The sequence below is a fragment of the Uncinocarpus reesii genome, genomic scaffold (genome assembly GCF_000003515.1).
Source record: "Uncinocarpus reesii 1704 scaffold_3 genomic scaffold, whole genome shotgun sequence".
NCBI lineage: Eukaryota > Fungi > Ascomycota > Eurotiomycetes > Onygenales > Onygenaceae > Uncinocarpus > Uncinocarpus reesii.
The window spans coordinates 2,798,429-2,866,667 of NW_003052498.1; the positions used below are offsets into that span (position 1 = coordinate 2,798,429).

Genomic DNA, 68,239 nt, shown 5'->3' on the forward strand with positions numbered 1-68,239 from the left:
AATGGGTTTTTGGAGGAGAAGACCGCCGAGCAGCCATATTGCGAAAAGCACGAGTCGTTTCTGGCAGATCGATATGTGGAAGGGGAGTGTCCTCGATGCCATTATGATGATGCTAGAGGAGACCAGTGTGATAAATGCGGCAACTTGCTGGACCCTTTTGATTTGATAAACCCTCGCTGCAAAGTCGATGGCGCAACGCCAGTCAGCCGGCCTACGAAACATATTCATCTTCTTTTAGATAAACTTCAACCTCAAATCGAGGAATGGGTGCGTCCTGCTATTGAAAAGGGAGACTGGCCGAAAAACAGCCGTGTGATCACAGAGTCATGGTTAAAGGAGGGTCTTAAAGATCGCGGCATCACACGAGACTTGAAATGGGGTGTACCAGTTCCGCTCGAAGGCTACGAGAACAAGGTGCTTTACGTGTGGTTTGAAGCTTGCATTGGATATCCTTCTATAACGGCTAACTACACCGATGATTGGGAACTCTGGTGGAGAAGTCCAGAGGACGTTCAGTTATACCAGTTTCTCGGCAAGGATAATGTACCGTTCCATGCTGTGATCTTCCCGGGCTGTCAATTGGGAACAAAGGATAAGTGGACCATGCTACACCATCTTAGCACTACCGAATATCTAAATTATGAGAGCGGAAAATTTAGCAAGTCTCGTGGTATCGGCGTTTTTGGAAACAATGCAAAGGATACTGGTATCCCGGCAGATGTATGGAGATATTACCTTCTCAAAAACAGGCCAGAAACGGGTGATACCCAATTCGAATGGCGTTCTTTCATTGATGCCAACAACGGAGAACTCCTTGCTAAACTGGGCAATCTGGTAAATCGAGTTGTCAAACTGATAGCCAGCCCCAAAGCCTATAGCGGTGTTGTCCCTGATTTCACAGTCCAGGAATCGTTCAACCCAGTTTTGGACGATATCACAACCATTCTTCGACAATACATCGAAGAAATGGAGACCGTCCATCTCCGCGCCGGCCTCGCCACGGCCATGCGAGTTGCCGAGGCAGGCAACAACCTCATTCAATCCAACAAACTCGACAATTCCCTGATCGCCAACGAACCCGAACGCGCCGCCACTGTGGTCGGAATAGTGATCAACTTGATTCACCTTTGCGCCAGCGTCTTTTCTCCATACCTTCCTGCCACCTCAAAATCCATTCTCGAACAACTCGACGCTCCATTCGCAAATATCCCCTCATTAGAAGATCTCAAAGATGGCTGGAAACCCACAGCGATCAAGGGGGGCCACAAGATCGGCAAAGCGAAATACCTCTTCTCAACCATCGACGTCAAAAAGGCCGATGAATGGCGCGCCATGTTTGGCGGCTCGCAGGCAGAAAGGCAGAAGAAAGAGGAAGAAGCTGCTAAACTAGCAGCGAAGAAGGCGGCGAACAAGGCGAAGAAGAAGGAAAAGAAGAAGCAGCCCAAGGGAGAGACGGAAGGTGAAGATACGGGAAAGAGCGTGGAAGCTTCTGCAAAGGGCGGCGCAGAGGCTGTTTCTGCGACGGTGGAGGGCGGGAAGGATGAGGCTGTTGAGAAGATTGCGGACGGTGTTGCGCAAGTAACCATTCCAACATCTTAGGCACTTCCCAACAGTAACGATTTGAAGGTGATGGCTCTACTTGAATTTTTTGCTATTGGTTCAGCTGTGTGCAGGAAATTCTTCTTTCCTGCTGTGCCAATTTTCCCTTAGAGAAGACAAGAATTGATACACACCTGTGTAATGAGTTGTGTTAGGAAATGGCCAAATTTTTAACAATATTCACTTTTTTTCTCCCAAAGGTGCTTCTGATACTGGTAAGTATACACGCGTATGCGTGGGCGACAGTTATTGCATTCTATTTGCCTACAGTCAATGCAATAGCACATGAAGCATATCATGGGTTTTCGGGTAACAAAAAAGGGAATCATGTAGAAAAGGGGGAACAAAGGAGATATCATCAGCAACCCAAATACATGCCCAGACTCCAGAACCATTCCGAAACAATAAAGACCAAATGTAAGAAAGATTTGGAGGGGTAATACCGCAAGATAATACGTGCTTATGGTACATTTTTAGGAAAAAATGCTGACAGCGTCCTAGGATCGAATCTCTTTGAATGTATGCTAGCACGGGATAGTAACTGCGCCTTATTGAATTCCAAAACGCGCTTTTTTGGTCCATTAGCTCCCATAGGGTTTTTTCTTTTTTCTTTCTGATTTTCCTCCATCCACCGCATCATCTGGTCCTACGGTTGGCGGCGGCACGGGGTCGTAGTTCTTCAGGGCCAACGGGGTGCATCATGACCTTGTTCGGTGTTTGTTGCGTATTGGCGGTATATCCCTTGCTCCAGTCATAGCTCACAGCATAGGCAAAGATATTTCCATTACGGTTGAAAGCAGTACTGGAAATGGTTCCTCCAACGTTGGGGAACCCCTTGAGCCTGTGCTTGGCATCCTTGTCCCAGTAGTGGAATGTACCATCACTGCCTGCCGTACTAAAAGTGCCGTGTGTTGGGTGGAAAGAAATGGCATTCACTGAATAAACATTGCTGAGGTTCACGTTGTTCGGGGGGCTTTCGCGGTGGCATTTGAAGCTGAAATTCTTGCCAGAGTCCTTCTCTTCAACGTACTGAATCGCACATCGGCCTTCGATACTTCCAACAGCAAATCCGGTGGCATCTGCGAAGCAGCTGACAACTCTGGTCTGCCATTTTAGGGGAGACTGCATTGTTTTATAGAATTTCGTGGGCTGGTCCAGATTCACAATATTGATATATCGATCTGCGGTTCCAATAACCAGAAGTTTATTGTTAACGTCGATTGTGTATATCCGTTCTTGACAATCGAGAGATCCGATGGGCGTTTGCTGCCGCAGATCCCAGTACTTGACTGTTTTATCCCACGACCCGGTGATGAGCAGTGGCTGGCTAGAGTTTCCCGGGTTCGAAATCATGCGGCAACATCGAATGGGCGCTTCATGCGCAGCGACTTGAATAGGGTTGCTAAGGTTGCCCGCGAGATCGAGCATACGAGCGGCTTTATCAACACCGGCACCAACAACTTTAGTTCCATCCTACACGGCCACAACGCGTTAGAAATCTTGATTCAAGGCGGATACAAGAAAGGTCCGAGGCTAGAGTACGTACGGGTGACCAACAACAACTCAACACAGGTGCTTGATGCTCGAATAACGCCTTCCCTTCACTTTGTCCTTGTTCATTGATTTCATAAATGCGGACTTTCTTGTCCCAAGATGCCACTGCAAGGTGATCGCTGGCACTCGAAAAAGCGAGATCAGAGATACTATCATCCGGCGGCGAAGACAGGGCGACATCCTTTGAAATGTCGCCCGAAGAACCAGCAGGGCTGGCTGAGCCGAAGAGGCCTGACATTTTGACGGGTGTTGCGTCAGCGTTGCTTCGACGTCACGCTCTGCAGGAAAGCTCGAAAAACGGGAAGATAGTATAAGTAAATGGGTTCCCAATAATTAGAAACAAAAGAAAAAGAAGGGAGCCGCACGACACCAGAGAGTTGATTGGAGAAGTGCCCTGACGGTCTGCTGCGTTTGTTCAGATATCTTTTGGCCAGTGAGGGCTGGTTGATGCAAACAGACCAAACAAGCTCCAAAAGCCCCGATGCTGACTAAGACTAACATCTATCAGGGATGACACCAACTGCACATCGCATCACCACTTGGTCCCAGTCGCACACGGAGATATAAGGAGTTTAACTACGGCTTTAAAATAGAATTAATAATCTGAGCTTGCATTCGGTTCTAATTCTCCAATCTCCGGAACGACAACAGCGAGATGTGACTCAACACAGTCAATCACCAAGGCCTTTGGTAGTTGGCAATGTCCTGGTTCCCGCCGATTAGACTCCCTGTGGACCAGTTTCCAATAGCAAAATCTAATGCAAACTGGAACTGAATAGTGTATAAATAGAGGGCTCAATCCCCCAGAAGAAGCACAGAGAAAACATTGTTGACCTCACCAAGCTCCATTGAACCGCAACCATGGCCGCGCCAGAGCACCCAACGTCGATCCGGGAATCGCTCGAGTCCACCAAAGTCGAGTATCGAAGGTTAGGCAAAAGCGGGCTTAAAGTTTCAGTCCCCATCCTTGGGGCTATGAGTTTCGGATCCTCCAAATGGATGCCATGGGTGATTGACGAAGACAAAGTACGTTAGCCATGAGATGGAATGGGTGTCGCCCTGCTTACCGAATTTCGAATCTATAGGCTCTTCCGCTTTTGAAAGCTGCATATGACAGGGGATTGAACACAGTATTACCACTTTTCAATAGAGTCTGTTCGATGAACGAGAAACTGATTCAATTTCCAGTGGGACACGGCAAACGTGTACTCGAATGGCGATTCGGAAAGGATCATCGCCAAAGCCATCAAGAATTACCGTATTCCCCGCGAAAATCTTGTAATCATGACCAAATGTTTTGGCATCATGAGCGAGAGAGAGAATCTCATGACATTCGGTCTCGAAGACAAGCTTTCTCAAAGCAAAGAATTTGTCAATCAGCATGGTAAGATATGTTCTCTTGTATCGCTCATGTGAACTGGACTGAAACGTTGCGGAAAGGATTATCCCGTCAGGCTATTTTCTCGGCGGTGAATGCTTCGCTCAAAAGGCTGGAAACGGATTACATCGATTTGCTCCAGATCCACAGGTTCGACTATGACACTCCGATTGAAGAGACTATGGAGGCGCTCCATGACTTGGTGAAATCAGGTAAAGTCCGATACATTGGTGCCAGCTCGATGTTCGCGTACCAGTTCGCCATGATGCAATTCTGCGCAGAAAAGAACGGATGGACCAAATTCGTCTCTATGCAAAATAAGTATAACGTTATGTACCGAGAGGAAGAACGGGAGATGAACAGATTCTGCAAGGAAACAGGAGTTGGCCTTATTCCGGTATGGCACTCATGCTTTTAAATGCTACAATTGGCATTTTCCTTACACATGTTACAAGTGGTCTCCGCTCGAACGAGGTTTCCTGGCTCGGCCCCCATCGACTGAAGCGAACACGAAACGGGCCGATGTGTATTTGAAAGCGAACAAGCTTACCGAGCAGGATTTGGAAATCATCGGAAGAGTGGAAGAAATTGCTAAGAAGAAAGGGAGGAAGATGGTGGAGGTTGCCATTGCCTGGACACTTGGAAAGGTGACCAGTCCCATTATCGGGTTTAGCTCAATTGAGCGTATGGACGACGCATTGACGGCCTCCCAAGTCAGCTTCACGGAGGAGGAAATGAAATATTTGGAGGAGCCCTACAAGCCCAAACAGATCGTTGGACATTTCTAGACACACTCGTTGGAAATGTGCATCATACGCACTTGATGTTGAATTAGAAGTCACTCACTAGTGTTTACCAAATATATCGCCATAATCAATCGAATCGGGTCCTTTCGGAGCACGCGGATCGCTCAAAGTAGGCTGAAGTTCATGGTGAGGTGACCGCAGTGAGCCGGAACCCGGTTTCCGGGACCATGATTGCTCAGGAAGTGTTCCCGCCCGGCATCCGGCAACTATTGCTGTTGGAGAAGCTCGTAATAGTTTTGGTTTTCGGTTTCAAATATGCAGCTTGAAAACGCTCACCAAGTATCATCTTCCCTTGATGATAATACTCCAAAATAGATGATGGAACGTCAACCAGCAAAAGCAAACAGGACGAACAGCTCAAGGAGCGCTACGCCGCATCGAGCTTAGTGCCGTACACTTTTGGGTTTGGGGAAATGCGGGGTACATTAGCTAATCCGCAGATCCCGTGAGCTGGACCCCCAGTGGAGTCGATGATGTCGCGGTACTTTGGCGGTACATACTAGGTACATGGTAAACTGCTGGCTGGACGTCAACGCCGTTCAGCTCTGGGGCGTCTTGCCAGGCGACAGCAGCAGGAGGAGAATGGGATGCAGAGCACATTGCGCAAGGCCCTGCCGCATCATGCAAGCAACGGCCCAAGAGCAAGCATTCCGCCAGCCCTTGTTATACGGAACGCCTTTATAGGACGGTCACGAGACATCCAGCCACGCCCGGTTCGAGGGTGCCGTGCTGGAGGGCGGCTTGTATGTATACCTGAGCAGTACTTCCTGCGTGTCTTGGATGATGGCGTGACGCCCTGGTCACCCGGATGTCACGCTTAGTATCCCTTTCCCCTTTCGGCTGGGCCCAAACCCCGCTTTCCCGTCTCCTCTCGCTTCTCTCGCTCTTCTCTCTCTCTCTCTCTCCTTCTCCTCTTCTCTTCCTCCCAGCAACACTCCCTCGTCTGCTCTCGCTCACACACACTCAATCTCTCTGCCAACTCAACGCTGTCCCGGATCAATCCGTCTTCCAAGACTACCCGTTTGTTCTTGCCTCGTCATCAGCTACAAGGTACGGTACCTCTCGTGTTTCATCAATAGCCGCCTGCCTGCTCCCTCAGTTGCTCTTCATTCCATCCACAGATTGCTTCTATTATTGTTCGTCAACTAAGAAGGCTCTTGCTATCCCAGCACATATCCTAGCTCATTATGTCCGAACCACTCACCAAGGTCGATTCCGCCGTTGCAGGTCTCACTCCTGCTGAGGCAAAGAAGGCCAAACGTGTCACTCAAGACACCGGGGTTATGAACATCAATGACCTTGGTATGCTTATCCAGTGCTAGCTAATGCCGTTTCACTTGCTCATATTGATTCTGTCCATCAGAAAAGGAAGGAATTGAACTGCAGATTGCTCCAGAGACACAGAAATTAAACTGGTAAGAGGCCCAGGGCTATTGTATATGCCAACTGCTATTAGTCATGTCAGCGTCTAACGGTATAACACAGGAAGCTCAACACGTCGCCCGCAAGCTTGGATGAGAAAGACACCCTCAAGAAATTACTCACAACGCCTCCTGTCAAAAAGATTGACCTTCACTTCCCTCTCGGACTCCAAGTTACTGCACGAAATCTAAAAGGCGTCACAATCAAGGATGCATTGGATGCGATATACAAGCAATTCAAGAAGAAGGTATGTATAACCCTACTAACACAAGACTAGTTGCTAATAATATTGCCTGCAGGCTGATGATGAACTCGACAACCCTATCCTCGCTGGTTTTGAATGGGACAAGGAAGAGTCATGGACAAGGCTGATCGTACATCAGAAGAAGGAAGGCGCCCCAGTAAGCAAAAAGGCTAAGAAGAAGGGTGAAGCCTAGTGATATCATTTTGATTTTAGCATGAATTCACTGCGCAGATAGACTTCGCTCACTGAATTAGGGCTAGATCCTTTAGGGCATCCAACCCAATGAGAATGTTATGGCATGTATGGGAATAGGCAACTGCGACGGGGCGTACATGATGTACCTGTATCTATGATAATTACTCCCATTCATCGAACTTGAAACAATGATACTCTATATTCACTTCTCAACTCTCTCTAGAGATGAACTAACAGTCTGCATTGACGGAAAAAGTTGACATATGGGACTAAAAAACTGGCTGGTATTTCATCCAAACATCTACAGATGCACCAATACTTTCTAGTGAGCCTGACCAAATTAGCAAAGACACTCAACAATCCCTAGCAAGTCCGAATCTTCGCTGATAGGTAATGGAAAATGGATTGGTACGTAAAGCTCGTTCACTCGACATAGAGAATCCGCTCCACAGGGAGGGATGGCTTCTCCAAGGGAGCGAACGAAAACAATCGAGCAGGGGGCAATTGATAAACAGGCACTGATCCATTGCCCGTTCCTTACTTTGCAGTCCCAGCCAAAATTCCCACAACCTCGTCCAGAATCTCATACACCAGATGCAAATTCAGCCTCCGGTTGTTCGTCGTGGCAAACACCCTCCTGGCAGCAGCCTGCGCATTCGCCCTCCCCACAACACTTCCCGCCAAATCTGGGATCAGCGTCGCCAGCACGACGCTAGCCTCGGTGCGACTCTTCATCTTCTCTGCTAGGCTGCGCGGCTTGGTCTCGCGCAACTGCCCGCCGGGCCACATCGTGTCTTTGATCAGCGAGATGTAGCGCAGCAAAGCGCTATCTTGCACCAGGGATTTGGCCATTTCGCGGACTTTGCGCTCGATGGTACCGCCGAGTAACTGGTGCAGGACCACGACGACGGCACGGCCCCGGAGCCAGTTGTTGCCCTTGTTGAGTTCGAATATTTCGAGGAACATGTCGCAAATTGGCTTGACGAAAGGTTCTAGCTCGCGGTCTTCAAAAGCGTTGAGTTCCGCTTCCGCTTCGGCGGCAGTTAGGTTGTCTTCAGGAGTGATTAAATCCGGTTGTGGGTTTAAGCTGCGCTGGGCTGTGGCAGCGGACATGAGATGTTGTCCTGCGACGGACAGCTGATCGAAGGCCGGGATATTACCAAGAATATCGTCCATGGAATCGGTGACGGAATTGTAGATACGCGTCACAAGGTCGCGGCTTTCGCCGTCGCGTGGGGTGTCGGTGGTGTTGGTGGCAGGGAGGATAGCACGTTGGGATAGAAAGGATCGGAGTTCTCTACTACGACAAACATCGGGTAGTAAGAGAAGCTGTTGAAGATATGCTTCAAGGCCTTGGCGACGCTTCTGTAGAAAGTCCTTTTGGAGCTTCATAACCACCCTCCTGCGCGGAAATTCAAGTTGTCGAACAGCTGGGTATCGCATCCGGAGTTGGTGATGGAGTTCGTGAAACTCACTATACCGACGTGGGAATAGCCCAGGAAGCCGCTGGCATTTGCTCGCCGGCTTTCCTATTCATCTCAATAAGGGTCTAAAGGACAGGTTAGCCTAAGAGCAATGTGTAAAACTCCTAGCGTGAAAAGAAAACAGAATCCCTACAAAGTGCATATTCACGGCCATCTTCCTCCTTGCCAACAATAATCGACTTGATTTGGACGCCAGAGCGGCCATAAAGACTATTATCACTTTCCTGTATGATATATTGCTGCTTTTGCATCTCCTTTCGTCGTATCTCGCGCTGCAAGCTAGATTTAGACTTCCCTAATATTCGCAACTCAGCGGTGTTATTTGTCAACTCAGCTTTTCGAGTCAAGGTATCGATGATGGCTTCCTGTGATGACAACTTGGCTATATCTGCACTCAACGCAGAGATAGCCTCGGTTAACCCAAGATCTCCCGGGGCAGCTTCATGGATTTCATCTTCAGGAGACTGGGTTTCCAGCGGCTCGTCGGCATACTCATCTTCGATGAACTTTTCTTGGTCCGGAAAGAGATCATCGTCTGTAAAAACACCAATCCGAGAAGCAGTGTTAACAAGCCCCAAAGAAGCAATACTTGGTTTCGGTTTTTCTGAAGGGTAACCATCGGGACGAGTGGAATCCAACGAGTTCCTAGAGGAGTCTGCATATTTAGTGGATGTAAAGAGCGACAGCGGGGACTTGAGTTCGCCTCTCGGCTCATCTAATCGTGCGTCATTCGGTTCAGTGCTCATAATATCGTTTAGGGCAGCTTCCATATTCGCTATTATTCGACTATCTTGCATATCTCCCTCTCCATTGTGTGATCCCTGTCCAAGACTGTACGTTGATGATTCCATTGGGTCAGGCTCTACATCATCGTTAAACAAGGGTGGGCGAGGAGAATCCAAAGACCGCCTCTCCATCGACGGGTTGTCGGTGAAAAGTGCCAATTTTGGTGTCTCATTAGGCGAAAACGCCGATCTCCGTATATCGCGGGAATTGTTGCTAGACTGAGAGCCCGTTCGCTGCAAGGCAGCGGGCACATCGGGAGCCGGTGAGCCGGTGGGCACTGGTCTTTCTAATTGGGCAGAAAGGCCAGCGGCTGCCTCATCGGAGGCTAAATATTTGTAGTATAGGTCCGACCTTTTAAATCCTGGGTAATGCCTGTTTTGCATTTCTTCCAAAACCGTAGATTGTGCGGTTAGGATTGCTGTCCTAGCTTTGCGATATTGCTCGGGGGTTGCTCGTTTGCCGGAGCCAATGAACTCTTTAACGGCTTTTCGCGACTCCTCGGGTACACGAAGTTCTGACTTTGATAAATGGTTTTCGCTGATCAATATCATATCATTTCGGTCTGTCGCCGTCCAGGTAACGGATTTTGTTGGCGTATCATCCCCAAAATCATCTTCTAAGGGGTTTCTGAACCCGTCGACGACAATCCAAAATTGTACTAAGGACATGAGACGAAGTCGATCCATGTATTCCATAAAGTACGAAAGGCCCGACGCATTATGCATAATGTCAACAAGAGAGACTTCGTGCGGCTTGGATATGTAGCTGTAGCGGAGATCGGTATTGGCCTGGGCAGTGGAATGACCGCCGAGTACTGAGAGTTTTGCAACTTTCTGGTCAAGAACTCTCTTGCCAGTCTCGAGCCGTCGCAAGTAAACCTGATCCTGACCATCGACCATGCTTTCACGTTTTAACTGACTTGTTACATGATTCCTAAACCTTCTGGCATCGGATAGGTTGTTACACCGTCGGATTGCTCTCACGAAACGCTCAAAATCTCTCTCGGAATCGTTAGGAAGCAGCCTCGGAAAATGATGCGAACGTTTGGACTTGGAAGGCACAGAGGCATGCTCGTCTAGCGCAGCACGAAGTTTTCGAACGGTTTTTCGGTCTTGGATGGTTGCCCTGCCATAGGCTTCCACTAGTTGGTTCCAAGTGTCAGGGTCCGCGAGGAGTTCCATCAAGGGAAAAAGGATAGCGCATGTGATAATTTCTCTAATCAGAATCGACACTGCCCGGCTACTGAGTAAACTGGGTGGTATCAAGTCGGGTAGCAAAGAAGTGACAATTCTGCGAAGGTGATTTTGCTGTGCATGGTTTTTGTCTGGAAACGACGGCGATGCAGCAGGGTGTAAAATACCATCTTTGTATTTCAACGCAATAGCAATATCCAGCTCTTCAGATTCGGTGACATTGTGGGTTAGGTTCTTCCCTCGCACCGCTCGCTCAGCTCGATCGAACTCCTTGAAATGCGTGGTCACAATTGGTACGATCCGAGAAACCAGGGTTTCGACCAGGTCTTCCTTTTCCAGCTTAGTTCGTAACTTGTGGACTATTGTCCGTATTGTACGGTCAATCTCGTTCGTGAACTTGAGACTTTTGCTAATGTGCTCATACCACGAACGGATGAAATCTCTCAGGGCTAACTGAATCAGCTCATCCAAGGCCGAGGAGACCATGAACGACTGGGAATAAAGTGTGACCGGCTGATATTTCGCGTCGTCTCGGTAGCGTCCGCAATGTCCGTCCCAGTTCTGGGGAGAAAGGAATGCAATGGAAGAGCCAGCCAAATTGGCTGGTCTTGTTCGGGAGTCAAAGCCATCGCGCACGGAGAGTACGGTTAGGGCACCAAAGGCTAAAACAGTAAGAGCCACACCCAGCACAAAGGAGTATCCGAGGAGCCGAAGGACAGGGAGCCATTCAACGAGTAAAGCCCATGCAAGACAGCCACCAAAACCAGCGATGAGGATATCGCGGCGACCTAAGGCCATTCTTGCGGACGCGATATTCGGGCCAGCCCCATGACTGCTAGCTCAGCAGGTGCATGGAATACCTAGCTGGGCCGCCAATCCACGCTTTGTCTGTTGTCGTTGAAGCAATTGAGAGATCGAGACAACCCTTTTGAGCTCATGGATCACGTGCATCAATGCTCTGATTACATAAGGACTGCGCTCAGGGTCCTTACGTCATGGTGTCTTGGCGTTGAAAAAGTAAACAAATCCCGCTTTTGGACTTCAAGTCACTTCCAAGTCAACATCCAGCTCTCTCCAACGGCAGAGTCCACGGCGTTGTCACTATGTCGTCCCTTACCGACTTTATTGATTTTAGCCAGCCCAGCTTCAAAGGTACGCAGCCCTTTGAATGCCGCTAAAAACCAGTCTTGCTACCAATCCAAAGCCACTGGTACTTCGAGGTACTTGCAGTACATGGGACCAAAGCGACTGCTAACCATTGAGATATCCCAACAGTTGCCGCAGCTGCTATTGCCTTCAATCCCATTTTCTGGAAGTAAGTCAACGGATTCGACTACTATACTCACGCGAATCATGCTAAATCCTTAACTTTGACAGTGTGGTTGCTCGACAAGGTTCGTCTGCACAAACACCAGTTCTTCCACCACCTGGCTAGGATTACTGATTGTCGCAACGCAACAACAGAATACCGAAACCACTTTCTGACGCGCATATTTGGCAGCCCCTATTATGGCTGCTACTTCCTCGCTTTCGCCATTTTTTCCCTAGGAATTTTCCGCGACAACCTATACAATGAAGCTCTCAAAGCCCAACCTTACTTTGCGCCCGTCCACCAACCGTATGTTGCCTACGGCCTTTTTGCTGTAGGAAATACCTTGGTACTTTCGAGTATGTGGGCATTGGGCCTTACGGGAACGTATCTCGGCGACTACTTTGGAATTTTGATGGACGCACCGGTCACTGGGTTCCCCTTTAACGTTTCCAGTGCGCCAATGTATTGGGGTAGCACGATGAGCTTTTTGGCTGTTGCGCTATATTACGGGAAGGCTGCAGGGCTAGTATTGACTGCGGAAGTGTTTATCGTGTATTGGCTGGCTTTGAAATGGGAAGAGTACGAGGGCCTCTCTACCCATTTGTTGATTCCTGTGGCTAATTTTCCTTGATGTAGTCCGTTTACAGCAGAAATCTACGCAAAGCGCGAGCGAGACAGGGCGAAAGCCGGGAAAAGCAACAAGCGGGCTTAATCAGCCTGATTTATGCAATCTTACGGAAAGCTTTGTGAAATTACCAGCCTGAATCCCAAGTGAAGCTTTGGCGACGGTATACGCGCCATACTGCTGAGTGGCTTGTGAGATCAGGTTCTTTCGTGACGGCATAACCGTCGATACTGTATTTTCACGAATATATAACGCATCCTCAACGATCGACTTTAAAAAGAAAAGTACTAGTAGCAACCTACGAAAGACTTCAATCCAGATGTTCCAAGGCAACATAGAGCTCTTGTGTACCGTTGACATGTAAATCCATCTCTTCGATTTCAGGCGAGCACAGGGGTGGCTAAATCCTAATGTATATACCCACATATACAGATAGAATATGCATGTCCTTTTTTTCCCACTGAGATCCAACGTAACCAATAGTACGAATCAGTTGTTAAACAAAATTTCAGAGATGTTTAAAGTATCAGCGCAAATTACGCACAAACCAGTGACCCAATACCTATTTCGACAAAGCTCCACCACCTCTCCTATCCATGACATCGATAAATGACCAGCCCGAGGAAATCAAAATGCTCGGGATAAACACCTGGTATAATGCAAAACCAGCCACCGAGGTATCTGAGAACGCCCTTCAACAGACCGCAGAGAACGCATTCGAAAGAGCCCGCCGCTATGCGTAAAAAAGAAAGGCGTCAAAGCAAAAAAGAACACATTCTGAATTATGATCAGGTTCGTCATTGTCTCCGGCGCCCTCTCTTGCCAGTTGCACGACCTTCATCCACCTCCTGCTCCTCTTCATCTGCTCCTTTCTTCAAGTCCTCACCCTCCAATCCCCACTTTTCCCTATCGTACCAATCCTCTCCATCGCTCATTTCTCCAAGATGCCCCTCCGCCTTGCACCATTCAAACACATCCTCTTTCATCCGATAAGATTTCCGTAACATTTCCAAAATATCGGCAAATAGCCGAACTGTTTCACTTTGTTTCTGAATATAAGCCCAGAGCAGGTGGCGCGTTTCTTCAGCTTCAATTACTGGAAGGCCGCAATTGCCGTCAATCTTTATAGATGGAAATCGATATAATGGATGAGGCGTTGTGTCGTCAGGTTCAATGTCGGAAGCATTTGCTGTGTCACCAGACACTGTGGGCGATGGGGGTTGGCTCCCATCTTGTTGGGTAACTTGGTTCGCTTGCGCACGAGTTGTCATCCGGCGAGGAGGTTCGGGCGACTCTTCGTCGGCAATAGCGGTATCGAGAGGATCGTCGTCAATTTCCATTTCAGCTTTCGGGATCTGTGTCGGCGAAGAAGTATCATTTTCCTTTGCGTCACCATCCTGCTTGTTCTCCAAGTCTTGGCCATTTTCCCCGTCTGGTATGAGTATGCCAGGAATTTCAATGGGTTCCGTTCCTGACCCTGGAGGTTTATCCCGTGATTCTGACACGCCGGTTTTAGAGTTATCGGTCTGCGATGGGTTAACATCCTCCATTTGGGCATCTACCTCGTTGTCCTTATCGTCTAGTACATCTAGCATTTCGCAATCCTCCCTAGAGAATGCTTCACTCGTAGTCGGACCATTAGTCAGAGGTTGGGGTCGAGGGTTTGGCTCTATGTCGAGGGAAGAGCCCTGATCTAGGTGGGAAGGTTGAGCAACTGAGGAATGGCAATTGGAATGGGCGTTGTGGTCGGGCAGACTGGAGCCGAGCTGCTGAAGATCTTTGGGCAAAAGGAATGCAGGCTCAAAGATCGCTCTGTCCTGCGGCTTCTCCACGGCTCCACAAGGAATCCACGGAGTATCCCCCAGTAACTGTCGATGGACTTTTTTAGCCTGCCAAAGCGCATATCGCTCTTGCCTAAGCCGCTTGTCAATGAGATCCACCATGTGCGATATCGCCTTGCTTTTGTACGGCTCCGCCATGGACGGGTGTTCTGGGAGCTCCGACGGATGTTTCAACGGGGCGAGCAGAGCTATAAGTATTGGCAATGCCCATCAGCTAATTGGTCTTCTCAAGTATTATTCAGTTGGCGGTTCGATGGGACTCACTCTCAAGTGAAATACCCGAGTATGGATTTTCCTCTGCAGCTTCGGCATCCGCTGTCGCATCCGAGTCGTCATCATCAAGTTCGTCGCCTTCCGAATCGTATCGCACAGGATTATATTGCAAAATACGCCGTGCATATCCGGCGTGGTCCACTTTCTAAGAAACCGCCAAAAGATGTTAAGAGGTGCTCAAAGCGTCCAGGGTGATTTCTCAAAATGCAAGCGCACCTTTCGATAAAAGTCCTCGCCATTCATAATACCAAGTGACCCTTGGTGGACATATTTTGCATTCAATCTCGTTTTATTGCCTCGGTTTGTTGGCTGACTTATTGGCTCGTCGTAGGCATCCTGACCTTGAAACCTGAGTGTTAGTATCTTGCCGCTACCATACTCTTCCAATGTGTTTGAAACGTGAACATACCTAGCTTCTCACGAGCAAGCGCTCTCTTTAAGCCCACGATGGTATCCTCGATCATAGCGAGTTGAGACGCCATCGTCCGTGAAGGTGAACGGAAAAGGCGGATTACAAAGTAATGGTACCACTGACTATCGCAGGCCTCAAGCTAAACGATATTTCGGTGTAGATGAACCAAAAATACTCTCGAAAAGGTGTTTTGCGATTTGTGCTGAGGAAACCAGGGCGATGATTAGAGCCGAGGGGGAGTGAAGGGATAGAGACAAGCCGGAGATTGTGAGGACCACAGAAGGGAAAGGTGACTATAAAGTGTATTATTCACATTCCCGGTCCCAAAGAAAGAGAAGAAGCACACTGCAAAGCATGGTACCGATGTGTATTCGTTGTTGACTTGGATTCCTTCACGTCAAAGTGACTTCACAGCGAGCACACCGGGTGACCGCTTTCGGTGGCAGAATAACTCCCGGATTAAGGTTATTCAGTTCCGAAGATGAGTTTTATACTAGACTAAAATAGGCATAGTGGAATTGGCTGAATTTGATTTCTATTTTTAGTATTTTATATCAATTATCAACTTGCTTCTCTAATTTATCTCAAAAAGTGTTATTGTTGTTTTCATCGGCGCTCGTCTCTGGAGTCGTCTATGATAAAGGGATTGCCGGCTCAAGTTATAGGGGGGGCAGGCGCTGAGCCAGCCGAACTGTGCCCCTTCCCATCCACCCAAAAACCAAACCAAGCCGTGACCAACTCGGGGGCCATCCCAACGAGGCAGATTATATCCATTCGACTGGACCCAAACCGCGTGAAGGAAAGAATTTGCCCCCGGCACCGCGGTCACGATCAGTGACAACCGCCCGCTCCCATAACTTGGCAGCTCTATCACAGTTGGTCCAGATTTGAAAAAGATGACCCTAAGCGACTTTCGGTCGCTCGGGCTCTTCAACCGGCCCATTGCCCATCTCTTGTCATGGAAGCAAGATCAACCATGTCGAAGCAACAATGGGTGGACGATACACGAATTTGCAGTGTTGGATCCTCCGTTTGGGTCAACTTACCCATCCGCCTAGTTTCAACAATGACCCAGAGACAGACACTGCCATTGGAAGGGCCCCCTGGCTCTGGACTAACTACCCATCTGGAAGACAATACGCCCAACTGAGCAGGGACTGACCGCTTGAAAATGCCGACTCCCAGCTCATTCCTCCCAGACCGTGAGATTCTTCTAGATGCTCGGCCTCCCAGATCCAAAGACTTAAAAATCGGTGCCGGAACTTTGGCAGTTGCCTTTTTGACGCCATTCATGGACGCACATGTCAGCAACCTCAAGTCGGAGCCAGGCGAATGTTAAGGTCTTCAATGGCATCGTGGCTCGCCCACTTCTTCCGGTCGGCTCACACATCGGAACCCAAAACGCATTGGTCCTGATCCGAAACATCTGCGTTCCCACATGACAGCTTGACGCAATATGTCATTGTAAGAAAGTCATATTGCGCAAACCACACAAGCTCTTTCTGATCCGTAGCGAATCAACGAGGCAATTAAGCAATGGACCGCCGTTACCGATTGTTATAGTAAACTGTCCGGTTCGCGTTCAGTGAAGGAACGGCGAAGAAACTCGATTTTGCATGGGTATTCTTACCCCCACGAGTCATATGCTTGTTGCCATTTGGCTTCCCGATTGGAAAAGCAGCGTGAAAGCAGTAACTAGTCTCGACAAAGCACCCCGTAGCGGCGAGCCAGCACATGTAGAACGAGAGATTGGTGCAATACTTCGAGGGCGGCTGCCACTCCAAGCTATACCCAGGCCCAGAAAGGTGTAGTCAATGTTACCAATATCTGGAAACCCGATTCCCCTTGCAGTAATTCGCCCAAATTTCCCCAAATCCAACAGAACCTTCACCACACACGCAAACGAATGTTCGGGGAACTCAAGTTCCCCACGGACGCACCGGGACTTATTCTCGAAAATCGCGGCAGGCGGACAGTGTCCAAAATAAATAGCCTCCCGCGAGAGGCCACGACGTGCGCTCCAGAAAGGGCCACGGCCCTATTGTAGAAGCACGGGTGCTTCGTTCGCGCCTTCATAGTCCATAGGCGTCATGAAGGAGGGGAGGAGATGTTAACTGGTCAAACATCTCCTGCCTTGCAGAAAACATCAATCCGTCCCACGTCGTTCGAAATTGTCGTCGATAATCCGACTGCGTAGACATAATTTCTACCACGCTCCAATGTTTCTCTGCTAGGCTCCCGTAAAACCCGCGAAAGGAAATCCGAGTCAAACCATCCATCAGAATCCTCAAAATTTAAATCACCACCGCGCCGGTTTCTTCGGCGCATCCGAAATATCCACAGGAGACGCGCTCTCCGTCTACCGCATTCGATTGAACGTGATTCGAAGCTCGCGGGGCCGGGACGTGATCCACACAGGGCCCCCGAAAGGGCACGTTTGAGACATGGCTAGTATGCCCCGTAATTTCCCCTTGATATAGAGACCGCCGATCATTCAAGGATGGAATTAGATCGAAAAAAAAACCGAACGCGACAATTGGGGCACCCAGCTGTGTGCCCCCGATTGACCGAGTAAACAGCCGGAGACAAGGTACCCAAGGGGATACATAAGTCGGCGCAAAGCGCCCAGGGCTCCAGCCTATCTCCAGATATGTGCCTGGCTCAACAGATTTCACTGTGGTCCAAGGGCTGGTATTTATGTCCCGACGGCAGCCTTTCTGCTAGAGCTTGGAACAAAGCGTTGAAAAGGTACAACAAGTCCTCACAGCGCAACGCTTTCAAGCATAGAGTTACGGACAGGAACGGCGAATAGAAGAGTCAAAGAAAAATGAAAGATGATTGTGCTACAGCCATGAAAGAGCTTCGGACTCGAAAGAGAAGATAGGAATATTGCAACGCCCAAAGGCCGGCCACAATGTTCTTTATTAGTGAGTATCCCGGAATATCGAGGTTCAACAAAACAAAGTCCAAGTGGACTTTCAAAAACGACCAAACCAATCATTTTGCCTCGACGCAGGTTAAGAATATGAATCAGTTAAACAACACATGATATTCGAGGGTACAGATATCGTCAATCCGACAAAGCCTGACTTCCTGGTCATGGATCCAAAATGCGTGCGAGTTGCCACCTCCAGCTTCTTGCATTTTACCAAGTGAGCAAGTTGGTGTCCCATGTTTTCGTCAATTGCGCGTACGAATGCTCCAATTCCATTTCTAGGAGACAACGAACTTTCAATGAAGCTATTGATGGCCAGACTCCCCTTTCTCCCCTTAGGATCCATGATCGTATGCTTTCTTTCGTCGGCTTTCTGAAAACCTTTATCAAATCCCAAAACGAAACGTCCGAAAGCAGTGCAACGCACGAACCAGGAATATCTTCCTTGATCAGGATTCGACGTAGGATATTCGGCAAACCACGCAAAGAATCATATTCTCGAAGGTGGTGTCGCATGTCCACTTTTGCAAGCGTTTTGAAGAACTGGAAAATCTCCCATTCTCCAGTCGGGACGTCGTGCCCAGGGCGATGGATCTGGCTGCGGAAGATGGGGGTAAGGAAGGGTCGAGCTTGTGAAATTATGAAGTGGTTGACATTGAGAACCTGTGGAAGGATGCGCAAGGGCGATGCCTTGCGCCGGCACCTGGACAAATGCCATGAATGGAGATCGAGATCCTCTAGCAATGGCTCCCAGAGCACAATTTGTCCAGTTTCATCTTTGCACATCATTCTCACGGGTCCCTTGGCTGTAAATGACTTGTTTGAAGCAATACAAGCAGTCCAAATGATCTGACGGTCACATTGGTAAGGGGATACATATCAGTATGGGACAGAGACATACAACATGGGGAGCCGTGATGTAGTTCAGGAGATTCGGAGCTCCTCCCCTCTTCGGCATCGCAAGAGTTATATTAAGAACTCGGAGTGTTCTGGCGTACGCTTCTTCAAAGGTAAGGGTGCCCAGTTCGGCTCGAGCACATTCCTGTAACACCATCATATCCTGGAAGTATTGCTCGTTCAGATGGCGTACCATCCGGCGGAAAAGGCTTTGAAACCAACCATAACCATTTTCACGAGCAAACATCTGAGACAAGCTGAGTCTCCTCGGCGGTCTCCTTCGCTCGAAAGCTTCAAGGTTGAAGTCATCCCCGTTCAGAAAAGATTCGAGCTCGTCGTCTCTTCTTATACAAAGTAGTGCCGCCACAAAAGCCCCTGTGGCTGTTCCAGTTATCACTCGGGGAAGTAACCCTTGACGGTATAGTGCTCGCGCAACACCGATATGGCAAAGGCCAAAGATAGAACCGCCTTCAAACAGCAGCGTAGATCTACCCAGGCCCTGCCTCGCACCCCGTATAAAATCACGCTTAGCCTGAGCATCAAACCCGGTCCAGTGACGTGGCTTTGCCTCGAGGTTCATCACATATCGTACGGCGTCAACTTGCTGCGCCGCATACTCCTCAATCAATACTTTAGTCCCACTATAAGCTTTATTATAAAGCTCTGGTATAGCGATGTTGACCATGTTTCTGATTAGCCCAACCCGAATGCTATTGCACACTATGCGCGGGTCGTCGATAGCCACTCCCCAACGGAGCTTCTGAATGCGTTCCGTGATAACATCCCCGTTATATAATTCGGTCACAGGATTAGCCCGCCTACATCGAAACGCATATCTGAGCACGATACGTTGACTCCCACAGCGGGAATATACAAAACACGTTCAGAAAGCATCTGTTGGGCACCACATACCATTGATCAAGACCGCAAAGCTCGTCTAGCTTAGCTGCCGTGTCCCGCCATTCCTGGAACGTTTGGGCCCTCTTCAGCTTGCTCAATTGCTGTTGTCTCCGACGAAAGTGCCAGAACCAAAAGAAAATCTCCCGCGACACGTAACTTATTATGAAATTGACTTTTTTGTACAAAGTCGATAGGGATGGGGTGTATGGATAAACGCCGTAAAGGAATGCCGTGCTGTATAGAGAGAACGTGAACAAAACAACATCCATCCCATTAAGAGAAATGCACTAAACAGCGATTGCTTCATATTCGCAGTAGTATAGCGTATATTTATAGGAGATGCCCAGATGATAGCTGAGAAGGATCAAATTTCTGGGCGAAGACGATGCTCTAAGAGTCAAAAGCGTGGATGACCATTGCACATGGAAGTGGCTGGCCGAAAGACGCCGCACTTGCATGTATCCGCAAGTCAAGGGAGGCGGAAAGGGCAGATCGGCTCTTCCGCTGCTTCGCGTTGAAGGCGGCGCGATGGTCGCGGCTGACAGAGAAAGCAGCACAACAATTATATCCACCCGAAAAAAAGCTGGCCTGGCAATACGGGCTGTCTGGCGTTTTCGGTTACTCGCACATGCTCCAAAGCTGATGACGACCTAGAAAATAACTTTATTCAACAAGGTTTGTAGATCATGTCCAAACATTGACGCAGGACTTACAGGAGAAAGTATGTAAACATCTGTTGCCCAGTCATTGACAAGACCATAGTTTCTGCACCGCAAGTAAGCCCAAACGCCGCATGTATTGGTTTCACCTAGACTCCGTAGTGTAAAAAGGTCAAGAATTCGAGAGACCTTGAACAGGCACGCAAGTTTTCATTTTCTCGGCACATACATAGAGAACATTAAGAAAAGAGGATTCCATTGCTCCTTTTGGCCGGGCACTTTTGCTATGATAGTATTCTAGCTGCTTCCCATCACCAAATCAAGGTCATCCCGGAGTCCTCCCGATAAGAAAAAAAGGGTCTTAATCGCTGTATCCTTACTCCTCGACGATGTTGCCCTTCTCCGACACGTATATACCGTCCAAGAACTACGTAGACTGTCAGCGACGTATTTAAACCTTTCTCAAACAATAGTGATTCTCACTTTTCGAATATCCTTGTTCCTCACACGGCAGATCTGGTTGATATCGGCGCAGCTTTGCGACACGGCTTCGATGGAGTTTCCGGACAGTTGGATTTCATCCTTGACGTTCTGGGAAACGATAACATCGACACCGGGTTGGCATACAATGCGGCGGACGATTTGCTCGCCAAGGAAGTTTCTGTTTGACGGAGATTGTCAGCGCCAATGGTTCACCATATAACCGATTGCCAACGCGTATAATTCCGATCCTATATCCCAGCAACAAAACAATGGCATTTATCGAGCAAGGTTGGGCCCCACATCCGTCCCCGTTGCAGCGACGATTTTTTCCAGCGGCAGGCTATTGCCCGCAAAACGGCAAAACTAAATCACCAAAAATATCACTGGGAACACTCATACCGGATCTCGACAAGGGTGGAGCCAGTCTCCTTGCTATTCTCAATGTTGACATTGATGGGAAAATGGGCGTAGACATAACGCATCTTGTATTTGAAGCCGCGGGTAACACCAATGATCAAGTTGTTAATGATCGTTCTAACGGTGCGGAGGGTAGCGACAGCCTTGCGTTCTCCATGGTGAATTTCGATGGCGAGGATGTTCTTCTTAGGGCGAGAGAACGAGACCGACAAGTGAGAGAGATCCTTGACCAATTTGCCTGCATTGCGGAATTCAGAATAAGCATATATCCCAACCAGTTTCGGCGACATCGAACAAATATCGTCGGACACGCGAATCCATCCGTCAAAGTGGCCGAAAGATTATTGAATCATACCTCGTGGTCCCTCAACAGTCACAATCCTCGAGCGGATGCTCACCGACACTAAACATCGAATATGGTCAGCATGCAACTCGGAACAATAGTAGAATCTCTTCCTTCCGCCACAATTCCTTCCAGCTTCTTTGCATCAAGGCGCATGGCCTATCTGCCATGTCCGCAGGATCGCCCGCCCTCCAATTCATCATCACCATCACTAACCCATCGTCGAAGCTTCGGGGGACACAAAGTAAATGCTTACCATCGTCGGGGATTGTCAAAGTCTCCTCGGAGTGGATGTAGCGCATCTTGACGGCGTCTGTCTAAATATCTCCCGACGGGGTATTCGAAGGACAGGAGGAGAAAAGGAGATGTTGTCGTTGGCCGTCGTCGTCGTCGTCGAAAGTTCCCAAAACCCACACACAAAAGCCAAGTCAAGGCGAAATGCTTCGAGTGTGTGCGTCGCTTAGGGCACGTTTGCGGTTTAGCGCGTGCCAAGGCAGACAATGACTAGTCTCGATATAGTAAAGGCTCTTGGTCGGAGATACGGAGATAAGATCCTCCGCCCTAACGATTGCTCTCTCGGCCACAAGGTATCACTCAATATTATTCTGTAGGAATATACTCATACACACGCAGAATGCAGACAGACACACGAGAACCAGAACTCCAAACTTTGCCCTTCAATGCACAGGTGCAATTTATATTATACCAAACAGTCGCATCCTTGGAATCAACAAAACCATTATTTCGGGCAGCCACCTCGCCGTTTCCAAAACTTGAGACTTGCGGAGCAACCAACAGGGTATTCACGGCGAAAACAAATTGTAATAAAAGAAGTGTGCTAGCTGGACAAAAGCAACACGATCTTGTTTCTCGGACCGGTTTCATCTCCGAATATGCCAATGGGTCCATGGCAGTCTCAGCGTCAAAGGTATTATATCGGGTTATCATCCACGCGCCTGGCTTCCACCAGGCGTCTTCCCACCATCTTTTGTAGCTTTGGCACCAAATCTCTCGAGATATCCAGCGCTTCAATATCGTCGCCTCCGCCAATGCTCATGCCATTGATCAACACATTGGGTACAGTCTTGCGCCCAGTGTTAGTCCCTAGCAGGTTTTGTAGCTCTGGTCCCAGCTGGTGTTGGTCTAATTCGACAACGAAGGGAGCAGGGACAATGCTATATTTCTTGAGTAGGATATATTTCGCTTTGCGGCTATAGGGGCAGTATGTTTTGGAGAAGATAATGACTGTAAAAGCGCGGAAGATGTTAGTATAGGAACACAGGTGTTTTATCCCGTCTTAGAAAAGAAAGGCATACTTGGCGATCTCTTCAAGATCGAGTTGAATTCTGTCTCCACCTCCACGTTGCCAGGCTCATTCTTCTGCTCCGGAGCGGGCGCTTTCTCCCCCGCTGAAGGGACTTTGACCCTTCCCGCTACAGACCCGCTGTTGTCCTTTCCGTCATCAGGATCGCCTTTTAACACTGTTGCACCGTCATATCGCGGCCTGTCGACAGCCACGGCTTGTGCATCTTCGGGTCTCAGTTTCTCAGGCTTTAATTTCTGGAACAGATTCCCATCGTCATCTCGTTGCCCCTGGTTGCGAGCATGCTTGGCATCAAGCGCCTCCACTGTCTTTTGGTAGATGGTCTGATTCCGTATTCGACGCTGATCCGCCTAGGTGATCTCCACGGGTCAGTTACAATTACCTGAGCAGATAACTCCGCCGTTGCACTCTCCCCGCTGTTGGGACGGGACGCAGAGCAAGGGTGGCCAGGAGCGCACTCACCGTCAGGAACAGGATCAACAGAACAAGCAAGAATACCGAAACCAACAATAGCCTTACACGACGGTAGGGCGACATTTTTGGCTATTGCCCAGTTTATGGGGGTGTCATCTGTGTTGCTCTGCAATTTCGGGTTCTCAGAGAACGGTGCAAGGTTTCTCTCGATGTTGGATCCGATTTTGGGAAAGCCAAATAATGTGGCCTAGCTATGAACTAGAGAGACCACAATGGGAGACACCTTGTTCTCTCTCTCTCCCTTTCTTCAATTGCTGATGCAAAACCCGTACGGAGTAGTTCAGGCGATATTGTGACCGTGTGACCATTGACTGCGCAAGAATGGAGTCAAGGACCACAAATCGATGGCTCCCGGGATGGCTGTAAGTGGTTCGGCCCCTTGGCTGGATCCCCCAGTTTCGATAATTCGGCCGCCAATTATTATTAATAGTGCTTCCTCGCTCTCTTCGGATGACTGAACATGCAAGACATGCGCTTTAGCTCCGGTAACTAGTAAGCCTCCATAGGCGATTGTTGTTTAACTACTCGTGCAGGAACCGCAAGCTTTGACCGACGCGCATGGAACTACGAAGTACTGTAGTTACATACACAGATTCGAAATCAAAAAGCAACCCGTGATGTACTCTGATAACTATGGGGTCTTGACTCTTCAGCACCAAGATGGATTCACTAGTCAGCGGGGATCGTCAGTCGAGATGCAGCCATAACCAGTTAATCCTATCGCTGCAGCTCAGCATCAGATCCCCCGTATTCCGGGCCCAACTTAACTTAATCACCACTTCCTTTATGTTTCTGGTGCTGATTTATCCAACATGCATCAACCATTCAACTTCAGTTGCTTGCCTCTACAACATCAAGTCAACTCTATCCTCTCAGAAGTGATTGAACAAACACAGTTTTTCGCGCAGAGAGCCTGATCGCTATCAAGTATCTGACAGCAATGGGAAGCATCACCGGCCCAATGCGCTCTCTACGGAGCTACACAAACATTTCATTGGAAGAGCTGTCTGCTCAGAACATCCGAGACGTGATATTAAACACAAACCACCCTTCTGACTTGACTTTCCAAAATATAACCCCTTCTACCGGATTTCGGATCGCAACCTCATTTGTAGAGGATCCTGAGATTGAAAGGGCTCATCCTCGGTACGCTACCAAGAGCAACTACCACAAGAAGATTCAAAACAACTTATGTCGGGTGTTCCAGGATTTCCTATAACCCATTGACCCAAGCCCTGACTGCCCGAGTTATGCCAACTCTGGTTGATGACTGCCATCAGGAGTGGCTTTCGAATGAGCTGCTTGACATGGTTCTGGCCGGGTTTATGACAGTAGCAGAAAGAAAGGAACTCAAGCTCCGGGTTAGAACAAGTATTTTGCATCCATCTCAACTTTTATTTTACTTTTCTTTCCCTTTTTTGAAGTTCGACTTGGTTGACATTCTCTTATTAGCTCTCAAGGGTTTTGCAGCTCCATACACCTATGCTACAAAAGAACCTGATGCATGTATCCTCCCAGGCACCTTACCCTTACCAACAGTTGTTGTTGAAACAGGCTGGTTAGAGTCTTGGCCACGGTTGGATGCTGACAAGGATCTCTGGCTTGTCGGAGGTGCATCTGTGGAACTGGTACTATTGATTCGATGGACAATGGTAAGCGGTGGTAGGGTGAAGGGGGATTTGCATGTTCATGGAAAGGATCCTGCTGGCAATGTTGTCTTCCTACAAACTGAGGTAAGTAGCTGCCATGCTTGAATTGAGAATTCACTAATAAATAATAGTCAATTTTTCCTGCGCCGACAGGTAATGTAAACCAGGTGGTTCCCATATCAAAAACGCAACTCTTTGGCAGCTGCATCTTCCCTGGTAGGAATCCGGAAGATACTTACAATCTATCTATTGCAAACTTGCGCGGAAATGCAGACGAGTCCATAAGGTCGATGGGCTTTATTCCAGCCTAGTCCTCCCTAACTCAGGTCAAAGGCTAGTTGGCAAGATTGGATGCAACTGCTTTCTTTTATAAAACCCCATCAACGAGCTTACTTTGGACAAATCTGCCAGAGGTAGAAAAGATGCCGTTGCTTGAGGAGCACAAGCGACAGCTTGTGATGGCGGTCCGCGACGCCACACCACGGAGAAACCGAGTCCGCAGGCACTTTGGAGTTCATCAAATAATGTTGTTGTTTGAACAATGGTTTCACAATTGGAATTGTGCTTTGCAAAAGGCCAAACGAGTAAATTTTAGCCTACGGCTTGGATGAAACTCTCACACTTCCTTTGCTCTCAAGAGTTAAGTACTGTACATACTATATGGCTATATCATCGCACTTCTTTGGTAGATACATGGGTGGCAAGTAGAATCCCTTGTGAAGGGCGTCTATACTTCTAGTGCCGACCACGGGTTGCCTTTAGTATCACCCCTATAATGAACCTTTTAGTGTGGTTATTTCTCAAGATATCCGATCATATCCCCCGGCAAGCCTTCAAACCTCTCGCCCCGATCCCCAATCGCACACCACCCCACCTTCTCTCCCACAAAGATATGCCTCTTCACCTCCGGCACGCGACACCGCGATCCCTTCTCATCCACACTCGCCGCCACAATCCCCACCTCGCCAGGCTCCCGATCATACACCATCGTCAGCGGCGCAAAGCACTCGCTGCAGAACGTCCGGGTCGCATGCGCAGAGAACCGTTTCTCCACCAGCGTGTCCCTGCGTGTCCATCGGAGATGGGTGTCTCGGACGTTTGTGAATGCGGCAAAGGGTGCGCCGTGCAGGGCGCGGCAGGTTGAGCAGTAGCAGTAGGTCAGGCCGTAGGGGGCGTGGGTGGTTTGGTATTGCACAGAGCCGCAGTGGCAGCGGCCGACGAGGGCGGGGGGGTTGTCATCGGCCATTGGATCCTTTTTCTTTTTTTGGGACTGGTTTACTCCATAGTCAGATGTTTGAATGCAATGAATTGAGGAGACCAGGAAGTTTTCTTCTAATGTCATGGGTGGATTGACTGGATGTCCAGTTGGGGCATGCTGCCATCTCTTAAAGCCTACAACATAGTTTACTAAGATCTGACAGGCTTGCCTTGGTTCCTTGAATTCTTGGAAGATGTCATGCCTGAAATGCCATCAAAGCCTTACCATAGCGGAAATTCCTAACTTATTATTATATTAAATTATAATAATGTGAATTTTATATAGAATTAACTAATTGTATTGACCGCCTTTGCTACATTTGGCACAATGTGTCCATGTCTTCCACCGCTCCTCGAAGCAAAAAGTAATCCCATAGGGCCTCCGTGGGCCTCTTCTTGGTGCTTCACCGTTTTGAGGGTATCTCTTTGACCCTAAAATACCAAGTTAGACAAGCATTATTTGGAACTCTAGGCAAAGATTGTCTTTACCTGCAGGCATTCTCCCTTTCATAGCACTCCTTTAACATTTCGCGATATCTTGAAATAGCTGTCTCGAGCAAGTCTTCCTTCAGCCTCCGATGAAACTCCTCCCAGTCTATCACAACATCTCTATCGTCATATGAATCAATCTCAAGGAAGGCGCCAAGTCGGATTGGGAGTGCGGGTGGTGTAGCTTCGCATACATGCTAAATACAACAGGTTAGGCCAAAGGATTCCTCAGATAATAGTAATAGCAAGACCTACAATTCTAGATCCATGTCTCTCTGCCCTCTTGGGCTGCCCACTGTGCTTCCACACTTCTAGAAACACATCTAACTTACCAACCCATTGGGTGGTATCCAGCTTAACAGAACCAAGCCCACTCTCAAGGTGGAATCTGCTTTCTATATCCTGTTCATCTGTTGGAAAACCAAGAGATTCAAGCATTAAGATTCCAGGATTCTTGATAGGACAAGAGTATTTAGGTTCTGTAATTTTTTACAATAACCACTCTTGTCACATCTAGACTTCCCTCAAGCCAGAACTTTGCAGTATCAACCAGTTGACCATATGTCTGGGATAAACCAACCTCCAGGATGAGGATTTCTCTCCCTGATAAGAGAGCTAGGTCAGGGACTTTGAGTGTGGAAATACACTGGTTCCTTGAGTTGTTGAAAATGTTGGTTGGTTTGGATGCTGCATTGTGGCCAGACATGATGGGTGGCATCCCCTAAACCACTGGAGAATATCGCAATAACAATCTCATGAAGTGGCAATGTCATCCACTCCACGCTTAGCTGTGAAGCTAATGGGTCATAGAAGAACCTTGGGAACCTATAAAACATGTGTTACCAAGTAAGATCTGACAGATATGCTAAAGACAACTTACTTCTCAGTTTCCCCTATGTCAAGCTCACCCTCCAGCCTATACCACTGATGGAAATCTATGTCAATAGACAGTATATCCTCCTTGTTGACATCTGGAGGGAGGGTATCACTAGATCTGAATTGCTCAACCAGGGACTTTATATACTCAGAAGGTGAGTCAAAGTCCCTGTGTCTGTTTTCCATTCTGGTAGTAATTTCCATCCTTGCGGGAAGTCGCAGCAAGTCTGTTTGGGTTTAAAGTATTAGCTTGTAAAAAATCAAGTGGACTTATAGACACAAGACGGTGGGGAATATCCAACTATCTATATGTCCTTGGACAAAAAACAAGACGTATGAAAGAAATTCCCCTCCAAATCCCCAAGGCAGAAACAAGAGATAGCTGTTGCTTCGATATATCCCGCCAGTTTCATCAATAGGAGGGACAGGGGAGGGCTGTTGCCTCAACATTTTGTTAGCAGGGAAACAAGGGGCAGTCGAACTTGACCAAGACAGAAGAGTCGACAATGTCGTCTTTCTTTAACAGATCTTTCCGAGTATAATGGCCTAAAGAATAGTCCACGTAGGGCACAACAAACAGGTAACTCTCCGAGCTTCCAAGTCTAAAGCTCGCCTAGCCAGCCATCCCTTTCAAACCGTATAAATGAGATGTAAAAGGGAAGGGCAAGATTAAAGAGGGCTCTCCCGGGGATCGAGGGGCCTCTGTTGGCGCGGGGGTTTTGACCTCATAGAGCTGCCACAGGCTGCAGAGTTCGTCGATTGGGTATTCTGATATTCTCATCAGAAGGATACCAGAAGACTAGTCGCTCGCTATCCCGGGAGAATTCGGGGACCATAAGGTGAGAGTGGTATTGAAAAGTTGGGAGGGTTTTTCCTGTCTCTGCAGCTGATAAATTGACCGTTTCGTCATTGGCAAACGACAATATGATCTGTTTATCCGTTTATCCGGCGAGAAGAAACTCGAACCCCGCGCAGCATCCTTCCGAAAGTTTTCTTGCCATTCGATTTCTATTGTGTTTTCCATGATAATGCAGGCAAAGGTGCTTAAACAGTAATATTGAGCAAAATCTTCCTGGGGTGGGTTGATTTGAAGAGTTGTTGATGTTGGGCGAGCAAGGGGCAGCTCACGTGCGCATCCTTTTGAATCCTCAAGCACTTCTGGACTTCATACAAAACAAATTGATCGCCTGAAGAAACAATTTCTCCTGCCGTTGGTATCGCCGACGAATCAGCTGATTGATTGTTGTCTGGCTCTGAGGAAATAGAGAGTATAATTTTGCCAATGGTTTATAACTGACTCGGCCATTGAGATATTTGATCTCCACACAGTATCTCTCCTTGTCAACATCCTTGGTGACAAGCTGGATTTCACCCCTAGCTAACAGAGTACCTACATAGGTACTACTCTGTACAAGGATCTTATGGGCCTTTGTTTGCCCGGCCTGAGCCCCTCTCTCACCCCTCTTTGAATAGACACTCTTCCTTCCCTACAGTCAGATTGTTCCTGGTAACTTGACCTCACAATAAATTGCCATGACCTCTATCCACACTGTCTCCTGTGCCTGATCTTGTAACACCCAGCCCACAAATCAATCTACACACACCCACAATGTCCAATATCAATTCCAACGCTCGAAAGGCAGTCAATGAAGCTATCGTCAATTCTGATCAATCTGATATTGCATGTATGGTTGATGCCGCACGATCCTCTGTCCGAAAGCGCGAGCTTGCTAGAGCCGAACGAGAAAAGCGTGAAGCTGAAGAAAAACGGTTACGAGAGGAAGCAGACGCTGCTGTTGGTTCTTGACCATTTTCTAGACACTATCCTTATTTAAGTATGCTAACAGGTACTAGAAAAAGAAGCACTGAAACTCTGTTAAACAAAGACTACATGATGCTCTGGAACCTGCTTCATGGTGTTATCATCCTCAATAATTAATTGTCAGTGATGGTCAGTCAAGTCTTCTCAACATGTGTTCCTGTTAACTAACTAGTTGATCATCTCTAGTCATTAACCATCTGTGTTTATTCCGCCATTCAGTGGCCCTGGAGCATAATTCTCCATAACTTCTGGAGATCCATTTGATATAACCTGTAGCTAGTTACATAACCGGGACCTCAACAGATTAACCAGTTGGCTAATTTTCACCTCTTTAAGCATCACTGGGTCCCTGCTGGCACGTGGCGTTGTATCAAAACTAGGACATAAGAGCAATGAGCATCCCAATGGACTACACCTCTCTGACTATCACTCCTGACTGTAGCTCCGGCATTTTTGAACCGGGAAAGCATCGTCGAAAACAATCGGTAAGGGCCAAAGAGAGACTGAGGGGATTACAATGCCCCTTCACGACCGACTCTGTTTGACTTATGATTTTGTAACTCGGTGGTGATGCAACAAAGCATGTCCTCGTAGATAGGGATCTGACGTGTTCACCAATGGTTTCACAGCTGAGCAGCTGTTCGAACGGGAAGGGGCCAAGTCTCAACTCTCCTCTGGACACCGAGTTGGGCGGTTTTGTTTCGAGCTGCCTGGTGTCTCTTTCATCGTAGTCGCAATGCAGCTCCGAGGGCTGCAATGAGCTTTCCAATCCAGATAGAGATCCTATCGAACAGCGCCTTGACATTTATCATCTCATTGTTGACTGCTATACGAGAATAACCATCTTCCATCGGAATATTGGGCCCAATCAGGCGCTTTGGACCAATTTCTTCTTCTCCCACCTGACTGCCGTGGGTGACCGCCGGGTCATCTCGCGTATTCTCCAGCATGTTGCCAGATTAGTCTAAAGAAATAGGCTCTCTCAAATCGTTGGCATTCGCGGGAGAGTTTTGTTTTATAAGAGCGAGGAATCCCTCCTTCGACATTTTCCCGTTTCGTACGAGCGCCAGGTGCTCCCGCCTGTAGTCCAGAATCTCGTCATAGTTATCCAACTCATTCACTTTCCGCGCTGCAAATGCCTCCAGCTCATCATTTGAAATGTTCAATTCTTCCTCTTTTGTTGTCCATTCCCTACCGAGATGTTGGCGTAGTTGCATAAAAGGAAAGACATGGTGGTCATTGAATCCGGATGAGAGAAGCATATGCAACCACATGGCCCCTGACTCTTGAGACCATTTAACAAGATTTGAGAGTTCTTTATCTTCATGCCCTGGCATAGTTTTCTCTTCCTCCTCAAGGATGGATATGAACATCTCCAAATGTTTTATATAGCGGGTTCCAACATGAGACAACTTGCTGCCATTGGCATCCGCATCCCACTCGGGGTGAACCGGTCTGTCTTGTAAAAGCCACCAGGGCGCTGAGCCAAACAATTGGGCAGGCCCAATGTATGACCATTCAAGATCCACCACTCCAACCACAGTGAGATCTTCCTTGCTTTTAACAACTAGATTCGCTAAGCCAAGATCATCGCATATCAACTTGAATTTCCCACAATTGTATTTTGGATTGATCAAGTTGCATATCAGAGCTCCAAGGGTCTTGAATGCCACATATTTATTTTTAGCATCATAAGGACCAAAGGTTGAGTTTGGCTGCTGCAAAAGCTGTTGCCAGTCTTGACTAAAGACATACTGAAAGTAATCTGTTGTTGTCTTGAACCCTTGATGTCGGTCACCTATTTTCATATTAACAAGGGTTGCTAAAAAGGTGAGTGATGCTACCAACCAAATGTATTTACCCCCCCATTCTGCAAAATACTATGCACCTTGAATGTCAGTGGGCGTGCTGTGCTATTGGCTTCAGCTCCTGGCCATGACAAGCTACCAATCCGGTCAAAATCCAGTTCAAAAAGTTGAAGAAGATAGTTGGCCATCTGCCGGTAAATGAATTTGACATCGTCATCACTGATATCTTCTCTCATAAGGCGGGTAGGGTTGTCAACATTAGGATCTATAAGAATGTTGTCAAGACTGACCCCATCCATGAAATCCATCATAATGAATGGGCCCAGATCAAGAGCATTGCTGGCAGCCAAACCCCATGCATGAACTTTTGGGACAGGAATAGTAGTTTGTTCATAAATGAGATTCAGAGCAGCAACCTCCATGGCAACCTTTTCATCGGCATAAGTGTCACAAACCTTCCCTCTACGAGGGAAGCGCACCATCCATGCTGTGTTGTCACTAAAAACCACCTTCACACCAGCATTATATGAGCCATGTTGAAATGTACCAGCAAGTTGGCAAGGAAGGTTATTAATGTGGAATGTTGACACCCATGGACAGAGGCGGCCTGCTCTATGGGTTTCATTCACTTTGTCAACCCAGAGCTCGCCCTGAACCTCGTGAACGGCGTCGATGACCCAATTAGTATCCATAGCGAAATCAAGCAAAATCAAGTTGGAAAGGAACGCGGAACTTCTGCTTGGCAGGGGAATAATTGACTAGATGGCAGTTAGTTAACCGCAGAAACATCGGGCAGTGGAGGCTGGGAGTGGAACTGGCACATATGTTGGCGGTACGTTTGACTTTTCGCATACCGTTTATCAAGGGCTGTTGTTTCACGCAGTGCAACGACTGGAAGTGGCCGGCGAGCGTGTTAAATTAAATTGGAATATTCCAGGCCTCGGATATCGCACGTAGAGGCTTAACTACTGAATGGCCCATGGGCAATGGGCAGACAGTTCACTGGGTAGAAACTAGCGCAAAGGTTGTAGAGCAGCATATGCGCCGAACCACTTATTCGAATCATATGATTAAAAGATTATGTAACTAACTTACATAAACAACAAACTAAGCCTAATTGAGGAATAACCCTTGCTTAGGTAAATGGAGACCCTTGCTGCCTTACATAACACTATCCACCCACAGCATCTTGGTCAACAAGGCCAAATCCTTCAAATCCACAATAATAATAAATTACAAGATTGAGATTTTTTATGCACAATATCTGTGAATGCATATTTACCTGTTCCCTATAGAATTTGTTATCGCCACTCATTGTGATGGGAGTATAGAGTACTCTGGGGGTATGGTAGAGATGGGCCTGAGAAAATCACAAAAGTAGGTTAAATAGTTGCTCCATGCCGGGTATGCTTATATAATACAGATTCTGTGCTAAGAGCTGAAAGGGCTTAGCGCTCTGATATATTGCTTATGTAAGGCCCAATGGGATATCCGGTAGTCACTCTCATCGACCTGGCCAGCATCGACAGAAAATGCCGGCAAATGATATTCCACTTTGGTTCATGTCAAGATGAATGTACTATAGCTAGGGGCATTGAGGAATTAAAAATAACTACTGTACATACATACATGAAGAGACCGGTCAAGAGACGGGACTTGATTGCAAATCAAGAAAAGGAATACAAAGAAAGAGGGAGTTAAGTTGTACAGAGGAATGGGGGGATATCACTGAAAATAAAAGTACACAGCACGGAGTCAGCTCTCCAAAACCCAGTATTAAAAAACCCACCTATAGTGAATCGTGAAAAAGAAGTGTACGCAATGAGTGTGTAACAAGAAAAAGGGAGGATATATGGACAATACACATGATGGGGATAATCAAAAGGCACATAATCCAACTTGGTACTCGTGTCTGAATGTTTTCACAAGAGGCCGTTCGCGATCTATGTTAGTACAGTAAAATCAAATAGGGGGGTATTTAGCGGGGATGCAGACAAACGTAAAAAAAGGGGAATGAAATTCGGTTTGAACAAAGAGAATCTTTTCGCCTGCGGGCTACGGTCATCATACTTTTCCATCTCGTCGTCCTTGCACGACTGTCGTCCAGTCTTCCCACTCTTTTGCCATTTCCATCAGCACGTTGCCCATAACGGTCGCAGATGCCATAAGACCGTGGCCCTCGCCTTCTAGGACACGCACTTCGCACCGCCGCATGGTCTTGCCCAGCCATCTGACGTTGTCAACTGGCACTCGAGTATCCTTCGAGCCATGGTGTATAACCACAGAACGCGTGATATCGTTGTATCTAAATCCAATGGTTTGTCGACGCTCGAGGCAAATTAGTAGGTCGACGGCTGGATTTGCATTGGTGGTCGCAAACTCCCAGATAGCGTGCGTTAAGCGGTTGTCGTACTCGCTTTGTCGCTCACGATCTGCTCCTGCGGCGGCGAGAATCGCAGATTCGGCTTTCGGGTCAGAGGGATCAGAAGTTGCGCGCGATACGATATCCTGTGATTGGCGGTGGACTGAGGTCCGAGGGGCGGCTGTCGAAGCTCTTCCTACCTCCGCTCCAATGGTGACCGCAGTTTCCGCAGTCGACGATGTTTCCTTCTCTTTCGTGAGGCCATTGAGTCGCTTGCTTCTGCGAGACGATTTTGGAAGACTGCTGGTAACGCTTGCACTAGTGGTTGTCATGAAACGAGAATTCGCCACTTTCAAAATCGGCGTGGGAAGCGCCCGTAGAATCCGTTGGGAGTAAGGCAGGGCGTTCGCTGGGAGTGGATCTTTGTGAGAACCCATTCCAGACATTTGAGACGGTGGTATCCAAGGTGCGAGTAAATGAAGCCTCCCCCGAATGTGTTGAGGCATCCGTAAGGCCGTCGCAAGGGCATAAATAGCGCCGGCAGAGTGTGCCAGCATTGAAAATTTGGTAATTTTCAGCTGATTGCATATGATAGCCAAGTCATCTGTTCCTTGTTAGTATGCGGAGTGGTTGATATTGCCAGCAGAAAAATAAGAAGATTGGGACAAAAGGAAGAGAAGAAAGGCCAGAAAACATACCGGGCCAACTAAGAGGTCCTGAACCATCAACACAAGGATCACTCTCACCGACCCCAGGGCGATCTGGTGTGATAAGCCGCAAGTTAAGCGTTCTAGCCAATTCATCATAGAATGCTGTAAGGTATCTTGTGAGGCCCATTCCCACACAACAAAACACCACATGCCCGTTTGGATCACCCACTTCAGAAAATGCAATTATCCGACCGGACTGGGGGTGTGTTACTTTCTGGGTCAGCCGCGAAGCCGTCATATATGCTCGGACTCCCTCATCCACTGAATCTGCACTTGACGGTCGCTCCTCTGCATTTGGAGTTTGGGGCACTGGTGCAGATAAAGCAGCTGAGATACGGTGAGGACTCCTGGTTCCAGAAGTTGCACTACTGGAAAGTCGCTTTGAAGGTTTGTGCAAGGAGTCAGCTTTCTCTTGCTTCCCCATCATTGGTTGTATGTTTGTTTGTTTCAATGCAAGCGGCGCGCTGTTCCTCTTCTTGACCAAAGTTTTCCGGCGAGTTTGGACAGTGGGTGAAGGTGCACTTTCTTCGCGGTCAAAACTCAATTCTTCCACTTTGGTGAATCGGGTCCTTTCTAATGAATCCTTCTGTTTGTTTGCGCCGGAGGGAGTGACATGCCTCACAGATGACTGTGGGCTTGTTTTGAGTGTTGAGGAATAGTGTGTTGGAAGCTGATCATCTGCATGTGAGCCATTTTTAGCATTGTCTTGTTGATTGTTGCTGTTCTCGGTGATTCGTTTTGATGTCTGGTCATTCTCCCCATTAACCTCTGCAATTTCGCGGTCGATAGTAAAATCCCGATTCGAATATACACTGTGTCGGGTGGATCGTCTCTTTTTCGAGCCACCACTTTTATGGCGTAGAGATGACTCTCGTGCTGGGATGAATCTGCCACCTCCGATTCCCCCGGGGCTGAAGCTGAAGTCCGTCGTAGCATGAGAGGAGCTCAGGGACGGTGCTGAATCGCGACGTGGATTTGGGTCTTCAAGCGGACGTAGCTGGACTGCGTCATTGCTTCCCTCCTCCGCTAAATCCGCCATTGAAGTGGTGGAGCGCAGACTTAACCGGCTTCTCGAGCTGCTGAGACGGTTCCCGTCTGCCACACTTAGGCGATCCGCCTCCTTGTCTTTGCAGAACTCCCGCGACGACCTTTTGAGAATACTCAATGGGTTTTTCAAGCTCCTTCTGCCTCCGCTGCTGGACGATGCGATGCTTGTCGTTGACAACCGGGGACCGGGCTCCAAGCTCACTATCCCAAAACTCGACAGTTCATCCTTTCCGTGTTTCGAGGACGCATACGACGCTCTAGATCCCGATCGCATCAGAGACGATTCATGTTTGGTGCTTCGAGACGACCGCCGCGAATGTGATCGCGCTGGGGGTTTGGACATGCGGACAATGGGTGATATAGCCGCATCGTCTGGGTGCAAAAGGGCAGAGTCGGGTCCATCGGTCGGAAGCTTGTATGCCCCGTAGTCCATCCCAAATCCGGAACTGGGTGCCGGTTCTTTGTCATCGCGAGGGAATTCTTGTTGCAGATAGCTAGGAGAAGATGGTTCAGTGTGGGAGCCGATTTTCGGAAGACTATCGAAATGGTTCCGCGCAGGGCTCGAGATGGTAGAAAGCGAGGAGATGAGGGAGGAAATCACTTCGGGGGATGCGGGTTGGACGTGTACATGGTTGGTGGGCGGCTGCTCAGATGCCGTGAGAGAACGAGCGGGCAAAGATTGAGGACGTTGAGAAGAGCCCTGCTGTGTCCGGTGGGCTCGACGGCGGGGTGGCACAGGTATGGTCGACGGCGTTTCCATCTCGATTGTTGGCTCAACCTATATGGCTGCAACCTCGGATGAAAAGGACAAGCTTCCCTGAGCACGTCGAGGTCAGACAATCAGTTGAATCCAAGGAGACACGGCGTCCACAGCGACCATGGTTCTCCGTATGTCTCGATCCGCCAGCCTGCGATTATTCACCAAAGGGTTGCGCCCATGTTCCACACACCACTGTCGATGAAGGCAAGGCCGCTTGCTTTTTCGGGCTGTACGTACGTCTGGCCTCGAGCTCCTTTGAATCGCAGCTGCAGCGATGAACCGGGAATCAAAAATCGAGCGCGCTGAAAGAAAACCCGACGCTTTGACCGTGGGGAGCTGTCCGGTTCCTGCAGTCGACGCAAGGATGAACCGCAAGGTGGGCTCGGGGCCTTGGCTGCGTAGGGATCAGGCTGACCAGAAAGCCCCTGAGTGGTTTGGAATGTGTCTCTGTTCTGACGCTGCTCGACACCGGCCTCTCAAGATGAATCGTGCAGGATGGTGCGGCTGGATGGTGGTGTGAAGCCGAAGATCTTTTTCTCTGTGGTCACGAACCAAATGGAAGAATTGGCGCTCTCCACCTGCAGCTGAAGCACCTCCAGGCGACGAAGATTCGCCATTGGAAGCGAGTGGAGGCCAAACCAATCTTGCAGTCGTTTAATTAAATGAAGAGATTGGGATTGTTGGCCATCCAGCACATGGTGGGTGAGATCTTCGCTTTTCGCGCTGAGATATTATTTTACTCATCGCATCCATCCAGCAGTGTCTCAAAGTCTAACTTTGCAGCGAGAATTACGGAGGACACTGAGAGATATACGGGATCTCAGGGATATCATTTGCGTCCGTGGCGCTGCTGCTGGTCCTCTGTGATATCTTTGATACTATGCCGACTCCATAGCTAAACGCGATGTAAACCATGGTGACAAAACCTCTGCGATTCACAACGCAGCAAATAACTACCAGATAGCCTCCCTAACTATATGACTCTGCTACCTTGTAATAATCGGGTGTTTCCTGAGGCAAAGCCCATCTTTGCTTCCATCGAATCGCTGGGCCAATCGGAGGATTGGTGGTGCATCAACCTCTAATGCCAGCTCGGCGCAGTTGAACCCAACATCCCGCCAATTCATGAACTGCCACTGATTCAGCCCACAGCAGCTGCTCGCTCAAGGACTGCTATTTTCCATCTCAAAGATGACGTTCGACTTGTCTTCCGCAGTGCTGTGAAATTGCTTCACAGCATTCCCCGAAACCCTCACCGGCCCAATCCGATCCCACCATGGACGCCTACCCCCCAGACTACGTCGACCATAACCTCCCGCTCGTCCTTCTCTCCGGGCTGGAGCCGAATGGCCAAAGCTTGCAGGACTCTCTCCCCTCTGAAGGTGCATATCCGGGTTTGGAAGAGCATGGCTTCCAGATCTTCTCCGACTTCCCGCCTTTGGTGGATGCGACAGCGGAAGGACTGCTGGCGGAGCTCTTGGCGGAGGACGCATCGCATGCTCCATGGAACGTTCGGACACATGGTGGAAAGGCAGGGGGTGTAGGATTCAAGGTACAGCGGGCTGGGCGGGTAGGTCAGCACCCCCGTCATGCAGATTGTCCGTGGCAGGCTGTGCTGGGTGCTTGTCTTTTGGACGATAATGTTGCTATGGATTCCAGTTTGTGTGCTAGTGATGCTGCATTGCCCATAGCACCCGCAGTTACCAGAGAGCTAGGTTGAACTGGGGAAATAAAAGAGCGCTGACAGTGGGTTACAGACATATACTCTGCCTCCCCGTAAGGCACGTCCGCCAGCAACATCATCATCGTCCAGCGGCACTGATCACCATGAAACCACATTGTCCCCGCTTATCCTGCATTCTCCACTTTCTCCTTTAACTCCCGGCTCGCCAACATACCCTGATGGTATTGCGACCTCCCTATGGGTAACCAAGCACCAGAGCTTGGTGCCCGCCGCATTCGTCAATTTTCTCCCGCTCACCCTTGACTCGAACATGGCATCGCTTCGTGACAATCAGCTGAAAATAGAAATCAATAGTCTAAAAAGGGATTGGGCTGTTTCTGGCTATAAAACGAAGTTTGTGGTAGCGTTGATATGTGAGGATGGACCACTACCCGCAGACGTGAACGAGCGGATTTCGAGTATACGGAGGGCCACAAATTTGGATTTAAAGAGTGTCTTCGTTCTTCCACCATCCCCTTCCCAGTTGGACATCCGTGAATTTGTAAAGTCGCTTTTCTCGTCCCTGCAAAGTCCATGCGTGGAGTATTATCGGGATCTCTCCAAGCATGCCAGACGAAAACGAAACAGAGGAACTATACCTCCTCCAACCGTACCACCTACATCGGGAACATCACAGACTTTGGCGAGTCAAGGCTGGAATATACGCTATGAGTTCAAATTAGGCGTATTTGCCGAATTCCGCCAAGAAATGGATGCTGCATGTCGGAGCTATGAAAGTGCATACGAATTACTTTTCGGGGAAGAAGTGTTTGAAACAATAGCCGGCTGGAGCTCTAGGTTCAACGATGCACGGATGCTGGCTGACGTTCTTGCTATTCGAATTATTCGATGTCTATTGTGGACTGAGCACACTACATCGGCTGTCAGGATTTGGCTGACGCACCAGAAACGTATCAGAGATATGGTTGACCGTCGCGGAAAAGGCACCAAGAACTATGGCTGGGAGGCCTGGGAGGCTAGATGGTCACTTGTGATGACGGACCTAATGCAGCGGGCGAACCTTTCCGCCCTAACCCCGCCGGCCGACACGCTCCGGACATATCCAAATATGCGCCAAACGGTATTGTTTGCGCCCCCTGAAAAGGCAGCCTCTGCAAATGACAGATTATACCCCTGGGAACTACTTCACCATGAGGGATACTGGCTTAATCGGGCTGCCAAACATACATCAAAAAGAAGGTTACTAGCGGAAAAGATACCTGACGAAGACAGGTCGCCTACCAGTCAGACTTCAGCCGCTCAATCAAAACATCGATCAAACATATATGACACCTATCTAGCTCCGGAACCCTACGATGAATACCCTTTAACAGGGAATAAGGGCACCAATTACTCTAGGTTAATCATTGATTATCTTACAGCTTCCTCTGACCAATTCTCCAAAAGAGGGCAGTTCCGCGTAGTAGAAAGTCAAAAGTTAGATATTGCAAGAGAGCATATGCGATTGGGCGAATGGCAAGCTGGGCTGGATATTCTACGGCCGATGTGGCCGGCTCTGACTTGGCGGCGGGATGGTTGGTGGCAGCTGATGGAAGAATTCGGGTGGGCGCTGAGAGAATGTGCACACCATGCCGGAGACCCTGAAACAATCCTTAGAGTTGACTGGGAATTGATGAATGGCCGTAAGTATCCGGTTACCGAGATGCACCCTTTCCTCTTTCAATATGCTCTGTATGAGTATTCTGATTCCTTCTTTTCTACAGGTTTTACACGAAGATCGGAATGGAACTACGACATCAACAAAAGCATTGCGGATCTTCCCCTCCAAAATCCTAAACCGTCAGTCGTTTTCAAGGAGGACGAGGAAGTGGTCCCCTGTTGTATGTTGGCAGAAATGCTATGCTTCCCGGTTTATAGTTTATACTGAATGAGTGAACAGTGTCTGCTTCGTTTGCTTTTGAGAGAAGCGAAGGAAATGTGGGGGAACCGTTGCTTGCTCAACTCGTTATAACATCGACAGCCCATGAAACTGCTTCGGCGATTCGCCTGTCTGAGGTGATAGTTGCTTTTGAAGGCAGCCTTCGCCCAATCAAGCTCCAAGCAAGCCCTGTAGCTGCGACGGTTTCGGACAACCAAACTCGAATATCGCACACCATGCTGGTCGATTCTCAATCGTCAGATGCGGCTAGCATCCAATCCCCCACTCTAGGCGGCACGTTGTCGATGACTGGCACTGTTGACCTAGCATTCCCTCCTGGTCAGACTAAGGCTTTTAACTTGACGTGCATACCGCGTGAAGCTGGCAAGGTCCAAGTAACGTCCATCACTTTGATGATCGAAGATGAAATGTTCAATCTTACATCCGTTATATCTAGTCAATCTTTCAAAGACCCAGTTTGGTGGAGCCCAGGAATAAAGGGCGCCATTTCGCGAAGAATTGGCAAGGATAGAGATACCATTACCTGTGATATTTTGCCAAAGCCACCGAAAGTTCGTATTCTGACACCAACGTTGCACGATCATTACTATACGGACGAGCATGCGGTTCTTGATATTCAAATTGAAAACGAGGAGGATGAAGCAGCGGAAATTTCTATTGAAGCCAGGCTGCTTGGCCAATCCGAAGATTCTGCTCAGATTCATTGGGTCGACGACCCTGAAGCTTGTGTTCAGCCTCGCGACTCCTCCCCTACTAGCCCTACGGACGACAGCGGCTCTCTGGGCCAAGTAAAACGGAAAGAAATCGGAGCTCTGGACTCTGGAGGTCGAAAAGCAATATCCCTCAATGTGACAAATACGTCTGTACCACTCGAATACGGGCTAGAAATCTCCGCATTTTATCATCTACTTTCGGATCCAGAGACGCCAATATTCAAAACTGTGACCCTTGATCTCCCATTCATTCGACCCTTTGAAGCAAATTATGAACTCATGCCCCGTGTGCATCCAGGCCCGTGGCCGGATTTCTTCCACGTGGATGAGCCCAAGCTGATTGACGAATCTGAGCCTCGGGCACACGGTCTACAGCAGCGATGGTGCCTGGATTGCAAATTGATTTCTTTTGCTCACGAGACCCTACTCATCGACAAAGTATCTGTGGCAGTGACGGGGATAGAAGGGGGATTGGTTCGCCACATTGGCCCGGAAATACATACAGGCAATGTTGAAGCCGCCGAGCTGCATCCTGAGCAAGTTCGGGAATCACAGTTTATTCTTGAGCTTCAACGACTTACGCTTGGCGATCGCCAGACGACAACGCTGAATCTGGCACTCGAGGTTAAATGGCGTCGACAAGACGCGGAGGCGCCATCGTCGTCGGCCGTTGAATTATTCATTCCTACCACGACACTGTCGGTCCCACGGTTCGTGATCCCTATGGGAGAGCCTCGTGTTCTCGCAACTGTCACCCGGGCATCCGCTCTACCCAACTTTATCCACCTCGACTACACGCTCGAGAACCCATCCATCCACTTCCTCACTTTCACCATCACCATGGAAGCCAGTGACCAATTCGCCTTTAGCGGTCCAAAATCTCTCGCGGTACAGCTAGTCCCTCTGAGCAGGCACACGGTCCGGTATAATCTGCTGGCCGCAGGGAATCAAAAATGGATTCAACCGCAGCTGATGGTAGTGGATTCTTATTACAACAAGACGCTGCGGGTTCTTCCGACCGAGGGGATGAGGGCGGATAAAAAGGGGATTCTGGTATATACTGCTTGATCTACCGTAAAGATAGATTTGCCTCAGTCATTGGCAGATACGGAATGATTTGAAAATGAAATATTAGGGAATTCCATCGACCTTTTCTGCTATCTACTCCAGTTCATATGCTAGTTAATTTAAACCAGGATGCCAAATGGTCGAACTGGTGAAACGATTTACCATGAAGATTCTTATTTCATTTGGGATCAGAATTACCTACCAAGCTCGCGCATGTTGAGTAATCGTCTCGTTGGTAAAGAAAATTCCTATGACGGTCTGGGGCCCAAGGTCACCAACAAATCCAGCGTTTAGGTGCACGATACCCATTTTCGTTGATTTTAGCAAATATCCATTGATATAGGCGTTGCCAAAAGCTGACGATGGGATCAAAGCTACAAAGTTTTACTGACAGTGCGGCAAGCAGGTGATTGAATAAAGAAGGGCACTGAATATTTAGCAGTTATATACTATTGCTGACCTGCATACAGGCCCAGAAGGTCAGTCCTCCCCTTCCACTCTTGAAAGCTATTTTGCAGGTTGATGGTCGAAATAATCATTGATACATCAAAGGAGCGACATAAGTTCGTGATTCCATCCTTCAGTTGGTTTCCAAGCCATTCAACCGTTCGACTGGGACTTTAAGCTTCTTCGCCATGGGGGCGGGACTGCAAAAAAGGCAAATAGTGAGTACTTGGTTCGTTGATATACTTATATATATATATACGCCATTGGGTCTAAGCACTTACTCGGCGTGGGCAGTTGCGGTTCTCATTGGGTCGGCCACGGCAGGACCTGCGCTCACCAAGGGAGCAGCAGTCGCCATTGCGATCAATTCTATAGGCGAAGTCGCGGTGGCCACGTTCTTCAACGTGTCGGCCGGTGAGTTCTGGGCAGTATCCGCAGTAGACACCCGCAGTCCGGTTATCGTCATGGTCACGGCGTCTGAGGCGGCAGTCGCGCTTGGAGAGGTACTCGCATCGAGTTGGGCCAGCTTCCTCTGCCATGGCCATGGCGCCGGTCATCAACAAGGCTCCAGCGATAACTGAGAGGAACTTCATGGTGGCTTTGGTGGGGCAAGGTAAATTGCTCGAGAAGGCTTGGAGTAATATAGATTGGCTTTGCGAGGAGGTCCGGACTCTTGATGATCGAGGGAAGATGGGATGAGAAGAGTCCTCTCAACGCCAGGTGAGGAGGGCCCTTTTATATCTGTTGAAGGCCCCCGCTGGGGCTGTCCAAGCCGCCTTCTGATTTCTGGGGGAAACGGCGATACAGGGTCTGGATCCTCGAAGAACCGGTTCACAGACGGGACGTTGCGTGAACAAGAGGAATTATGCATGTCCGCGTTGAATCTCGCTTCGAAATCCTCGCCTCTGCAATGAGATTGCAGCATATTTCGGAGCGGCATGGACCGGAAATTCTTCAACCATCATGGATTGACCTTTGAGAATCGACAGCCGTGACAGGCGGGACAAGGTCCTGCCTGTTGTTATTCGCGAACCGAGTCAGAGGAGCAGTGGTTGCTGGAGTGATATCTCAAGTATCCGGATGTGAGCGGCTTGAGGATGTCGAGTTGAATGACTGCTTGAGCTTATTCCTCCGCTTGGTGTGTTACATCAAGCAATCAACGTCGTTTACCAAAAGCCTGGCGTGTGGAGAGATCAGTCCATGGATCCTAGCCAGAATGATTTTTTCATCCTGGTTCCTGGGAGGCTTGTCGAGGCATGTGTTCCGTTGCGCAAAGGCACATCCATGGCTTCCCTCGTTTCTGCAGACAAGGACATTATTGAGTTAAGAGCTAGCTCCTGCGATGATCTGCACAGTAGCGAGAGGTTAGTTGAGTTTCAGTTCTAAATATTGTAATGAGCCTTGCCTTTGAACGGTTGAAGAAACAAACCTGGTCTTGTATCATCGTCATCAGTTTGTCTCCCTCGTGAGAAAGACACCAAATCCGGGCCAACCCCCTGCATCAAGGAGGATCGAGTTCATCAAAAGGACAATTCATCTTTTTCTTTCAAACTTCGTCAGGGTTCCCGTCCTGCAGTGGCCATAATTCGTGCTGTGCCGTCCAACTCGTTGCCGTCAAACAAGCCCCCTAGTCCTCGCGTATCAGACCTTCTCGACATGCAAACCACCATGTCGCCTGTTCTGCAGCCCCAGATAGGGATCAGGACACAGTCCCGGAGTTGTGAAGCTGCTACAATCTAAATTTGGGCCACTGTTGCCAACCTGATTGTGCCGTTTCCTCACCCTCTTCGCTTGTTTAATCACTCGCATCGGTTCCCCCGCTGCTTTGGGGTTCAGGGATATGGATGTTCAGTATGAGGGTTTTGCTTGCTTTCGCTTTGTCGAACTTCTTCTGATGAACGATGCTGAAGAACTACTCGCTAGACGCACTGCCCACAATGATTCTCTAGGTCAGCTTGGTCTGTTTCTTCGTACGTTTGTCCATCACCGGACCAGATCTCACAGTCAGCCCCCAAAGATGATGGCGTCTTGTTTGCGCACTTGGCAACATCCGCAATTGCATTTCTCCTCTTCAACTTTTGCCGGATGCGGAGTAAAAGCTTGACGCTGGCATGGCGGCCCCTGTTGAATCCGGGGAGAATTCCAGGGATGTCCATGCAAAATCCTCATTTCTTCCTTTCCCGACCTTGGCCCCGGAGGAATTGAGTTGATCGGGGCTCCCATGAATATTCTCCGAGCTTCTACGAGCTTCGCATAATTCTGAGGCAAAGCCTACTCGAATGCAGTGCAGGATCATAAGCCAGCACTAGCCGCCATCTATACCTATTGGTTTTCAGCGAGTTATGGGCCACGCGCCTATGAGCGGTGCGATAGAGGAAGCTGTTTGCACGATCAAGGCGTTGTCCATTCAGTCATCCTTTGTGCTCCAGGATCACCCGCCCGCAAAGCATGAAAAGCTGATGCTACCTGACTCGAGTTTCCGGGACAGTTTAACTTTCGACAAACAAAAATGATTGACGGGACAATCTGCCTCCAGACGCTGATATCGAAACACCCTACGTTGATTGGTGACCAAATGATTCATGGGAAGTCGTGGTGACATTCAGCCTGGATCACCCTTGAACAGGAGAAGATTCGAAGACCCGTCGATCAGGAACCAATTGGCCAATGCTTTGCAGCCCATGTCAGTTCCCCTCGGATGGCGGACATACAAGCTCCGTTGGAGTTCTGGCGCTTGTTCCTTGTGTTTTTCCACGGGAGTTTGTTTCACTACTGATAAAGGATTAGGACGTTATCTTTTCACAGGGCCAGTATTACCCGAGCATATTCCGCTGAAACTCAAATCCCCTTCTCTATCCTGTTGCATTCGGATTGATTCTGCTTTTTTGGTGATTTTCGCAATCAAAAAATGCGGTGATATCCTCAGTTCCTGATTTGCTCTAAATCTTGAGCCGGGCCAGAGAAAGGACGAACCTTTAAGGCCTAGCGCTTTTCTTGCGAGTCTACGCTTCGCTACTATCAGCGAGAATACTTACCCACGGATGGCCACTGATGCGGGACCCAAGGCAGTCTTATTATTCGACCTGTACATACGGTGAGTGCATGGTCTTATACGGAAGGCCAACCATGGAGATCATCAAAAGCATGGTTAGACTACACATCTCGCCGTGAGTCTTTATAAGGCCAAAGAATCAAACCCATGCTTGAGCAGTCTCTGATACTTTCTTTTAAGGGATCAAATCCCCCAGTCAGCCTACCTTTGTATTCCTCAACTCCCAGACCATTAAACTCCTCTCAGGCTAGGAGACATTGTGGCTCTCTTATGATTCCCATTTTTCTAAGGCCCTCACCCCGTACCTGCTCAAAATACGGTGGGTTTTATATATACTATCAAGGCAGGTTGTTCGGCCCACTAATACCCCGAGGTGGATTCCTTCACCAAAAGGTTGCAGATCAAGATGACGAAAAGATCGTATAGCACACTGGAATCTAATAAACGATAGACGATTTCACTGACTGGGGAGTTGTTGACTTGGAAGAGTGAAGTGAACAACCGAGAGAACCTTCGCTTAATGGCTTCAAGGCTGGGAAAGGAAGGATATAGTCTCACTTTGCTTTCACTCAAGTTGTGATGGTCATGCGGGTTGATTGAAGTGAGGTCAACAGCGTCCAATATGGTAACAACACAGATTCGCTTCTCAGTGATACCAGATGTGTCTCGTTGCGTAAACCCACGGGTAACACCGCGGCCGTCACCATAGGAACCGATATTACTGTCATATCGTGTGGCACCACTGTTCATTCCTGCCATGGCCACTTGCAACAAATGTGAGCAGCAAGACTCTTTCGCCGCTTTTTTGGATGGCACGTCCAGCGCGACTACAGTGACCCAGTCCTGCAACACCTTATCTTTGACTTTGGCATGGACTTATATAGGTCCCCAGGGGAGTCTCTATGCCAATATGTTGGAAATGCAGGAGTTGCATCTTTGCCATTCCTACTTTCACTTTGTAAGCTTCCTTCCCCATTCCGTTGACCTCACTCACCCACCCCATTCAAGGTGCCTCTTGTGTTGCCCGAATCTTCACCAACCACTGCTGAGCAACGCCCAGTGCTCACTGTGTATCGCGTTTCTCACCAAGCTCCACCGACCTAGGGTCTGATTCAAACCTGCGCCTACGCAAAAGAAATATTCCTATACAAGTGGGTGGCACCTCTCTCTCAGGCTTCCATGCTGGCGGACGCCGTGCTGACATCGATCTTTAGTGAAGGAATGTCTGCCTGCTTTACACCTTCAACATCCCCAACCCATTACAGCAAGGCCCAATTCCCCTCACCAGATGCCAGAATCAACGACAACTTTTTTTTATGCAGGATTATCATGATTTCATTCATGGCAGCCAGTGTTGCCACCTTGTACAAGCAGACAGTCCGTGACCTGGCAGGTTGCTTTGGACATGACACACTTGCTGAGACTCTATATGAAGACATTAGGCAGAATTCACCATATGCTGCTGTAAGAGCCATGTGCTGTCATCTTATCGCCTTGCAAGACTAACTGTCCTTACAGCGATATCATCTGTGGCCGTACGCCCAAGGCCTTTTTGCTCTTTCTTCATATTTGGCATGATTGTACAGAAGGCGCTCATCCCAACCCCGCAACCATCTTTGTGTCTGTTGCTATTATGTGTATCTCTATGGTTTGAACAGGTACGTGTCTCAGGCCCGTTCAGTTCGAAACCGAATCCCTTTAACGGCCCTTATAAGCTTGAAAGGAATATTTTTAGAGATTCGGGAGAGTGTGGTTCGGCTTCCACTCTTTATAAGCTTATAAAATGGTATAAGGATTTGCAATAGGAAGCTTTGCCAGCAATGGCAGTGGTGTTATGCTCCACTTACCTTCTTATTGTAGTTAGAAGGCCATATTTTCATGTTGAAATGAGCTGAAAATCATGAAGGGAGTCCGGACTTGCTTTAATGTCCTTATAAGAAGAACTCCCTAAGAATTGACAGAAGATTCGCTTCTGTCATGAAGCCATTGTGATGAGTCCCTCCCAGTAAGTTCCCAGTCGACGCTTCATATAGCCAGACGTTCCTCCAGGATGCTCGATCGATGGGCATCATAAGCTTGTTCTGATTTAAAGCATCAAGTTCCAGCCATCACTGTTTAACGCACAAATTGCATCTCACGAAGGTAATGCAAGCAGGTTGATGTAGATTGATCGTCAATATTCGGTAGGGAAGATTTGAGCCAAAAAAAAACATACAACAGCCGGGATTCGCTGGTGGTCACCCACCCAACTACTAGCCGGCCGGCAAGTGGCTTGAGTACGGCTGAGCGGACGGGAAGCCCTATTTTCCACTTCCTGTGGTCGTATGTGCTAGATCTTCTCTTGCATTGGTAGATGTCTTGATCTACAACCAGGTCTGCATGAACAAAAGAGTGGAAAACCAAAAAACATACAACAGCTGGGATTCGCTGGTGGTCACCCACCCAACTACTAGCCAGCCGGCAAGTGGTTTAAGTACGGCTGAGCGGACGGGAAGCCCTGTATTCCACTTCCTATGGTCGTATGTGCTAGGACGTTGACCACTTTAAAAGATAATGGCATGGATACTGATGGGTAATGAAGACTCAAGAGAGAGGCCCTGGCTTTCCCATCAGATGAAATGGGCAGAGAGCCGACGTGATGATTCAGAATCCGAGAGTTGCATGGCAGGCTGGTACGCTTGAAGTGCATAGAAACTAAAATTATCTCTCCCTTCAAGAACTGATCATTGATATGGTGTTTCTGGAAGCGAACTTTTAGCGAAGCAATTCCTTCAAAGACTAAAGAGCCGGGATGCTTTGTAAGCAGTGGCCCGAAGAGGAAAAGCCCGACCGGGAGTAAGCTCTGCGTTCTGATTGGCCGGCTCGGCTTAATGGAGCACCGCCACATGACGCAGTTGCCAGTGTGGCGCACCGTCCTGCCTTACGGTAATTTTGAGGACCAGGTGGGGCGCTACGGCGGATAAGCTGCAACACGGGCGGTGATTGGCCAGGATAGATTACCGCTGTGACGGGCTGAAACGCGCATTGTGGCTGGAGACCATCTTGACGGCGAGAAGTCGAGCGCGGTGGTGGACGTTGGGAGCAATTCAGGCAGAGGGAGACGCATAGGTTGTGCGAAGAGAGCACTCAAGACATGGTGGTGTAGCGTGGATGTCGATGTTGAGTTTGGGATTTGATACTGCGGTTGAACAGGGTAATACAGAGCTAAATAGTGGTTAACTAGTTCTGATGTTTGTTATTGTGGTTTCAATCACTGAACTCGGATCCAATCGTCTCTCTCAATCCCTCCCATCACAAGGCGCAACCAGATCACATTCAGCCGATTCGACTGGATGTTTTGCAGCGCTTATCGACCCATGAGGTGTCGCTGAGCTGCTTCTCCGTTACTTTTGCCAACGCCGCAACCAATCGGTCCGTTTGTGTCGCATCCCTCGATTTCAAAGCCCACTCGGTCTCCGAGTTGACGGCCAAGCTGGTGATTGGTTTCATTGAATGAGCTTCTGAATTGCTTTTATGCTTTCATTGCGAACTCAGGATTAATCCAAAGCAGCATGGCGAATCCAACCACTCAACCGGCTGTGGCGCTGGGTCAGGTAGTGGAGACCGCACCCGGTAAGTGTGCTCTTTCTTCGGCCCTTCTTTTCCACAATTAGTCGCCGTAGCGTGCTAATGACTTTCCAGAGAAGCCCACGGCTCCTGTTCAAACGGATGCTACGAGCTCCATTCGCCCCGAAGGTTATGATCACGTTTTCGATACAGCCGAAGGCGTAGGGAACGGACCCCGCGTCATCAATATCAGTGAGAATTTGGAGGTCCTGTGCGGCCCTTTACTCAATTATAAAAGACTGAGTACCGACGATAGTGGCCGCACCATCTGGCATGGAACGGTGTTGATTGTTACGAGCCCTGGCCAAAAGCATCCGAGCCTAAAATTGCGCGCCAAAGGCCCGGTTTCGCACGGCGAAGACGAAGTTCATATCAATGGCGATGTCTCTGGGACCAAGGACGTAAACATTGAAGGCCGAAAGCTCTATGCGGATCCTGTCAAGGCTTTTTGGAGATTTTCCCTCGAGCTCCCACTGGAAAACTTTGAAGCTCGCTGGGAATATACAGTTCTTAGATTTCGTTCGTCCAGCGACGCATCGAGGGAGGCATCTTGGAACTTTGTTGTTCCATCAGTAACGGAGTCGATGCGGATCATGTTCCATTCTTGTAACGGATTTTCAGTGGGAACGGACCTTGATCACTGGCAGGGGCCACTCTTGTGGCATGATGTGCTGAGGCGCCATGAAAAAAAACCCTTCCATGTCATGATCGGTGGTGGAGATCAAATCTACAACGACTCGGTTCGAGTCGATGGGCCGCTACGGGGCTGGACTGACATCACTAATCCAGCCAAAAGGCGAACACATCCCTTTCCAAATACCATGAGAGAGGCCTGTGATAAGTTCTATTTCGATAATTATATCAGATGGTATTCGACAGAACCATTTGCCACGGCCAATGCGCAAATCCCGCAGATCAATATATGGGATGACCATGACATAATCGATGGCTTTGGCTCCTATACTGACCATTTCATGAAATGCGCAGTCTTCCGTGGAATTGGAGGCGTTGCTTTCAAATATTACTGCTTGTTCCAGCATCATAGCGCACCTCCAATGTCCACCTTCACCACTGATACCCCTGAGACCATGAAAGCGGTCAATGGCACGGCCGGACGGGATCCGAGGCAACTAGAGCATAGCTATGTCTATCAAGAAACGGAAGATGACCCGAGCTGGATCCCGGGCTCTAGGCCTGGCCCCTATGTGGAGGAAACGGCCCGAAATATCTACACTAGACTCGGCCGGCGAATTGCATTCATCGCCATTGACGGCCGTACCGAGCGCACACGACACCAAGTCAACTACCCAGAAACCTACGACCTTGTATTTAACCGTCTTGAACAGGAACTGGAGGCTGCTGATGGCGAGATCAAGCACGTCATTCTTCTCCTTGGTGTGCCCATCGCCTATCCTCGCCTTGCCTGGTTGGAAAATATCATTTCTTCACCTGTCATTGCGCCCATTCGCTTGCTCAACCGTCGTTTCGGCGTTGGCGGTAATCTTTTCAACAAATTTGATGGTCAAGTAGATCTCTTGGATGACTTGGATGACCACTATACAGCCCGGCATCATAAGCGGGAGCGGAGGCAACTGATCCAACGGCTTCAGCACATATCAGAGAGGTTTGCTGTTCGGGTGTCAATCCTTGGAGGTGACGTGCATCTCGCAGCTATTGGCCGGTTCTACTCCCGAGTTAAGAGCGGGATACCAGTGGTCAACGACCCAAGATACATGATCAACATCATCAGCAGCGCTATCACCAACAAGCCTCCGCCCAAGGCTGTAGCCAATTTACTTGCCCGCAGGAATAAGATTCACCATCTTGATTCTAATACCGATGCAACACTTATGAAAATTTTTGACAAGCAGCCCGGAGGGAAAGAAAAATCAGCTGATTTCAACAAGGTGACAATGCCATCCCGCAACTATGCATGCATCACCGAGGCCGACTTTTCCGAGACCAATGGGACCAACACGACTAGCGAGCAAGAACTAGCTCAATTCCCGCCGCCCAAGGACGGCCATTTTCCTCTTCACCCCGGGGAGGTGGATGCTGGAACAATCCACCCCGCTGCGGATGGAATTACTGGCCGCGTAGGCATGGACGGCGGCTTGGATGTATCGATTCGAGTTGAAATTGACCCGGCGGATAAAGAGGGCAACACGGAAGGATACGGGTTTTGGAGTAAGCCCCCCGTTCTGAAAATACACTGTGTTTCTGCGGAAGGTTGTTATGTCCTAAATGCTGACGGTTGGCCTGATAGTTCCACCATTGATTGTGAAACAAACAGAGGAGCGTCGCCGTCACCGTTTCCATCGTCATGGGCATCACCAGGAGCAACCCCAGGGACAGCCCACGGTTGAAGCCCACTAAGGGTCAAAATTTTGCTTCCTTCGACAATCTTGCATATAATCTTTATTCTCCTTTTGCCATCTCACACTTTTTGAGTGGTTTCTGCGCATTCTTTGGTTTTTGCGTTTGGATTTGGAATCTACTCGCCATCATACGCACTCAGTCCATGCTGTACGATGTGGGAAGATAATGTACTATTTAACTGCCTGGGACGGATGTACGATGAACGTGGTTTTTTTTGGATTTGATCGGATCGATTTTCCTACAAATGCGTGTGTTGGCTTTGATTTGCATCCCTGAGAATCTTTTGCTGTATATCGACATAATGTTTCAATTTTTGATACCTTTTTTATTCTTGCTGTATTTGTTTATTATACGCACTTAAAACGCCGCACATCCACAACTCCCTTGGTTTATCTGAAATTCCCCCTGAGAACGTTCTGATCCACTGCACCGCCTACGACACCACCAACTTGCCCTGGCGCAACCGTGTTGCCCACGGCACTATTGATCGAACCCTGGATACCGTCGACGTTCTCGTCGCCAGTGACTTTGGTGTTGTTTAATCCATCTGTGCAGGCAGCATCTGATCAGGGGACGCCTGAATCTATAAAAAGTTTTTGTCGAATAATCTGAACTACTCACCTTTGAGCACATAAGAAGTTCGATTTTCTTTGTTATAGGAAAGGTAGAGATCCTCAACCCAAGAACGGACGTAGTTGTAGGCGGCCGCGGATTTTGTTCTAGCCCATTCCATTGCGGATGGGAAATGTTCAAGGTGGCGGGTTCGAACAGGTTCTTTTCTCCTCTAGAGATATTAGGCTTTGTGGGGGCCCGTGGAAACGGTAGAGAAGCGTAATGTTTCTTATTCTTTTCCGGAGTATGCAGTTAGGGGAGAATGTAGCGAGATCGCGATTTTGGGGCAGTTATATCGGCGTGCGCCTCAAATCCCTTCTAGTCACGATGACGTAGCGAGGACATGGGCTGGGGGAAGATTGAGACTGCATATTCTCTAAATCTCCAGGGACACGGGATACGGACTGAACCCTTGGACTTTATTGCTTTAATGGCCATGCAGGGGCAACTTGGGCTCCGATTGCTGAAGGTTTCCTTATTGGAGTTATCTCGGCCATTGTCCATCCTCGCCCTAACTATAGAAAAAAGACTCAAAAGGAAACAGAGTCCGCACTCTTCACCCCTTGATTAATCCCGTCCTACAGCCACAGTCTCCAACCGGCCTTTCACCCAGCCGGCTGTCCTCCCCTCCCAAATCCGCTCTTTAGTCCAAACGTCAAGGAACAAGGGGGAATGACATCATCAAGCCGGACGCGCTTTTAAGGTTGTGGAGTGGGCGCGTGTCGCCCCACGTGGCAAGGATCAAAGCAAGAACCAGCCTGACGGAGCCGCGCGGTACCTGTCGTTTGCGGGCGGCTGCTCTTTGGCAGAAGTACTCTTTTTCCATTTCGTCTGAACCTAGATCATGACGTCAACCCGAGAGAATGACGGGCTGGGGACGCGATGGGCCCAGCTCGGGAGCGAGAAAAAGTTGCCTCGATGGGAAATATATATATGAACCTCTGCTGATGCCTTTGAGCTTTCCTTTTGTCCCCGTGAATCGGATACACCATTTTTTTCCCTCCCTTTGAGACAATAAATCAAACTCTCTTGCTCTGCGTCTTATAGACCCTTTTGCACTTCAGCATCTACTCTCGACACTCCGCTCGATTGTGTGTGATTGACTTTCATCTCCTTACCCGTTAACCATCAAAAATGGCCGATGCGTACGTCCCGATTGCACGGTTCCTAGACGAAAACCTGTAGTCTTATCTAGTTTACTAACTTTCTCTCCCCTTTCCAGCAATCGCTACCAAGCTTCAGATGCTGAATCAGACACCGAACAGCCGCAACCGCAACCACAGCAACAAGAGAAACAGCAACCCGTCGCACAGCAGCAATACCAACCCCAACAGCAACAACAGCAGCAACCGTATCCTTATGCCTACGCGCCGCCAGCCACCCAGCAACAACAAGTCGTGGCCCGACGAACGGGCGACCTCGGCGGCCGCACCGGCGCCATCCGCGAGTCCCGCATCAAGGACCGCCCGCAGCCCAAAGAGCAGCGGGACAACAGTCTGAAGATCAAGATCGAGCTGGATCTCGAAGCGGAGGTGGACCTGTACGCTCGCGTCAAGGGTGACGTTACAATAGGCTTGATGTAATATCCTACGTTTTTTAAAGAAACATTATGTTACAAGAGAAAAAAATCGAGGGAAAAAAAGAAAAAGAGAAAAATGCCATTTGAGAAAAAAGAAAAATGGAGAAAAAACCGGCAGTGTGGCTTATGCCTCTCTTCCTGTGAGGCGTGAGTTGGGTTTTCTCTTTTTCGCTTTTTTCTTTTCCCATTTCTTGAACCTATTCAGGATATCGGTTTTAACCAGCTTCGTTTTGGCCTTCGTGCAGGCGTTAAAAGGTTCGTGAGCGAGTCCCCTCGGCGAACTACAGAGTTGAACCTCCTTTCTTTCTAACGACGCTACCGAGCCCACGGCGTGCACGATATCCCGTTTTTTTTTGATTGTGGTTTTGGAAAAATTTGGCATCGAAGAACGGATTTAGCGTTTTAACGCATGGTGTTTTGGTGGGAATTTAATCTAGTTTTACCGGTTTTTAATCTTGATATCACTCTACATTTTTTTGGAGATTTGAACGACTTGGTTAGCTTGATATTGGAAAGGTAAACGTTGAACTCATGTAGAAAATGATATTTGGATTTGATCTCTTAAATCGGATTTCATATCGTTTCAGGTATGAGTCTCTCTATAGTACAGCGCCAAAATATCATCTAAGAGCATGAGTAGCTATAACCGTTCCACCGTAACGCCAGTACCTTTACATGGATTCAGTCGTTGGTTACAAGTCTAGTATAAGGCTCTACCGATATCCTTCCAAAAACTTATACCAAAAATTCTTCTTCTTTTCCTTCTCCCGTTTCTCTTTCCAAAACCATCCGACGAGAGCGCCAGTTGCATACCCACCTAAATGCGCCCAGTGGTCCATGGCAAGGATTCTCAATGGCGACATGAGAGTGATAATTTCAATCAACACGATAGCTGCGAGGAATGTGCTCCCGTTTGCGGAAAAAACCTCTTGCCAATCGCGTGGAATGAAAGCAATAGCGAGTTTGTCACTGATAAAAAAGAAAAAGTCAGATTAATGGTATCACCTTTTGGCAAGGTAAAAGGTGTAGGACGTACTTGGCATGCAGCATACACCAAGCAGCCGCTATGCCTGCGATTGCACCACTGGCTCCCAGGGACGTGACAGTCAATTTGTTCCCGAGGACATGGGCGGCAAGCGATGTGATCGAGGAGACGGCTCCGGCAGAAAAGTAAAGAGCCAGAAAGTTCCCACGACCAACTTCGTCATGCACTGCCGGTCGAATCAGTTAGTACATATTTGTGACAAAATGGGGCAGTAGGCCTGATGAAACATACATCTTGTCCCGACAAACCAAAGAATAAACATGTTTGCCCCCAGGTGGTGCAGCTGCTGATGGCTAAACACACAGCCTATAGTACTTAGTGCATATGGGTAAAGGGGCACACTGATAAAATATCGATTGAGGAGTCGCCATGCAGGCGGGAAAGCTCTCCATAACGCAAAGATTGCGACATTAGTTCCAATGAGACTAAGTGCAGTCGCTGCAGCGGGAGGGAGGCTCGGAAACATGCGGTGCTCAAGCGATGGAGCTTGGTACGTTTCGGAATAGAAATAGCACAGTCCCACTGTTAGGATAGCAATACCCAATGACGGGAGAATGCGGCGCGGCTGCAGAGCCCATTAGTATCATCGCGGAGTACAACCAAATTAGCAGCGAAATTTACCTTGTTCAATTTCGATGTGTCAATATTCGTAGCTGTTGCGCGTAAGTGGTGTTTTTGAATCCAAGCCAGAGCAGGGCGCAGGTTGGGATCCGCACGAGGGCGAGCTGCGAATGCAATTAGAGTCCCGTTGCTTCATTTTAACACCACCGCGGGAGAGGAATTCTTTTACCTTCCGCAATCGCAGATTCTTCAAATTTTGCCAATTCAGTATTCCTCTGCATTGCCTTTTTTAAATTCTCTTTTTCTTTCGCCTCAGATTCCAACCACTCGTGCCTCTCAGCTTCCTCTCTCTTTAAGTTTTTCCTCTCATTTTCTTGTCTTATTTCTTGAAGAACGCTATGCCCATATACGTCTCCTTCTTTCTCAACCTCCGCGCCGAACCTGCCGCTCTGCGGCTTATATAGCCCGAGTTTTTCAGCGCGTCGCATCAATCTTTCTTCCTCTTCTTGTTCTTCCCTCTCAATCCTTTCCATAATCGCCGCATCCTCATCAACCGGGAAATGTTTTCGAAGCCACTGCAGACCATCATCGAGGACATGTTGCGGGACCCCATTCTTGATGTCCGGAGGTAGATCCAAATCCAAAGTCCCGGCCACTCGCCGCCCATGGAGCACGCGAAGGATCCGATTGCCAAAGGCCGGCGGTATCCTAGGCGTTCCGAAGACTTGTGCGATTTGAGAATGGGAGAGCTCGCGCGGCTGAAATGGGATACCGGTCTCCTGCGGCCCGCCATTGTTTGAGGAATTCAGCTGCGCGCGAGGAGATGCGGAGGTGTTGAAGGGCCGGCGCAAAGTGCAGTATCGTGGTAGGATAGGGGAGGGTGGTTTCGCGCTCGTGCCTGACCAGCGGGGGCTCAGAGATCCATCGCCTCGACTGCACGCAGCTCTAATCGAATTTCGAGCATCCCGGCAGAATGAGCGGGTGAATTGCTGGACGGGCGGCGAGGGCTTGGGTTGTAACGAGGAGCGGATGCCCAAACATGGGCCTCGCCATGCTATCGAAAACGCATTGTTCATTTCTGGTTTCTCGCGGGTTCGGGGGGTTGCTGAGGATGCGATGGAGCGAAACTGCGCTTTGCAGCCAAGCTGATGGTCACGTGAGAGCCTGGAAGGTTACCTATTAACCAAAAGAACCGCAAAACTAAAGAAGGGTACATAGGTGTACATCTACTTTAAAGCAGAAGCATTCCAAAAAAGCAAAGAGCTTGAAATCCTTCTTCATCTACCCCAGTCAGAGACTCAGCATGCTGGCAAGACAAATGTACTAGAGCTGCTTGATTATTTTGAGCATCAAGACCCTAATAGAACATGCCTCTGCTTTATATTCCCTGTAATGCTGTGGGATGGTGAAACACAGAGTTGAGGACTTACACACAGGAAAAGCTGGCTGAGAGCAGTTTCTTATCAGATTATTCTGGAGTAGAATATATACATGCTTCAGATCTTATACACTGTGGTAAGATAGTTTTTGAACTGATGTTAAACAATCACTTATCTTGCAAAGAGATCTACAGCCAGCAAATATCATGCTTATAAACCCCCACATCAAGTTCTCTCTCTCTGCACCAGAGTTCAGTCCAGTCTGTTAGGGTCTGGTGTGAAGTGGTAAAGAAGCATCAGACTCAGAGACACATGATCAGATTCTTCAGACAACTGCTGTTAGTAGAGCAAGAGAGTATATATTGCACAATCACCTCAGACTCCTCTTTTCTTCATCATGTTTAGTATTTTTAAATTAGATCTATCTAGTATGACAGTCTATTAGATTCTTGTTCTTCTATTCTTGCATCTAGTCTGAGATTATATCATAATACTAAACATCATCTTACTTTGCCCTTTTTGAAGTCTTTTGATTAAAAGATTTCAAGCAGTGTTGATCATGACTTTTGATACAATCTCAGACTAGGTGCAAGAATAGAAGAAGAAGAATCTAATAAACTGTCATACTAGATAGATCTAATTCAAAAATACTAAACATGGTGAAGAAAAGAGAGATCTGAGATGATCATGCAATATATACTCTCTTGTTCTGAGCTCTTATTCTACTAACAGCAGTCATCTGAAGAATCTGATCACATATCTTCAAGTCTGATGCTTCTTTATCACTCTGCATCAGACTCTAACATTACTTCTCTGAAAAACTCAGATATGTTTTCATATCAGACATTCTGATTATAGATCTTCTTATTTCATGCTCTTGACAAGTCATCATTCACATATTCTGATACATTTTTCTCACTCTTTCATATCTTCAGTCATTCTGTCAGTTATTTCAGAGATTCTGGTTTCTGCAGATTGCTCTTGTAATAATCTCTTAATTAATATGATGAGCTCTTAAAATTCTTTGCTGAGTACCACTGCAGATCATAATTATATTTTAATTATTTGACTTGATACTGCAGCTTTCCCCAGTGAATTCTGTAAGCAGTAGACATTAAAGTTTGTTTCACTAACTAATCTATGCTCTATTGACAAGAAGAATTGCTTAAGAAAAGAAAGAAAAAGAGAAAGAGAATGATGTCAAAATTTGTGTGCTTTTATGAAAGTGAGAATAAATTAGTGAGTCTTGATTGAGAATCTGATTGATTGAACATGTCAGCTGTTAGTAAGCACTGTTGAGAGCTGTCAAGCATGATTAGAAGATTGCTGAATTGTTGAGTCTGATGATTTATTAAAAGTTCTCTATCAAACATCAGTCTGTCACATTATCTTCTTCTCAAGCTAATGCTTGAGTATTGTCTATAATGCTTTCTGATTGCTTTTAAAACTTTCATTGATTCAATACAGTCATGTTCTCTAATGCTCTAGCAGACTTTCATATAGATCAGTTTCATTCAGTTCATTTCATCAAGTATTTCTATTAAGTATCTATTCTTTTTTCATCAATAATATTCTCAATCTCTTATTTCTTATGTTCATCATCTTCATACTTATTATTGACTAGTATTGACAGTAGCTGGGGCTCATGTACAATTTGTGAAGAAAAGAGATTTTTAAATGCTGATTAAAGAAGCTGAGTGTTAAACACATTATAAATTTCTGAAGAAGTATCAAGATAATAAGCATGTAATCTGATAACTTTAATAACTGTATATTTAATATTTTTTATATCAAGTTTCTTGCTTGATCTGTCTGTTCTTACATTTTAAAGATTTAATTAAATCTTGTCTTTTATCTTGTAGCTGTAGAACATCTTCTGCTTTTAATTTATATATTATTTTTGTAGTTTCTGAACAGTAGTAATAGCAGCCTGTGCAGTCTTCTGTGTGTCTTAAAGTTTTCTAATTATCATCTCTTCTTATTGTATTAAACTTTAATAATCTTCTGTTGTCAAACTTGAGGACTTCTCTGTCAGTTTCAATGATTCAATATTGTACTCATGAGTAAGAAAAAAGAGTGAGAATCCAGTTGATTTTACTTCTTGATTGTTGATTGTCAGTTCTTCTATCAGAAGTCAACATTTTCAGTCTGATTGCATGTGATTAATATACTTCTGTAGAAATGTCTCAAGAATCTGATTCATTCTTTCTGTTAATCTGTCTGTTTCTGAATGTCATGCAGTTAAAAGTCTCTGAATTATATGCAGAAGTTGACAGATTCTCTTTCATATTATTTCAATAAACTTGTTATAAATCTTGCAGCACAGCACAGAATCATCACACACCATTGAAAGAGCATATGGAGAATGTGATCAGGAAGTGGAGCATGATGAGGCTACAAGAATTACAGACTGGAATAACTAGAATTTGAAGAGGCTAGAATCTGAAGAGGTGAAAGTCATGTGACTGAATAGTCAGAATAGTAGCAACTATCTCAACTGGTGGATGGCTGGATAGTTAGAATAGTTATGACTATTTCAACTAGTAGACAGAAGAATAGAAGAGACTACTCAGACTATTTACAATATTCATCATATATATAAGAGCATTCTTTACTGTTGATCAGATGGATTCATTCATCATGATTAATCTTTTCTCTTACAATTCTCTCTATAGATTTATTTATACAGATACTATCATATCTTGATTACTTTTCATATCATTAAAATTCTGTAATACTGTATGATTGTATCTGCTCTCACTACTCTTGAGAAGACATGATAATCTTGACTCAACTCTAACATATCTGTACAGAAATTCTTTGCTATTGAACAAGTCTGCTGACTCAAGATCAAGCACCATTGGAGTATTAATCACTAAAGCCTCAATTTATTATATTAGACAACAAGTTTAATAACACATTAATCACTTCTGACTCAGAAGAGGATACACCTGAGACTTCAGAGCTTAAGTGCAAAGAAAGAATATTGTGTCACAAGTGAAAAAGAAATAAAGATATGAATTTCATTCATTAAAAAGTCTAACAGAATATAAAAATCATGTCTATAACTGAAATCTCAAACAGTGCATGAGAAATGATGGAAAAGATTATATGACTTGAACAGATGATAGAAATCCTAACTTAATAAAATCTTAAGCTAAAAGATCACAACAAGCAGATCAAGACTCAGATTATAGCAATTTTTAATATTAAAAATAAAGTAAAAGTCAACTCATCAGAATTATTTAAAGATAAATAAGAAAAGTTACAAGTGTTTCTAGAACAACTACAAATCTATATAAACATGAAGAGAGAAGAATTCAAAAATAATAAAGAAAAAGTAATGACAGCAGCATCATACTTCTGAAAAGCAGTATTCAATTGATTTAACATCTATTTATAAAACTACTATGAGAAAAGAGAAGTTGATCAGAATGACAACATGCTCAGAGTTATTGATTATTATAAAATCTTTATTAAAACACTTAAAACCACTTTCAGAGAAGTTGAAGAATGAAATGCAGCAATACAACAGTTACAGAACATGCAGCAGAAAATGTCATCATAAGAATACACTATAAGATTTCAACAAGTATGTGTCAACACAGATTGGAATGATGAGGCTCTAGCTGATACTTTCTATTAAGAATTATTTGATGATATCAAAGATAAAATCACATGCATGAAGAAACAATCACAAAATCTGACTGAAATGATTAAAGTGGCAGTTAGAATTGGAAACTGACTCTACAAACAGAAGATGAAGAAACAAGAAAAAATATCATGAAAGAAATTCAGCTTAATGAATCACAAAGAATGAAATAAAGCATCTCAAGCAGACTCTTACAGATCTATATCTATAAAATTGAATGCAATCAGACAAGACACTCTTGACAAAAAAGAAAAAGAATGGAGAAAGAAAGACAAATTATGTTTCTATTATGATAAATCAGAATATTAAGTGAAGCAATATTAAACAAAGAAAGCTGAACATAAAGAAAAAAAACTCAGAACTATCTTACAAGAAAATAAAGAGAATTTTAAGAAATTAAAACATTATTTCTGAGCAATAGTTCAAGAGAAATCAACAGATGAAGAATTACAATAACAGTTTCATAAAATATTTAAAGAGCACATCATAAAGATCTATCAAGCACTATCAAGATAATCAGAGAATGAAAGCAAGTGTCAGAATGAATTAAAAAGCAACAAATGAAAATTGTGTGAAGAACTGTGTGTGATTAAAAGAAAGAAATTAAGTGATGATTGAGAAATCTGACTATTGAAGTGCAATTATTACTATAATTTGAAGATGAACAAGATTTGAGATTCAATTCATAAGAAACATGTGAATTATCTGATCTACAGTTGTTCATGTGAACATCAACAGAAACAACAAGAAGAGTTCATGCAATGAATACAGATTATGAAAGACTTCATGTATCATAAAGACTACAGATGTGACATCAAAAACTGTCAGTATTGCAGATGTGACACTGAAGAAAGTGAAGAAGAAATATCAGACTCTCAGAATATGTCAAATACAGAGCATTCAGAACATGTTAGAATTCACTGAAGCTTGTGCTATGAAAATGAATGTTCAATTTATAAGAATGAAAAAAACAAGAGATACTATCTGAGATTATTGAAGAAATTAAGAGCAACTCAGAAAGAAGAAGAATCTAGTTGAGAAATACTAGAATTTAAAGAACATGAAGAGAATATTATGAAGCAACTAAGTCTCATGAAAAGTATGACACTTGAAGAAGAGAAATGTTCAATCATAAGAATGTTATAAATTTAAGAAGAACAACTACACTGAATGATCTGTAAAGAAAACAGAATATTGTTAATATAAACATGTGAAAGATATTAAGATAAGAAATAAAAAGAAGTGAACAATTCATATCACTCATGTCACAATGAACTGGAATACAAATGTCAATGTGATTACTATCACAGCAAAGAACAGTGAAAGACAACAAGATTACTGCATGAACTATAAGAATGTGAAGAATGTGCAGAATGCAGAGATATTGAAAGTTTAAGAAGAATGTACAAGATATGATATATTAACTTAAAGAATTGTAAGATACACAAACAGACACTCAAGATAACTTTTATTAAATTGAGAAATGAGCAGACTGTCACAAACAAGAATCTGTAAACAGTGTAAGAAGACAAGCAAAACTGTTAGTCATTAATGAACAAATCTGTCATCTCAGAATTATAATAATCTTACTTAAATCAATACACACAAAAATCTTAGTGAACTCAGAAGTGATCAGATTATTTATTAACAGAGAATTTATTAAATAAGCTGACATTGTGAAGTGAAGAAAGAAACATCTCTACCAGTTGGCAAAACTGAAAGAAGAAACTCTGAATAGAGTTGAAGAAGAAACATATTCTATCAGAATAAAAATATAAGAATACAGAGAAAGAGTGTGTTTTGAAGTAATGAATCTAGAGAACTATGATATAATCTTGAGATACTCTTGATTAAAGCAGCATAATTCAGATATTAACTGATGAGAAGAGAAAGTTAGACTGATAAATTGTGAATGCTCTCTTGAATCAGAATATCATAATCAGAGACTCACACTCAGAAATAACTTGAGCAAGACATTAATCATGATAAGTCAAGTCAACAGAAAAATACTGCAAGAAGAACAATTGATCAAGATAAAAGAAGAAATTCATGATAACTCAAATTATAATGAAACAGTGAATCAAGCTACAAAGAATCTTGATAACTTGATACAGCTGTGAGTATGAAAAGATGATCAGAATACAAAGATCAAGAAAACTCTATCAGAAGAGTTTTGAGAGTATATTAATATATTCAGAAAAAAAGATCAAGAGAATAGTCTAGTAAAACATGAACTCTGAAATTATGAAATTAAATTACAAGAAGAAAAATAATCTGCAAAGTTATTAATTTACAGATTGAATGAGAAAGAATCAGCTGAAGTCAGAAAATATATCAAGAAGAATTTAAAGAAAGATTACATCAGAAAGTTGATGTCATCAGTAGAATACTCAATACTGTTTGCATTAAAGAAAGACAGAATACTACAACTATATGTGAATTATAGACAGTTGAACAGTATAACAGTCAAGAACTGCTACTCAATATTACTGATTGAGAAAGTGCAAGACAGATTGAGAGGAGTAAAATAATTTACTCTGATTGACATTAAAGAAGTATATTGTCAAATACAGATCAAGAAAAATAATGAGTGAAAAACAGCTTTCAGAACAAGATATGAACTGTATGAATATAATATTATATTATTTGAATTAACTAATACACCAGCAATATTTCAAGCACTCATCAACAATGCATTATAAGAATACTTGAATGACTTTGTCATCATGTATCTTGACAATGTGATCATATTCACCAAAGAAGACTGAAAAGATCACACTAAGAAAGTTAAGAAGATACTAAAAAGATTATAAGAATACAATCTATCAGCAAAATTAAAGAAGTGTGACTTCTTTAAGAAAGAAATCAGATATCTCAGACACATTATATTGACAGAAAAAGTACAAATGGAATCAGAAAAAATTGATAAAGTACTATAGTGACTGATGTCAAAGAATGTCAAAAAAGTATAAATATTTCACAGACTAGCAAACTACTATCAACAATTTATACACAGATTTTTAAAGAAAGTGAGACTGCTCACACAGCTATTTAAAAAAGACAAATCATTTGAGTGGACAAATAAGTGTCAGAAGATATTTGAAGCAATAAAAAACAAGTACAGAAAAGAAGAAATGAGATGACACTACAATCTGATCAAGAAATATATAATTAACACAGATGCATCAGATTGTGCAATAGCAGAAAGACTGTAACAATCAGATGAACAAGAAAGATTAAGATTGATTGTGTGCTATGCAAGAACAATGACACCAGCAGAGCAGAATTATGATATTCATGACAAGAAATTACTTGCAATAGTGATATTATTAAAGAAATGAAAGATTGAACTGTAAGAAAATCAGCATCAGACAGAGATCATCTCAGACCACAACAATCTACAATACTTTATGATAACAAAAGAACTCATAAGACAATAAGCAAGATGATATGCTGATGTATTAAGACATCACAACTTCAGAATACAACACTGCAAAAAAATCAAAAATGCATGAACTGATGCATTAAGTTGAAGACTGGACTTGATGAAGAAGAAAAGAGATTTATGAGTATTCTTCAAGAAGTTAAAAAAAATAAAGAATATAATTCTGAATCAACAAGTTCTAAGAGTGATAAGAATCAAAGCAGAGAAATTAAACATTGAAAGAAAAATCAAAAAAGCTACAGTGGAAAATGAATATATAAAAAAGATTGACAATGAAAACAAGAACTTCAAGAAAGAAAATGAAATGATATTATATTATAAATTGATATATGTATCAAGAAAAATTAGAAAAGAAGTAATGATACAAGAATATGACACAGTTACTTCAGAACACTTTAACATTAACAAGATAATAAAGAAGATTACAAGAATGTACTATTAATCAGAAATGTGAACAGACATTCAACAACATGTTAAAAAATGTGAGACATGTGCACAAAGCAAGATCAACAAGCAGTGATCACATGAAAAACTACAGCTAATATCACAACTATGAGAATCATGAAAGTCTATAGCAATAAATTTTATTATGAAACTTCTGAAATTAAAGAATATGGATAGAAAGAAGTATGATGCAATACTAGTGATTACTGACAGATTAATAAAATATGAATACTTTATACTGTTTGAAGAAACAACAGATGCATCAGAAACAGCACAAATAATACTAAGAACAGTGATTATTAATTATAAATTGTCAGAAGAAATAATTACAGATAGAGATACAAGATTCATGAGCAAGTTCTGAAAGACATTAATGATACTATTAGAAATTAAACAAAAGATGTTAACAGTCTATCATTCACAGACAGACAGTCAGACAGAATGATTAAATCAGATTTTGAAATAATATCTACAAGAATATCTGAACTATCAACAGAACAACTGAGTTGAACTGCTATTAATGACACAACTGACATACAATGAGTTAAAGAACATCACAACAGAACTGACATCATTTTATATGAATTACAGCAGAGAATCAAAAATACAATAATAATCAAGAGTTGCATGACAAAGAGCTCAAGAAGCAGAGCTCATCACAATATAACTGAAAAAATTGCAAGATCATATGAAAATAAACATTGAATTTTTACAAGAAAGAATAAAGTATTACTATAATCAGAAGCATCAGAAGACATCTATCTTAAAGAAGAAGAAGAAAGTATTTCTACTTCAATGAAATATCAAGATAAAAAAATCAAACAAGAAACTTGATTTCAAGAAACTGAGATCATACAAGATCAAAAAGCAGATTGAAAAGATCAACTACAAACTATAACTATTAAAGAAGATGAGAATATGTTCTGTATTTCATATCTCATTACTGAAAAAAGCACTGCTACACACTAAAGAAATGCCCACAGAAATCAACAATAAACAAGAATATGAAGTTAAATGAATACTAGATCATCAGATGATCAGTGGAAAACTTTACTATTTAGTGAAATGAAAAGAGTATGATATCTCAGAAAACATCTGGGAATCAGCAAAGAATCTTATGAACATCTGGAAGATTGTTGAAATGTATTATTAATAATGCTCTCATTCACAAAAGCATTAACAAATGAAAAGAAGAATTTGGGAAGTGATTTCAATAAAAAAAAATTGTTTAATATAGCAAGATGTTGTTGAATTTTCATTTACTCAGCCACTCTCTTCTATTCTTTCTTCTTGAGACACTTCAATTTCTTCAATGACTAAAGACTCAACTCAAGAAATTTGCCAGCACAATCATGAAGAAGACATTTTTATTTTTGAAAATAAAGAAGTTTGACAGAAACAGTTTGAACAGTCTTAAAGACTTTTGTCTTCTTAAGTTCAAGCTTATCACAAGCAGCTTTGAGATTTTGTCAATCATGATTGAAAGATGTGGAGTCAACAACACAATGATGATCAAATTGACAACATTTGAAGCACTTTATTAATTTATTGAAATGAACACACTCTTTATTGTGATGAGAATAATAAATGCAGTGAGAAGACATCATGACATCAATTTCTTCAATTTTAGAAGCTAGATGCTTGTTATTGTGAGAAGACTTTGAAGTCATGATGACAGAGTTATGAGAATATTCACTTACAGAAAGAAAATCTTTTTGAAAATGAAGCAAGAGAATAATCACTCTTTATACTCAAGAAAGAGCACAAGCAGTTGAGAACAACACATTAAGAAAAAAGAAGATGATGTTATAAATTTTATGACACAGTACAGAATCATCACACATTATTAAAAGAGTGTATAAAGAATGTGATCAGAAAGTGGAGCATGATGAGACTATAAGAGTTATGAACTGAAATAACTAGAACCCAGAGAGATGAAAATCATGTGACTGAATAGTCAGAATAGTAGCAACTATCTTAACTGATGGATGGCTGAATAGTCAGAATAGTTATAACTATTCTGACTAGTGAACAGAAGAATAGAAGAGACTACTTGAACTATTTATAATACTCATCATGTATATAAGAGTGCTCTTTACTGTTAATCAGATGAATTTATTTATTATGATTAATCTTCTCTCTTCTGATTCTCTCTATAAATTTATCTATACAGATACTATCATATCTTGATTATTTTTCATATCATCAAAGTTCTATAATACTGTATGATTGTATCTGCTCTCACTACTCTTGAGAAGACATGATAATTTTGACTCAACTCTGACACATCTGTATGAAAATTCTTTGTTATTGAACAAGTCTACTGACTCAAGATCAAGCATCATTGAAGTATTGATCATTAAAGCTTCAATTTGTTACATTGAACAACAAGTTCAATAACAAAACTGTAATTTCTGATCTGATACAATCACATTCAGTAAATCATGATATCAGTAGACTGATTGAATGAATATTTCTGTAATCAAGTCTGCTGTTATCTTCACACAGAGTTTAAAAATCACTCTCTTTATGAGTTGATCTGTCATAATTATTATATTTGTGCAGTCATCTGATTCAGATAGTTTAGTAATGAAGTCTATTAAGATCTCACATCAGAATCAGTCAGAAATCAGCAGTGACTTCAGTAAGCTCTGTTGTCAAGTCTTTTATAAGTTAGCTGATCTACAGGTGTCACAGTTTCTCACAAATTAATAAATATCTTGATAATATTCTGATCAGAAGAAGCATCTTTTAATTATTATAATTATAAAATTCTGTCTGAAATGATCAGTAATTACTGAGTTGTGAATGTTCTGAATAATTCATGTGTGTAGAGATTCTGAATCAGATATCATTTGATGATCTTATTAACAAATTTCATTATTCTCAATTGAGCACTTATTTATTAATAGCTTGAATTCTGTTGTTGCTGGAAACTTTCTATCATCTCTTTCAACAGCTTTAGTGACTTTTTGAAGCATTCAGTTCTTGCTGTATGCTTGTTTTCAGAGATTTTCTAGACTCTTCTTCTCTCTTATATTTATTAATATAATAACACTATCATTGATCTTCTCCACAGTTATGGGCTCAACTTTAAGATTAAAAGATTCTTTATCAATCATTCATAATTGCAGCAGTATTATATCTTGATAATTAATTCACTCATCAGCTTTCTTAAGCATGTTCTGCTTTCATCTTAATAGTACATTCACAAGTGCATTCTTCCATCCAGATTGATATTCAATGATGAAGTTAAACTGACTCAAGAACTCCACCCATCTCATTTAATATTCAGTCAAGCATCAGATTGTTATAAAATACTCAAGATTCTTATGATCTGTTATAATCTGAAACTTATCAACACTTCAGAGCTCAGTTTTTCACTTCTTCAGATAATATATAACTGTCAGAAGCTTCTTGTTATGAATTTTATAATTACATTCAGCTGATAGATTCTTCTTTGAGAAGTATGCACATGATTGTAGAAATTTATTATTGTTATATTGCATTAAAGAGCCATCTGTCATATAGTCAGAAGAGTTGATCTTGATAATAATCTTCTAATCAGAATTGAATTATAACAAGATCTTGTCAGATGTGAATATATTCTTTAGCTTCTTGAAGACTTCATTTGCATTTTTTATTTATTTAAAAACTGCATTCTTCTTTATCAGAATGACAAGAGATGTTATCAGAATTGAGAAATCTTTTATAAATTGTTGATAGAAGTTAACAAATTTCAGAAAGCTTCAAACATTCTTAACAGTCTTTAAAGCTGCTCATTTTTGAATAGTCTTGATCTTTTTTAAATTCATACACACACTCTTTTCTGTCTCAATAATAAATTTCAGATAGATTGTCAGCTTTATCTTAAACTCACATTTATCAATTTCAATCTGTAAGTCAGTCTGATAAAGTCTCTTCAGAATCTGTTGAATGTGGTCTCAGTGCTGTTTTAATAATTCATCAGTAAAGATAAAAATATCATTTAAATAAGTTAAATAAAACTCATCAAGATACTCACAGAGCATTCAGTTTATATACTTCTGAAAGATGCTTGATGCATTTGTTAATTCAAATAAAGTTATTAATTATTTAAAGAAATCATATCTCATTTGAAAGATTGTCTTTCATTCATCATCTTCAGCAATCTGTATGTTATGAAAGGTTATGATGATATCAAGCTTGATGAATCACTTTGCAAGGTCTATACATTGCAGAATTTTATTAATTAATAACAACAGATATTAATCTTTCTTGATTATTTGATTTAAAACTTGATAATTCATATAAAATTA

The 68,239-nt window shown here is 45.3% G+C and overlaps 22 protein-coding genes across 22 annotated transcripts in view; 9 read left to right on the plus strand and 13 right to left on the minus strand.

Moving 5' to 3' along the window:
* UREG_05728 (methionyl-tRNA synthetase) overlaps nt 1-1,599 on the plus strand; it is a gene marked incomplete at both ends in the record, with an annotated part of 2,042 nt that extends 443 nt beyond the window's left edge. The window contains one exon of the mRNA XM_002584993.1: nt 1-1,599. This exon is cut by the window's left edge and continues 238 nt beyond it. Within this exon, the coding sequence (XP_002585039.1) occupies nt 1-1,599 (1,599 nt within the window).
* A 636-nt stretch (nt 1,600-2,235) lies between these two features.
* Nucleotides 2,236-3,391, minus strand: UREG_05729 (Poly(A)+ RNA export protein; the record flags this gene model as incomplete). The annotated part of the gene is made up of 2 exons (XM_002584994.1): nt 2,236-3,072; nt 3,146-3,391. The coding sequence occupies 2 exons, from the start codon at nt 3,389-3,391 to the stop codon at nt 2,236-2,238; spliced, it is 1,083 nt and encodes a 360-aa protein (XP_002585040.1).
* Nucleotides 3,392-4,014: 623 nt separating this feature from the next.
* On the plus strand, nt 4,015-5,319 carry UREG_05730 (uncharacterized protein; the record flags this gene model as incomplete). Its single annotated transcript, XM_002584995.1, has 4 exons — nt 4,015-4,179; nt 4,342-4,537; nt 4,594-4,928; nt 4,987-5,319. The coding sequence occupies 4 exons, from the start codon at nt 4,015-4,017 to the stop codon at nt 5,317-5,319; spliced, it is 1,029 nt and encodes a 342-aa protein (XP_002585041.1).
* A 1,205-nt stretch (nt 5,320-6,524) lies between these two features.
* Nucleotides 6,525-7,196, plus strand: UREG_05731 (uncharacterized protein; the record flags this gene model as incomplete). Its single annotated transcript, XM_002584996.1, has 4 exons — nt 6,525-6,639; nt 6,701-6,752; nt 6,823-7,006; nt 7,059-7,196. 4 exons carry the CDS (start codon nt 6,525-6,527, stop codon nt 7,194-7,196), a joined length of 489 nt encoding a protein of 162 aa, XP_002585042.1.
* A 539-nt stretch (nt 7,197-7,735) lies between these two features.
* UREG_05732 (uncharacterized protein) lies at nt 7,736-11,459 on the minus strand (the record flags this gene model as incomplete). Its single annotated transcript, XM_002584997.1, has 2 exons — nt 7,736-8,727; nt 8,831-11,459. The coding sequence occupies 2 exons, from the start codon at nt 11,457-11,459 to the stop codon at nt 7,736-7,738; spliced, it is 3,621 nt and encodes a 1,206-aa protein (XP_002585043.1).
* A 305-nt stretch (nt 11,460-11,764) lies between these two features.
* UREG_05733 (methylene-fatty-acyl-phospholipid synthase) lies at nt 11,765-12,685 on the plus strand (the record flags this gene model as incomplete). Its single annotated transcript, XM_002584998.1, has 6 exons — nt 11,765-11,813; nt 11,866-11,976; nt 12,039-12,055; nt 12,210-12,279; nt 12,309-12,552; nt 12,610-12,685. 6 exons carry the CDS (start codon nt 11,765-11,767, stop codon nt 12,683-12,685), a joined length of 567 nt encoding a protein of 188 aa, XP_002585044.1.
* A 710-nt stretch (nt 12,686-13,395) lies between these two features.
* On the minus strand, nt 13,396-15,194 carry UREG_05734 (uncharacterized protein; the record flags this gene model as incomplete). The annotated part of the gene is made up of 4 exons (XM_002584999.1): nt 13,396-14,627; nt 14,704-14,857; nt 14,929-15,053; nt 15,122-15,194. 4 exons carry the CDS (start codon nt 15,192-15,194, stop codon nt 13,396-13,398), a joined length of 1,584 nt encoding a protein of 527 aa, XP_002585045.1.
* A 3,075-nt stretch (nt 15,195-18,269) lies between these two features.
* Nucleotides 18,270-19,641, minus strand: UREG_05735 (uncharacterized protein; the record flags this gene model as incomplete). The annotated part of the gene is made up of 2 exons (XM_002585000.1): nt 18,270-18,908; nt 18,961-19,641. The coding sequence occupies 2 exons, from the start codon at nt 19,639-19,641 to the stop codon at nt 18,270-18,272; spliced, it is 1,320 nt and encodes a 439-aa protein (XP_002585046.1).
* A 1,250-nt stretch (nt 19,642-20,891) lies between these two features.
* Nucleotides 20,892-22,060, minus strand: UREG_05736 (60S ribosomal protein L9-A; the record flags this gene model as incomplete). The annotated part of the gene is made up of 5 exons (XM_002585001.1): nt 20,892-20,942; nt 20,999-21,176; nt 21,398-21,653; nt 21,771-21,818; nt 22,015-22,060. The coding sequence occupies 5 exons, from the start codon at nt 22,058-22,060 to the stop codon at nt 20,892-20,894; spliced, it is 579 nt and encodes a 192-aa protein (XP_002585047.1).
* Nucleotides 22,061-22,689: 629 nt separating this feature from the next.
* Nucleotides 22,690-23,619, minus strand: UREG_05737 (uncharacterized protein; the record flags this gene model as incomplete). Its single annotated transcript, XM_002585002.1, has 3 exons — nt 22,690-23,003; nt 23,075-23,432; nt 23,545-23,619. 3 exons carry the CDS (start codon nt 23,617-23,619, stop codon nt 22,690-22,692), a joined length of 747 nt encoding a protein of 248 aa, XP_002585048.1.
* An 877-nt stretch (nt 23,620-24,496) lies between these two features.
* On the plus strand, nt 24,497-25,315 carry UREG_05738 (uncharacterized protein; the record flags this gene model as incomplete). Its single annotated transcript, XM_002585003.1, has 4 exons — nt 24,497-24,702; nt 24,764-24,927; nt 25,009-25,208; nt 25,298-25,315. The coding sequence occupies 4 exons, from the start codon at nt 24,497-24,499 to the stop codon at nt 25,313-25,315; spliced, it is 588 nt and encodes a 195-aa protein (XP_002585049.1).
* A 683-nt stretch (nt 25,316-25,998) lies between these two features.
* On the minus strand, nt 25,999-27,657 carry UREG_05739 (uncharacterized protein; the record flags this gene model as incomplete). The annotated part of the gene is made up of 7 exons (XM_002585004.1): nt 25,999-26,597; nt 26,689-26,702; nt 26,871-26,894; nt 26,952-27,148; nt 27,207-27,262; nt 27,284-27,404; nt 27,532-27,657. 7 exons carry the CDS (start codon nt 27,655-27,657, stop codon nt 25,999-26,001), a joined length of 1,137 nt encoding a protein of 378 aa, XP_002585050.1.
* A 1,779-nt stretch (nt 27,658-29,436) lies between these two features.
* UREG_05740 (uncharacterized protein) lies at nt 29,437-29,707 on the plus strand (the record flags this gene model as incomplete). Its single annotated transcript, XM_002585005.1, has 2 exons — nt 29,437-29,622; nt 29,675-29,707. The coding sequence occupies 2 exons, from the start codon at nt 29,437-29,439 to the stop codon at nt 29,705-29,707; spliced, it is 219 nt and encodes a 72-aa protein (XP_002585051.1).
* A 901-nt stretch (nt 29,708-30,608) lies between these two features.
* Nucleotides 30,609-32,149, minus strand: UREG_05741 (uncharacterized protein; the record flags this gene model as incomplete). The annotated part of the gene is made up of 3 exons (XM_002585006.1): nt 30,609-31,225; nt 31,405-31,447; nt 31,511-32,149. 3 exons carry the CDS (start codon nt 32,147-32,149, stop codon nt 30,609-30,611), a joined length of 1,299 nt encoding a protein of 432 aa, XP_002585052.1.
* A 1,230-nt stretch (nt 32,150-33,379) lies between these two features.
* On the minus strand, nt 33,380-36,336 carry UREG_05742 (uncharacterized protein; the record flags this gene model as incomplete). The annotated part of the gene is made up of 3 exons (XM_002585007.1): nt 33,380-33,400; nt 33,528-34,423; nt 34,518-36,336. 3 exons carry the CDS (start codon nt 36,334-36,336, stop codon nt 33,380-33,382), a joined length of 2,736 nt encoding a protein of 911 aa, XP_002585053.1.
* A 1,276-nt stretch (nt 36,337-37,612) lies between these two features.
* Nucleotides 37,613-41,740, plus strand: UREG_05743 (uncharacterized protein; the record flags this gene model as incomplete). Its single annotated transcript, XM_002585008.1, has 4 exons — nt 37,613-37,906; nt 38,094-39,702; nt 39,784-39,900; nt 39,960-41,740. 4 exons carry the CDS (start codon nt 37,613-37,615, stop codon nt 41,738-41,740), a joined length of 3,801 nt encoding a protein of 1,266 aa, XP_002585054.1.
* Nucleotides 41,741-42,360: 620 nt separating this feature from the next.
* Nucleotides 42,361-42,780, minus strand: UREG_05744 (uncharacterized protein; the record flags this gene model as incomplete). Its single annotated transcript, XM_002585009.1, has 2 exons — nt 42,361-42,387; nt 42,469-42,780. The coding sequence occupies 2 exons, from the start codon at nt 42,778-42,780 to the stop codon at nt 42,361-42,363; spliced, it is 339 nt and encodes a 112-aa protein (XP_002585055.1).
* Nucleotides 42,781-44,191: 1,411 nt separating this feature from the next.
* On the minus strand, nt 44,192-45,998 carry UREG_05745 (uncharacterized protein; the record flags this gene model as incomplete). Its single annotated transcript, XM_002585010.1, has 5 exons — nt 44,192-44,458; nt 44,899-44,956; nt 45,281-45,360; nt 45,445-45,486; nt 45,705-45,998. 5 exons carry the CDS (start codon nt 45,996-45,998, stop codon nt 44,192-44,194), a joined length of 741 nt encoding a protein of 246 aa, XP_002585056.1.
* A 2,792-nt stretch (nt 45,999-48,790) lies between these two features.
* UREG_05746 (uncharacterized protein) lies at nt 48,791-51,211 on the plus strand (the record flags this gene model as incomplete). Its single annotated transcript, XM_002585011.1, has 2 exons — nt 48,791-48,851; nt 48,921-51,211. 2 exons carry the CDS (start codon nt 48,791-48,793, stop codon nt 51,209-51,211), a joined length of 2,352 nt encoding a protein of 783 aa, XP_002585057.1.
* Nucleotides 51,212-51,613: 402 nt separating this feature from the next.
* UREG_05747 (uncharacterized protein) lies at nt 51,614-51,957 on the minus strand (the record flags this gene model as incomplete). Its single annotated transcript, XM_002585012.1, has 2 exons — nt 51,614-51,771; nt 51,846-51,957. 2 exons carry the CDS (start codon nt 51,955-51,957, stop codon nt 51,614-51,616), a joined length of 270 nt encoding a protein of 89 aa, XP_002585058.1.
* Nucleotides 51,958-52,970: 1,013 nt separating this feature from the next.
* UREG_05748 (uncharacterized protein) lies at nt 52,971-53,419 on the plus strand (the record flags this gene model as incomplete). Its single annotated transcript, XM_002585013.1, has 2 exons — nt 52,971-52,981; nt 53,059-53,419. 2 exons carry the CDS (start codon nt 52,971-52,973, stop codon nt 53,417-53,419), a joined length of 372 nt encoding a protein of 123 aa, XP_002585059.1.
* Nucleotides 53,420-54,128: 709 nt separating this feature from the next.
* On the minus strand, nt 54,129-56,097 carry UREG_05749 (uncharacterized protein; the record flags this gene model as incomplete). The annotated part of the gene is made up of 5 exons (XM_002585014.1): nt 54,129-54,384; nt 54,452-54,626; nt 54,692-55,025; nt 55,082-55,185; nt 55,251-56,097. 5 exons carry the CDS (start codon nt 56,095-56,097, stop codon nt 54,129-54,131), a joined length of 1,716 nt encoding a protein of 571 aa, XP_002585060.1.
* Nucleotides 56,098-68,239: the final 12,142 nt, after the last annotated feature.